Below are 71,108 nucleotides of genomic sequence, written 5' to 3'. Positions count from 1 at the left end.
AAAATCAGCAAAATCCTGTTATTTTCCATGCGGTGAAGTTGACTTCCTCATCGCTGAGGACGCCAAACGTGCAGCACCTGAAGGTCACGGCTCAGGTTGAGTCTCAGTTGAAGGAGACGGCCTCTAATTTGAGCTCTAGTCGGGCTTGTTAGGAAGCAGAGAGGCTTTGATCAGGCTGCCTATGTTCTTTCCCATCGGTACGCCTCCCTGCCCTCACATCCCACTGATCATCCAGAACAAAGCAACACAGTTTAAAGATTGACAATCAGATTTCCACGTTTGAGTCGTAGTCGCCGACATTCACAGCAACACGGTGCAGGAGCAGCTTTTACTGACAAGTTCAAGTTCAAGTTAATTTTCCACCAACTTGTGTTTTCTTTGCTTCCCGAACTGGAAAAGTTGCTTTCAGTCTCATCTGCTGTATTTAAAGGTAGAGTATGTAAGATTTTCATGATCTTCAAAATAAATTTAATAAAAAAAAAATAACTGCAATCATAATTAGATAGTTTTTAAACATGTAGGTTCCAGTCTGTCCATATTTGATGTGTTATTAAATTACAAGTTTAATTAATGACAAAGACCCTTCTTGAATGTTTTCTGACCAGTAAAAAAAAAAGTACTTGTTTTCCACCAGTAGGGGGAGTATAAGCCCATTTATTCCAGAGCGGCTCTGAGCTACAGCTCACAATTGGAGCTGGCAAGGAGGAGGGGTGAGGGGTGAGTTTTGCTCATTACTGCCAACCTGTGGTCGTTTGTGGAGGTAGCAGTTTTGTGGTTTTGCTCACGACCTGGTGTTTGCCACCTGGTGGTGGAAAGAATCGCCTTGAAATCTTACATACTCTGCCTTTAAGTCGTGATTAAAGTTCAGTTATGCTGACGTAAACCTTCATGTGAGTTGGCATGTACATGTAATTTGCACGTGAGGGACCACACTGCTTTCCTCACCATGTTAGTCTGACTTTCTGGTAACTATGGTAACAGATTAATGACCTCTTCTTTTAATTTTAGCCTCTGAATTCAAACCTCCCAACTGCTTTCACAGTTTGCTGCCAATTTTGACCTTTTTTAAAAATGTGTTTTTGTATTAAAACATCCAAACAACGTCATATTTCCAGATGTGCAGGAGAAACCGTTATTGAAACAAATGCAGGCAGCAGACAGTGGTGAGGCTGAGATGGAGGCAGAGAGCCCTGGAGGTATTTCAGAGACTCTACTTCTCACAATAAACCTCTGTTACCCTTCCTTATATGTATTTTGTCCCTCCTCTTCATCCCTCAGCCCCTGATCGCCATCACGGTCATTCTGATTGGAAACTCACTGAGTTTATTGTTCCACAGCGTCTCTGTGGTCGTTTCCCTTTGCATGGTTATTGTTTTCCAGCTCCTCCCCGATGAATGTGCCTCTGCAGAACAATCCTGCACACTGACGACTGCTTTCTGCAGCACTTTTAGTTTGATTTCCAAAGTTCCACTACTGGATGCTTAATTTTACGTGCATTGTTTATACCTGAGATGATCCCAAACAGAAGAGAAGACATCAGTTTGCCACCAGGAAAAGACAACTCCTGCTAATTGTGAAAGAGAGATAAGAAACTTGGGACATGATGCAGACACTCTTATCTAAAGCAGTTTACACATGCAGGCTTCGGTGCAGTAAAACACTCTGGTCGATACATTAAGTGCTAAATCAATTGTAATCTATTTAAATGATAGAGTTTGAACACGCAGGTGCAATTTGGAGCATCTGTAAAGGTTTCATGCTGGAAACCTGCTAGAGGAGCTTTCTAAAGGTTAGCTGAGAGATAATCATGGCGTTTACGAACAGCTGTGAACAGCGTGACCGTAAGACAGAGGAAATATGTACAAACCAGCAATGAAACCATGGTTACGAAGCCGTTATTCTGATGAATACTGTTTCCTGTCGCTGCAAAACCCGACAGATCAGTGCAATGAAACAGGTTCATCAGCTCGATAATTACTTAATAATTCAATTAGAAAAAACAATAGAAAGTTATGTCATTAAAATAAAAACAGTAGTCAAAATACAGATAGAACATGATGTCTTATGAGCGATAAAAAGGGTAAAAAGTGAATAAATAAAGTTATTATAGTGAAATGTTGAGCAGGTCAGTGAGATAGCAGCACAATACTCTGTAAATAATTTAAAATATCATAAATAAAACATATTTTTACTTTATTCTAGTTCAAATAAAAAAATAAATAAACATGTTTGCAGTCAATGAACTATCCTTTTAAAAACATTATAAGTTTCAGAGATATTTTGCTTCAGTTACACATTTCATTTTCTTTTATTTATTTACATATTTTTTTATTTTTTTATTTGATATTTTAGTTTAGATCTATATTTATATTTCTGTGAAAATATCAAAATTAAATATATGACAAATTCTTTTCTTTAAAATATTTTTTTTTAAAAATACTTTTTTTCATTTATTTTATTTGTATAAAACATTTTATATAAATCATATATCATATAATGAAATTGGTAAAATTACATTTTTAATTTTAGCCACATATGCTTTTTCCTATTATTATTATTATTATTATTATTATTATTATTATCATTATTTAACATTTTTATGTGTATTATACTGTACAGGTCACAGTGCATTTACAAAACCATAAAACATTTAATTCCAGGTATCTGTAGCTGAAAATCCAGTATTTCACATTACAGTTTCAAGATCTGGAAGGCATTTTAAATGTTCATACAAGCATAATTCCACATGTATGTAATAATCCATGTGACCTGTCTCACCTCATGATGAAAACTGAAATCATGTCAAATTATCCAGTTTTTTTTTTATTTTCCAGTGAAGAGTAGTTGTAGTGAAGAGGAGCTTATTGTGAAGCAACAGGACTGTATTTCAGATTTTCCTGAGTTGGGTCATTTTTGGCTGATTCAGAGCAGCTGCAGCTTGGGGGGGTTGGGGTGGGGAGCTGTTTTAAGTCTGTGTGGCTGGGAAGGGCTTTGAAAGGTTTGCCTGATGGCACGAGTTCAAAGAGATGGTGGCATGAGTGTGTACGGTCCTCACAGATGCTGGTTGCTCGCTTTCTTGCTCTGTGGTGTAGATTTATTCCAGCGCTGGGCGTTGAACCCTAATGAGTCAGTGTGACCTGCAGTGAAGGTGATGAGGCCACATTTGTTAGTGAGATAATATATTACTTCTATCTGTCAGGCATAGAGGACAAACAACTGTAAAGCAGTGAAAGGGAAGCTGCTGACTGGGTCTGTAGAGGATCATATTGTAAAGTGAAATGGTCCCATGACAGAGCCTTGGGGTACACCATAGAAAGGTGATGGGATATGGACATTCTGCTTTATGAAGAAGAAGTTAGTGGGATTTGACCATAGACTGTATATAGAAAGATGGACGTAGCATCCGTGACGTCACCCGTAGGTTTCTGAAGAGCTGGATTGAAGCTCGGTGGGCGGTTCCTACCATCGCCATCTTGGCAGGGTCATGCGTGTCGTCTCGCCCACAAAATGCAAATATGGGCAAACAGGTGGAGCTGAGAGGGGGGCTGTGAGCGTCATGGTGGATGATTGACATCGTGCGAACTCCGACCTTTCTGTAGCTAAGAGCTGACCGAGCTAACGGAGGTAAGTGGGCTAAAGCTAAGTCACGTTGTTAACCGGCTAAAAACCGCGGTTGTTCTACGTTCTTCTGACTTGAAGCGGGAGATGGGGTACCTGTCAATCAAAAGGGCACACCCCTAAATATGCTGAACTTTGAGATTAAATTACTTTTAAATGGGCGAGTTAGAAAAAAATTCACTCCCCCCACAGTTGTCATGAAGGTAAACCTGACCTATTAAACATAAAATGGATTTTTTAACCAGGCTGTAAACATGTTTATTCCTGCTGTAAACATGTTTATTTCTGCTGTGAAGTTGGTCTTTTTAACATGGGAGTCTATGGAGATTTGCTCTGTTTTGCAGCCCCTAGTGGATGATGGGAGAACTGCAGTTTTATGCACTTCCGCATAGGCTTCACTTTTAACCGCCAGAGGCTCTGTCCATCTTTCATATACGATCTATGGGTTTGATTCAAGGCAAGGCTGGGCCACATCTGAGATTCCTGTTTCAGAAAGCACAGAGTAGGAAGGTGGCATTCACTGTGTCAAAAACCACTCCTAATACCAGACTGATCCAGATCAAAGACGTTTTCTATCAACAGGAAGGGACTATTCCAGCTTGCATAAAAGGAATTAAACGCGCTTCTCACATATTACACGTTGTATTATTTATATTATGTAGGGATGTTTGGCTTTTTCTTACTGATATCTGTTTATTTCTGATACCCATATAAACCGATACTGATATTTAAGGAGCCGATTGTACCAAACAAATAAAATTATCTAGAAAAATAAACATTACATCTCCTATATTTTGTCATGTTGAGTTAGAGGAGACGTAGCTGAAGAATTTGATATATAATAAGTGCAAGCTGTGTAAATGTATGTCATGAAAAAGTAAAAACCGATAATAATTTCTGATATTTCATTTTAATGTTGATATCGGCATGCCCATAAAATTGGAAATTTCTAATATAATATATAATATTGATAAAAAAGTGTTCTGGTTTGGCTAAAAGCAGCCTGTGTTTAGTAGGAAACAGACTTAGCGATACGTGCAGATGACAATACTTATTGAACTTATAGTTTCATTGACAGAAAAGTTGGGACGTTTTCTGAACAAAAGCTTAAATCTTTCATTTATTTGTTTTTTTAATTGGACTTTTAATCAGTTGGAAAATGGAGATGGTTGCTGCAGTTTTTACTGATGGATCTGTGTCCATATTTGATGAAAACAAGATTTCAGCTGCTTGTCGGATTCTCCTCTTCATGAACGCACGCTCTTCATCCACTCCCATTCCTCTTGTTACAAGATGCCATCTTGATCTGCGTTTGGGTCAGTGCAGGTATTGTGATCTGTGGCGTGCGGAACCAGACATTGGTACGATCCCCCAGTAGAACTGCTGTCTTCCTGTCCATCTGAGTGGAGCTGGGGTCCAGATGAGTCTTGCAGAAGGCTGATATAAGATGCTGTCAGGTTCCTGTGTGGTGTAGCCTGAAAGGATGTTTTTTGGGTTTATATTGATCATGGAGGCCTGATGGATTCTCCTGTGGTGCTGTCTGAAGGGTCAGAGGTCATCTAACAAATTTCTGTTTTTTTTGCATGTTAGAAAATTTCCCAACTTTTCTGGCCACGAGGTCGGTAGATCCTCCCACAGCTGAAGCAGACTTCATAAGTCTGAGCAAGACGTGTGCTCTGTGATCCCTTTTACCCTGTTTTGTGGTTTGTATGTCTGTTTCACCTATTTTTAGAACAAACTGTTCTCCAAGCACATGGGTTAGACTGATATACTACTGAGTCTTTTGATCATATGCAGATTTGGGCCTTTTATCAAACAGCAAAGAAAACATATTTAAAATGCCATTTGCCTACAGAGGGAAGCTGATGTCTCATAACACTTTGCCACGTTGCTGCAAATGGTGTCGTTGGTTTAAATGAAGCAAGTCAGTCCTCAAAGCTCGTATCAGTCCAACCCAATGCACCTCATGCACTACCACCATATATGTCCTCACGTGGCCCAGTTTAAATCCCACTGATTCCCATCTGTTGGCCTCAAGATGAACCTGGAATTCCTTCACCCATAAAGCTTCTTAATCTCACCGTAGTTTCCTGTTAAAGCTGCTATGTTTTCCTCTTGCCTGTTTAAAGGCCCTAAGCTGGGATGACTCCCATGTTTGTCCCACTCCCCACCACCTCCTCCCTTTCTTACTATCCCAACGTCCATCCTCTTCCCTCATTCTACATTTCTTCTCTATGACCATCCTCCACCTCGGAGGTATAATGTTTCATCCATGTGCTTCTTCCCCCAGCGGAATCCGGACCCTCGGTGCCGGCAGCCCCCCTCCTGCAGCTGGAGAAGTGCTGCACCAGGAACAACAGCGTCACTCTGGCCTGGAGGGTAACTGCGCCCCAAGGCAGCCCCATCGAGGGCTACGTCCTGGAGCTGGATGACGGCAACGGAGGACAGTACAGGGTGGGAACATAGTACTCAGATAACTCTAATTATGACAGGAATAAGAATTAGGATTATTTTATTTAACTTTAACAACAAAGAATAACAGCAACACAAACATCCTCTAAAATAAACAGTAATGAAGGCTGTGAAGAAGTTTTATTCGAAATAAACTTCAAATATAAGAATAAACTGTAATAAAATGTATGAATTAGTTTTAAAAAATCGTAAGCTTTTCTATTCCTCAGTGTAATAAACAGAAAACAGCGAGTTGCATTTATATAAACGTCTACAGAAAATTGCATGGATCAGTTTGAGCAGAAACAAAAGGTCTGACCCTTTATGAGTCATTTTGGCCATTTGGATTAACCTTTTAAAACCCAAGGCCCTCCAGATGATGCCAAAATGCTCGTTTTAAAGGCTTCGACTTAACGGTCTCGACTAAAACCTCTGATTTTTCACCACTTCAGTTTATCAGAGCTGGACTTTGCAGAGATAATGTTAATGTTTGCACATTATATCATGGCCTGTAGGTTCAGATCTGCAGCTTCCAAAGTGAGATTCATGTTCATCCTGAAAGTAGGTTTTATAAGCCAAGCTTTTCTTTCATCTTCACTTCGTCCTTATCAGTAATACAAACAGATATTTACACATCTTAACAAATCTCACAAGTCTTCCCTTTATTATGACTCAAAAAAGTGTTCAGTTATACCGTGTGGTTTCAGATTTATAGTCTTTTCATTATGGGGATGTCATTCATGAACAGAAACCTGAAACATCGGCTCAAGACCGAAACTGTTCATTAAGTTTTGTTCATGGGACTGAAATGCATGAAAGACTTTGGACTTAGATAATATTCCCTCCTGCATGACTTTCATAACTATGCAACAGAAGTTTCTTTTGTTTCTTTGGTCATAATACGTCACCTCTACTTTATTGTTGTTTAACACAAAGAAATGACAAAACATTCGGGATTTTATGCCATTAAGGCAAAATGTGAGTGAAATGAAATAGACCTGATAGCATGGGCACACAGGTTATTATTAATAAATATAAAAAATCTGCATGAGATATACAAGTATTGTTTTAGTGACCTGACCAAGTGGCCAAGCAGTAACATTTATGGACAATAGCTGAGGGCCGACAACTGACCCCTGAGGAACACCGTCCAGGGCTGCGTCTGAATGTCCACACTAATCCCTACAAAGTGCTCTATATGGTGCTCACGCCATTTTCTAGGGGTGTCCAAACCTATAGCGAGATCAAACAAGCAGTGTACTCAAAATGACCCACAATGCATCTCGAAAAGTAGTAAGCATTGATGCTCACTAGACGGGTCAATATAGACCACAATGCATTGCAGACAGGAGCTCAAAGTGGCGTCAAAGCAGGTTTTTAAAAAAAACTATCAAACATTCATTTTATATCCTTATTTATTATTAAATATGCAACAAAAATGACTGAAATAAGGCCTGATTTGATCCTCGGCTGGGGCAAGGTTTGGTACGTGGTTTTCCTGTGTGGAGTTTGCATGTTCTCTACATGTATGCGTGGGTTCTCTCTGGGTTCTCCAGCTTCCTCCCACCGTCCAAAGACATGCATGTTAGGTTAATTGGTTACTCTGAATTGCCCATAGGAGTGAGCGTGAGTGGTTGTGTGTCTCTGTGTGGTCCTGCGATGGACTGGCGAGCTGTCCAGGGTGTACCCTGCCTTTCGCCTAAAGACTGCTGGGATAGGCTCCAGCTTCCCCGCGACCCGTCATTGGATTAAGAGGTTTGGATACTGAATGAATGAAAGACTAAAATACAACATGAGAAAATACTTTTTCTTTTTTCACACGACTTTGGATTGGATTTGGAACAATGTGTGGTGGTTGCCGTGGTGACAGCCAGACGTCACCTCATCTTCAACAAGGAGTAAATAGCCAGCTTCATGTCTGAATTGCCTGCAGAATGAGTTCACAATACAGTGTAGCCCTTTGTAGTAAATGAGGGGTAAGTTACTTTAGTTAGGGACTGGTGCGGATGTTCAGACACACAGCATTTTTGGCTAAAACTGAGACAGAAACTAAAAAAAGATCTGGTGCTCAAGTAAGACCAGTTAATTGTCCCCAGTTTTATGAAAAGCTGCAGAGAGAACCAGCAGAACGAGGCTCAAACCGCCTCATGGTGACACTAACATGCACCATAAATCAGGGGTTTAATGGGAAAGATGCAAAACCTACGAACTCACGCAGAGTCTTGAATACAATCTACGATGTCGGACAAGCTCATCTACCTCTTATTATTAATAATTCACAGACCTTTCCACTCTCAATTAAAGGCGCTAGCTCTTTCTGTGTAATTAATCATGTTGTGAGTAAACATGCATGAAAAATTCTCGAGTCCTTGACCTCTTGGCTAATGTTGCAGTCCGTCTTATGCATTATGCAGAGGACATAAAATGCATGCACTTATGTTTAAATTGCATTTCTGATCATGCTTTAATGTGTTTCCCTCAGGAGGTGTATGTGGGGAAGGAGACGATGTGCACGGTGGATGGGCTGCATTTTAACAGCTCCTACAACGCCAGGGTGAAAGCATACAACGCTGTCGGTGTGGGACCCTACAGCAAGACAGTTGTACTGAAGACCTCCGACGGTGTGTGAGACCGAGACGCCGTCTGTGTGTCCTTATATAACTGTTTTTGTTTGTGACTTATGATGTCATTATATTTATGCTACGTAACACAGAAAGCCTCTTACAGGAGGAGATTTTTTAGGGAAAGGAACACAGAGGATGTGGAAGAGAGAGGAGGAGAATAAATAAGGGGGATGGGATTGGAAGGACGTAGAAGGGAAGAAAAAGAGAGGGAGAGAAGGGAGATGATGGCAAAGAAAGGGTGATGATTTATCCCTCCAGCTCGTTTTTATTTCATTATTTCCTCCTGTATCCTCTCTCCCTGTTTTCCTCAGCAGCTGAGCATGGAGGGTGATTACAGGATGTGTCTGTTGTTCATCAAGCTGCTAAACAAGCATTTCTTCTGACAAACAAGTCTTCGCTGTGTGTGCGTGTGTGTGTGTGTGTGTGTGTGTGTGTGTGTGTGTGTGTGTGTGTGTGTGTGTGTGTGTAAACGCTGTTCATGCCACATGTTCAGTGATGCAGCATGTGGTTGCGTCTGTCCCCAGGCTTAAATGTGGCTTTTCAACATGCAAGTGTGTGTGTGTGTGTGTGTGTGTGTGTTTTCCCCACATTGATGAAGTCATCAGTTATCTCCCATCACATGCAGCTTCTTATAAAACGGCCAAACCTGCAGAAATCTTTTCCGAAGCCTCCGGCCGTGAAGTTTCTGCTGCACGCTATGCAGATGATTCAATTCAGTTCAGCTTTATTTGTACAGCGCCGCTTCACGACAAAGTCATGTCAGGGAACTTTACGGACACATCAGTTCAAGCCAGAAACCAACAGATTGCATCAAACCTCGACTTGGATCCGATCCTCCATCCTGAGCTGCACGAAGCAACAGCAGAAAGGAAAACGTTTAAAGTTTAATGCTGGCATGAGCTCGTCATGCAATGAAAATTTCATGTTACTCTCAGTAATTGAGGGTCTGAATAGACTTTTATTGTTGTTGTCTTTGAGCAATTCACAGACTAGGAACTTGTTTGGGTGATAAGGTGCTGAATAATAAAAATAATAATAAAAACACTGAATAATAACATAAATATAGAAATACATCTATTTTACAACTATTTTACAAATAAGGTAAGAATATGCAGAGAAATTAACATATATTTATTTATTTATTTTTTAATATGTGCATGAGATCATTTTAGAGATTTGTACCCTGATGCAATAACTGGTTGGATAATCTGGTGTTTGTTGAAATCTGTCAAATAACTTTTCCCTGCAGGTAAATAACTGGCAGTCAAATCTGGGAAATAATACTTTTCTTGTTTATTTTTCACTCATTTGTATTAATTTAGTGACTAATTTATGAGTAAATTCATTGTAGTGTTGATATTGAGTTCAGTTTAGTTCAACCACATGTTGAACGGTGGAGTCTCATCCGTGTTTCTCACGTTGCTTCTCCATTTTGCTTTAGTTTTAATGAAATGAATGATGGCTGCATATCATATCATATCATATCATATCAAATCATATCAAATCAAATCATATCATATCATATCATATCATATCATATCATATCAAATCAAATCATATCATATCATATCATATCATATCAAATCATATATCATATCATATCATATCATATCATATCAAATCATATCAAATCAAATCAAATCAAACTTTATTTCTTGAGCACTTTTCATGCTACAGGCAACACAAAGTACTTTACAAGATAAAATAAAGTCATAAGGATTAAAACAAACAGTAGATAACATGATATTTAAAAATATCAAAAACACACTCTTTCCACACACACACACACACACACACACACACACAAGGACATAAAGCAAACACACCACCACCACCACCCCCACTTTACCCGAAATACATCATTCCCTGAATACTGTCTCTTTAATGAAACATTAATAAAGTGATAAAATTCTGATATTATATCAGGCAGTCTTCATCTGAGGCTGCATTTATCTCATTTTAAGACTTTATTAAAATTCTTTCATGTATATTGTATATTAAAGTATATTTTGTCTTTTCACATGAGCCTTTAAGGTCAGAAAGTGACTTTTTTATATGTGAGATTGACTGAAATCGATGCAGTCAGAGCGTTTTGAACCTTCTTCACAAGGATGACTCACCTGTGTCCATTTAACGTTGTCTGACAAGTGAACCAGCAGCGGATGTAACCGGCTACAGCAGATCTAACCCAAACATTCACAGTGAATCATCATCGGATGGAGAAAAGGAAGAAATATAGATCTCATGACCAGTTAGATACTGTGTGAGTACAGCGCACAGACTAAGACTGGCCAACTGTTTTTTTATCCTGCTTCCAGTGGCTTGGTTCACCTTTGACCCCTCCTCAGCCCACCGAGACATCGTTTTGTCCAATGAGAACCAGACGGTGAGCTGTAACAGCTACGACGACCGCGTGGTGCTGGGAACCGCTGCTTTCTCAAAGGTGAGGCGTTTTTCTGCTTCAGAGTCGCTTCCAGGTCGTTTTCAGAGTTTTATCTGGTGTCAGGTGAGTAGATGATGTTCTTTATCCGCTCTCGCTGTAGGGCATCCACTACTGGGAGGTCAGCATTGATCGCTATGACAACCACCCGGACCCTGCGTTTGGCATTGCGAGGATCAACACCATGAAGGACATGATGCTGGGGAAAGATGACAAAGCCTGGGCCATGTATGTGGACAACAACCGCTCCTGGTTCATGCACAACAACTCCCACACCAACAGGTAGAGTCGAGGAGAAGCTGCGAACGAAAACCATCCAAAAGTAAAATGCGCTTAAATCACTACATATTTATTTCCTTGCTTGTTGATTCTACGACCCATTTCTGAAACGGTTGTTGTCTGGTACAAGTTTGAGGTAAAATTTTCAATTCAATTCAACTTTATTTGTACAGCGCCACTTCACAACAATGTTGTCACAGGACCCGTTACATACACATCATTTTGAGCCAATTCATACATATCCTATAATAGAAACCAACTGATTGCATCGAGTCATGACTTCCATCCAATCCTCCATCCTGAGCTGCATGCGGCGACAGTGGGAAGGAAAAAACTCCCCTTTAACAGGAAGAAAACCTCCAGCAGAACCCGGCTCAGGGAGGGCAGCCATCTGCCTCGACTGGTTGGGGTGGAGACGACAGGAAAGACAGATCAACATGTACAACTGCACTTATTCAGGAAGACCTGCGGAAAAAAGGAGAAATAAGTTACAGACGGCAATATTGGCATATATTTATACATTAATACATTTGAGAAATGGAGCGAGGTACTTCTCAGTGCATCAGGTAACATCCCCATTGCTACATAAGTAAAGATTGGCTAGACTACCCATAACTATAAGAGCAAAGAGCAGAACCTGGACAGTTGGGTCCCGTACATGCAGACTCCAACTCAGGAGATGCTCATATCCTAACTATAAGAATCATGGAAAAGGAAGGTTTTCAGCTCCATCTTAAAGGTGTGGAGGGAGTCTGCCTCCAGAACCCACGGTGGGAGCTGGTTCCATAAGAGAGGAGCCTGATAGCTAAAGGCTCTTCCTCCCATGGTACTCTTTGAGACTCTGGGAACCACCAGTAAACCTGCAGTCTGAGAGCCAAGTGCTCTATTTGGAATATATGGAACTATAAGAGCTTTTATGTACAATGGAGCTTGGTCATGGAGAGCTTTATATGTGAGGAGCAACATGCTGCCATCAAATCATGACTTTACCATCAGTGTGTCGTATCACTGTGAAGACGTCCAGACGTACGGCTGGACGGAGCTTTTGGAAAGAAATGTTGTCCCATATTTGCCTGATCCAGGATTCCAGCTGCCCAGGAGTCCAGATTGTTTGTTGTATTTATTTCTCATGTTATTGGTGAAGGTTCTGGACTGCAGGCCGGTCAGTCCTTCAACCAGACGATGAAGCAGCTGTCGAAGATGCAGTACGTGGTTGAGCATTGTCCTGCTGAAGTCTGAAAGCCACTCTGGAAGGAAACTGCGTTGGAAAAGGGAAACAATGAAAACCTGCAGGACATTGACCCTCGAGGACCGACTTTAGGCGCCCTGCTCTAAAACTTTCAGCACTGATGGTGGTTTTCCAGCAAGTTGTGTCACGATTGGTGTGGAGATGAGGACCCAAAAGCCGAAAAGACGCAACTTTAATCCATGAACAAAATGAGAGCAGAACTAACAAAATGAACCAGCAACTGACAACCCAAACCAAAGGGTAGAAACGAGACACAGTTGAAACAAATCAGAAAATCAAACCAGGTGAACTAATGAACAGGAACCTGGACATGACAGAACCAAACAAGGAAAACTACGAACCAAAGCAGGAAACCAGAACTAAGGAGAAACACTAAATAACACATCATGACAAGTTGCCAGTCCCAGAAGCGCTGATGTGTCTCCATACCATCAGACATACTGGCTTTCAAATTGTAAATCAGTGTTATCTCTGAACAAATGCTCTCTCTGCACTCTGGTGTTTGTGATATCCTCCAGCAGTGTAGGCGTGGACATCTTTATGGTAAAGACACCATCCTGTTTATGCATCCTTACAGGCCACAGCTACAACTCATCCACTTGATCATGCACAGGATCATTTACAGAAGATCATGAACCAACTCGCTGCTCGTTCACCTTTCCACCTAAATCACTGTGCCGTCCCGACACGCCAGAATAACGAGACACACATGTTAGATAAACAGAGAAAGTTGTTCATTTTATCATGAAAACTGTCTGTTTTGCCATCATTTGTCCTGAAAACACAACGAGTTGATTGACGACATCTTAAACTTAAATATTCATTAGCTTGTCTACCTGCAGATCTCTAACACATCCTCATGATTTGCTCAAATAATTACAAGAACTCTTTAACAAAAAGAAAACAGGGAGACAATGAGACAAGATGGAAGTGTTTAGGTATAATTTGCTTCATCTGGTGGAAATGAAGCCTTTTATGGTTTTTCCACTCAAGTGGAAATGAAGGATTTTACCTTCGAAATGGTTTTTCTGCCAACAAACCCAGAATTAGTCCATGTTAGGGTTTGACTCCTGCTCTGTAAAATCGGAACAAATCCAGTAGTAATGATGATAAATCAGTTCTGTGGAGCTGCGCTTATTACTGTCAACTCAAACGGCAGGAGACAAGGCACTCTGTAAGGTGTCAGTCTTCGCCCATTCATCATCGTGTCGAGTGAAGACAGACACACGGGACGGCAGCCGGACCCACAGGCTCGTACAATACCAGCTAACAAACCCACCAGGGAGCACTGGGAGATGGCTGCAGGCTGCAGGAGACATCAAATAGGTCTCCGCAGCAGAAAGGAGCCATCAAGCATCTCATTAAACATTCATTTACGGGAAAATGCTTGTTCTTTACGAGTAGTGTCGACTAACTGCATCAGCATGCAACACCGCTGATTTCATAACACTCCTCTTCGCACGCTTCATGTCCTTCATCAGTTTATGTCTGAACATGTACCGACTCCCTCATCCTCATCACGGCCCCAGGAGTCCAGCCCTGAGATGGTTGGTTTCATGTCCACATCTTTCACGAGCTTCTTAAGCCACTTTTCTTCAGCTGAATATTCATGTTTAACCATCAACTGAAGGTTTTGATATTTACAAACACGTTGTTGTAATGAGGTTGTTATTCTAATCACTAATTCTTAGTTTTCATACCAGAGAATTCCTCTTGTTTTAAGAGTATTTTTTACTTGTTTTGGGAAGTCTTGACAAACCAAATTTTCTTGTTCTGTTGGCAGAGAATTTATCTTATTTTAAGCAACATTTACCTAATTTTTGTATATTTTTTTCTTGTTTTTTAAGACTGAGTTTTTGCAGTGTGAACACTGCTGGTTTAGTTTTACAGCCACAGAAGCAAACGAGAGAAAACCACTGCTGACATCTAGTGGTAGAAGTGGAAATAGCATCGTTCTCAGACGCAGCACACGCTTTAAGTCTCGCTGATAAAATAACTGTTGTGTGTAGGTTTTAAATAAATCTTTTTAGTTTCAGGGAAATGTCAACACAACAGCACCAGGAAACTCCAGATCTGAGGCAGAAAACGAGTCTTCTGTATTTTCATCCGCAGCAGATCCAGAAATAGAAAACATAGATCAACGTGAAGTCATTTCTTTTGAAGTGTGGATGTGTGAAGAAGAAATGTGCTTCAAGGCAACATGAAGAAGTCTGAACTTCTCAGAAGAAGAAGATCAACGCTCAGCTTCTTTAACCCATTACGTCCTCCTGCGTCGCTGTTCATTATTATGGGATGTTTTATTTTACTGGTTTAAACGAAGGAACAAAACCAAACTCGTGATATTTAGGACCCTTAGTCTCCATGAAACTCCTCGGTGCTGGTTAAACTGGTATACAGTCTAGTTAACCCCTTGATGGCCATCGTCACAATGTTGCCAGATTTTGTATTTCTTTATTTAAATTAATAATTTATCCATAAATTACTTTTATTTCTGTTTTTTAAATTATCTTTTTTTTTTTTTTTTTTTTTTTAATTTATTTGTTTTTGTTTAAATGCAGTTTATTTTATTCCAGTCTTTTTACTTTACTCTTTTTTCTTTTTAATTAGTTTTTCTTCTGTATAAGAATAAATAAATTTAGGTGTTATGGGTTAAAAAATCTCAGGAAAGTTTCTTTCTCTTTGTGAGGGGGACATTGTTTCATTTGTTAAAGAGATAAAAGAAAATTCCTCTCACAGAGGAGCTGTAGGGAGTCTTGTGTGAGTCTTGAACACATTTAATTTTCATTTTTATTGTTTTACATCCTCTGCGTGATGCAAACCTCGTTGTTTTTATCTGGTTTTTTGTGCTACTCATGCATGAAAAGTGTTGTTAATAAAAAGTGATTGATTCCTGTTTAACAGTGTTTAATCCGGTTTACGCCGGTCTCATCTGCAGCTCTGTACATGTAAACGTGACCATGTCCCAACACTTCCAGCTCCTCTCTTCTGGTTTCCAGTCTGAAGGGATCTGAAGTCTTTATTCTTGGTTTTAGGTGTTTTATCTCTCAGACTTTTCAACCATTCCCGCTCCTTTCAGAGCTCTGACACCTGCTGTTCTCATGCTTCTGGTTGTCTTACGGTCCAGCTTAAAGCATGAGGGTGACGGAGGTTTTCCTCACCCAAACGGTGACTCTCCCTCCCCCTCCACATCAGGACTTCACCAGTGGACATTTATAAAACTCATTAAAACCCCATTTTTATTCCTGGACATTTAGTTCACATTTAGATGTTAAAATTGAGTTATTTCTTCTTTGTTTCTGGCATTTCGCCCGTCTGTTACGTATTTTATGATCGTTTTTAAGCACTTCGGTCAACATCTGATGTTGATGTTTGAAAAATAAATATGACTTTAACTTGACTGATATTTTGCTTTCAGCAGGTGTGTGTCTGCTAGGAAACACACTGTATGTGTGATAATCTGTCTTCTGCTTTCCTTTATTTCATGCTATGTGCATGTGTGTGTGTGTGTGTGCACGTGTGTGTGCATGTGTGTGCGTGCAGGGCGGAAGGCGGCATCACTAAAGGCTCGACTGTGGGCATCCTGCTGGACCTGACCAAACGCACACTGACGTTCTTCATCAACAAGGAGCAGCACGGACCTACAGCCTTTGAGAACCTGGACGGGGTCTTCGTACCTGCCGTTAGCCTCAACAGAAACGTGCAGGTAGTGTTAAAATGTGTTTTAAAGATGGAAGTAATGACATCCAACTGGGTGTAAAATGGACAGAAAAACCTACTTTATGATGTCCAAATGAAACCTTACTTTCAATCCAACAAGTAACTCAGGAATCTGAATAACAACATAAACAGAGAAACTAAAAGGTTCTCCAAACACGGATGCATTCTTTGTACGGTTTTATGTCCCCTAGTGTCCGAACTCTGCCTTTAAGCTGGCAGTCTGTTGGGGGTCTGCAGCTCGCCTGCTCGATGCTGGGATAGTTTCAAGCTTCAGAATAAACTTGAAATGGAATAAACAGTGTAGAAAACTTGTGAAATAATCAAAATGGCAAGTTTTGCATTTGTTTGAAGCATTATTTGTACAAATCCTCAGAAATGAACAGTCCATGTTAACACGCTACAACATGCTAGCAGGGGAAGCATAGGAACCAGTTTGATGAGAGGTCTCAGGCAGTGGTGTAGGGATCCCCAACCCTGGTCCTGCAGGTTTTCCAAGTGTTCCTGCTGGAGCACACCTGACTCAGACTCTACTGCTACATACAGACATGTGCAGGACACCACGGATCACCAGGATTGGTGATCCCTCGTGTATACGGAGTATACCCACATAAAACCTGGACTACACCCCTGGGCTCAGCTCGAAAGGGTTACATGGGCCCCACCTCCCGTGGGCTCACCATCTGCGGGAGGAGCCGTAGGGGTCGGGTGCAATGTGAGCTGGGCAGCAGCAAGAGGCGGGGACCCTGGTGGTCCGATCCCCGGCTGCAGAAGCTGGCTCTAGGGACGTGGAACGTCACCTCTCTGGTGGGGAAGGAGCCTGAGCTTGTGCGCGAGGTTGAGCGGTTCCGCTAGATATAGTTGGACTCACCTCGACGCATGGCTTGGGCTCTGGAACCAGTACCCTCGAGAGGGGCTGGACCTTCTTCCACTCTGGAGTTGCTCATGGTGGGAGGCGCCGAGCAGGTGTGGGCATTCTCATCAGCCCCCAGCTTGGTGCCTGCACGTTGGGGTTTACCCCGGTGGATGAAAGGGTAGTTTCCCTCCGCCTCCGGGTGGGGGGACGGGTCCTGACTGTTGTCTGTGCTTATGCACCGAACAGCAGTTCAGAGTACCCACCCTTTCTGGAGTCCTTGCAGGGATTGCTGGAGGGTGCTCCTTCTGGGGACTCCATTGTTCTGCTGGGGGACTTCAATGCTCACGTGGGCAACGACAGTGAGACCTGGAGGGGAGTGATTGGGAGGCATGGTCCCCCCCCTCTGAACCCAAATGGTGTTTTGTTATTGGACTTCTGTGCTCGTCATGGATTGTCCATAACGAACACCATGTTCCAGCATAAGAGTGTCCATATGTACACCTGGCATCAGGATTCCCTGGGCCGCAGTTCGATGATCGATTTTGTAGTCGTATTGTCGGACCTGCGGCCACATGCCTTGGACACTCGGGTGAAGAGGGGGGCGGAGCTGTCAACTGATCACCACCTGGTGGTGAGTTGGCTCAGATGGTGGGGGAGGAAGCCGGTCAGAGCTGGCAGGCCCAAACGTGTTGTGAGGGTCTACTGGGAACGTCTGGCTGAGTCCCCTGTCAGAGTGAGCTTCAACTCCCACCTTCAGCAGAGCTTCGAACATGTCCCAAGTGAGGCGGGGGACATTGAGTCCTTTTTGGGGTCCTGGAGGGGGCACGGGAGTTTGCCCTACCAGTCTACATGTGGACCTGGAGAAGGCGTTCGACCATGTACCCCGGGGGCTCCTGTGGGCGGTAAGCCAGGAGTATCCAGACCCCCTTATACGAGCTGTCCGGTCCCTGTACGACAGGTGTCAGAGCTTGGTCCGCATTGCCGGTAGTAAGTCGGAGGGTTGTGAGGGTTGGACTCCGCCAAGGCTGCCCTTTATCACCGATTCTGTTCATAACTTATATGGACAGAATTTCTAGGCGCAGCCGAGGTGTTGAGGGCATCCGACTTGGTGGCCTCAGGATTGGGTCTCTGCTTTTTGCAGATGACGTGGTCCTGTTGGCTCTCATGTCCATGCTCGCTTGAGCGATTTGCAGCTGAGTGTGATCAACATGCATCGCAGCTTTTTTTCAGGAAGATCTTCAGAAAAAGTAGAAATATTTTAATGATGTCAATACTGTCATTTTTCTGCATGGTAAAATAAAGCCCCCTCCCTCTACACACACACACACACACACTTTCCTCTCCTGTTCTACACAAACGTATGTTCCCATCCTCAGTTTCTCTATTAACTAAATGTAGATATAAGTTATTAATGAAAACAAAAATCTGGCTTGCAGCTGCACATGTTGATGATGGAGCAACGTTGCATTAACCTGAACTTTACGAAACTGAACGTGTGCTTCAGACAAACCCAGAAGATGTGAGTCAGCCATGATAAACCTTTAAATAAAAACAAATGCAGTCAAACTTCTGAGACTCCTGCATGAAAACACCTCCGTATAAATAAAAAAGGTAAATAAATTCCAACGTATTTCTACTGATATGGACTTCTCTGGAGGCTCGTTTGACTTGTTAAATGCTCAGATTTCAGCAACAGTTCATACAGACTGTAAGTATCGTTATTACTAAACAATAAAACCTTCTATATATTTTACTGTTTTTTCATGTGAATGTTTGCAGTCGGTAAAACACATCCAGGGAAAATGTGCAGTTTATTGCAATATAGACTACATCCAGCTGAAGTTGGGTTAAATCTTCTTCTCACAAATCGGTCGAGTGTTTCCTGAAGCATAAAGAATGTCTCCCAATCTCACCGAGTGTTTGCTCTGTCTGTCCACTTCAGGTGACCTTACTGACCGGCCTGGAGGTGCCAAAGACTATCAAACAGTAGGAGCTTCTTCCTTGCTTCGCCTCCGAGCGCGTCCTGGATACAAACCCACGATGTCATGCTCTTTGCTCCTACATGGAGCTTTTCCAGACACGTCAGACGGGATTTATCCTTGTCCCGTTCTTCTCAAGGTGCCCTTTGTATCGGATACTCCGTAACGTTTCAGATGGAGGAATAAATCTGTTTTATTGGCTGCAGACGTCCGCGGATGTCGCTGCGGAGATGGCGGGAGGCCCTGTAGATAGCCATATCTCTTTCAGTTCTGTCTCTAAGATTATGTCCGTTGTCGTCGTTTTTGGACCTTGTATCATTGCAATTATTTAAAAAAGGAAAAAGTCTGACTGACAGAAGACTTTCTCACTGTGCAGAGAAATAGTCCGCTTTGTTTTTCCAACTATCCTGCAACACGGTGCATTCAGGAGGCGCGAGAGTCGGAGGAGAAGGATCCAGGAGGTGCTTCTCTCTCAGCCTGCGAGCTGAAACTAAAAGAAGATTCTCATTTCTACGAGTTTTTAGGTTCTTGTGACACCACAGGTTGTTTCTCTCATGAAACATTGAACAGCCAGGCTTTCTCTACAAGCTCTGCTGCGCCTCTTTTCCTTCTGGGTTCATTTAAGAGTTTATTTAATGCGGCTTTGAATCCGACGTCGATGAAGCCTCCGTCGTGATCAGCTCAATCCCCCGCAGAGTGGGACAAAGATCGTTTCTTTCTTTTGTCAGTAAATGTTTGATTAAATCTTCTGAGCCTGAGAGAACCTGCAGGATCCTGCAGGAGATGTTTTACTCCTCTGGAGAAGCGCCGCTCTGTTCAGAGCCCTGTTTCAGCTAAAACTCTTATGGGTAAAACTTTTTAAAAAAGATATTAATTTGGGGAAATTCTTGAAATTCTTTGCTACTGAAATAAAACTGAACAATTTCAGAAGAGAAAAGAAGCAAATTATCATGTTTAAACAATTGTTAAAAACAGTGACTGACAACCATCTCAGTCGGGAAAATCTGCATCAGTCATGGAGGTGTAAATCACCAGTTTGCTCATGAAATGATATCATATCAATTTAATGGAAAACTTTTCCATTTTTAACCGATTTCTCAAATTCAGTCACGATCCGATTTTAATTTCACTGATTTATACGAAACAATAACACATGTAATTAAACACAGCGGTTTCCATTCGTATCAAAATCACAAGAAACAACCAGAATATTGTTTAACGTTTTAATTCCTGATATTTAAATTAATACATTTATGTTGAAAAAATTGTTGTTAAAACAAAGACAGACTAGAAATAAATAGAAAACATGCTGAAAATACAGACATTTTCAAAATAAAAGTGGTTTAGATAAATGCTGCTGTGCCAGTTTTTGACCAGTGTTTGAACTTTGGATCAATGTCATTGGCTCATTGACCACATGATCGGTGCATCAGTGTAGATCCATGTATCGTTACACACCTGCTAAACAGTCATAAAGCAGGAAACACAATGGAAACATTTGGGCAGCTTGTATTTAAAGACGGATCTTCACATATACATGAATCTCTTGGCAAAATTGAGCTATTTTAACTATTTTTTAAGGATTTAATAACTTTTAACATATTTAATTGAAAATAAAAAGCAAGAATTTGGTGCAGAATTGAACATTTGTTGTCTTTGGTACTCTTCAGACATGGTATTGATAGATAAACAAGCTGGAGGAACTACTGGATATTTGACCATTTGTTGTGGCAGAAAGGATCCATGGAGTGGATTTTAGTGCAGTGTGTATATTGTGTGTATTGTTGGGGATTTGTGAGGCCAAATCTTTGTTTTCCATCGTTTCACATCCAGTTTCCATGTTTCATTAAAATCCTCACTCTGCTAAGAGTCCTGTGGACAAGATTCATGGTGATAAATGGAAGATTTCAGAGATACTGCCCCTAAAAGGTCCAGTTGCAGAAAAACAGCCACACATCACGACGCTACCACCGCCGTGCTTTACAGTCTGAAGAATTTTTAGGGTTGAATGCCTCACATTTACTCTTCTAAACCTCAGCGTCAGTCTTATCTGATGCCAAAACTCTGCCCTTTTCACTTTTTCATGGGGTTAGTAGCAAACTAATGGATTTCACAGCAACTTTTGTGATAAAAAGTTGCTTTTTGGAGTTTAAACTTTGTTCCTGCAGCTTCCAGGTCATGTCAAATGTCGCGTCAGCGGTTCCTGAACTGTTTCAGAGCCAATTTCCTTCCAGTTGGGTGTTAACAGTTTGGTTTTTCTCCACGTCAGACACGAGGAAACCCATTTATTTAAAAACACACACTTGTCTGAAATTCCTGCAAAACTTGTAAATCCGCACGTATCTCAGATCTGCACCAGACTGATGGGACATTTAGAAAGTCTGTTGGTGACATCAGTTTGGTTTTGCTGATAATATGAGTCCACAACCTTTTGTTCCACAACTTCCAACGTTTATGGAGGATTCAGATTTTCATTAAATCAATCTAAAGAGTTGAAATGAAACCCACATTAGATTCAAACAACTGCATCAAATTTTTGCATTTTTGTCTCATTATGTTGCACAATTATACGATAGTCATATCCAGAGTGTGTGAAACTTATGTTAGTTTTAAACATATTGCTGTAAAAGCTGCTGATCCTGCAGGAGTTGACCTTATTTCCCCCTCGTGTCGGTTTCTTTCAGTCTGATTTGGTTTCATAAAGCTTCATCTCAAGTCAAAGACTTGATGTTCTCAGAAAAAAGAACATTCATTGGTTTGTTTGCAATACGTCAAACTCAAACTTGACATGTTTGGCATTTAAAGATCAAAATATTGCTGCAGTGGTTTAATATATTTTACAGTGTTGTTGAATTAAAATAGAATAATTTGCACCTTGACTTGTTTGTAACAGATCTTCCTGCAGCTTCTCTCAGGCTCCACAGGCCGAAAGTGAGTTTTTATTTCAGACTAACTGCAACTATAACGCATCAAATTAGCTTAGCGAAGTGTGGGTGTCTCTATGATTTCATTCTGTGCTCGTCTCTCAGTCTCTCAGTACAGTCTGGTGCTTTTCTGCATCTCTAATGTGATCTTCAGAAGTAAAGAAGTCAAGCTACACCTGCTGCTACATTTCTCATCAGGGACTGGAGAGGACGGTAGCTTCAACCAGACCACTGTGACTTAAAAGGCCATAACACACACACAAAACACACAACGCCCATGTAGGCTTTATCCCTTCATGCATAAGAAAATGCAGGAGATGTTTGTTTCTAAAGTTGGGTTTTTAACACATCAGATTTTTTTCTATTTGCCACAGAGCACGAGTGTGACAGAGAAGTTATCAGACTGCCGTCCAGACTTGATTTATGTGTGAATGGAAATCCACAAACTGTAAATATAGAGATGTGATATTAGGCATGAAATAAGCATCATACATGTTTACAAACCATCTTCAGTGGTGCTGTAAATAGTGTACTGTTTTATTGTGTTTGCATTGACTGATGGGATTATAGCATTTAAGAAGTCTTTGCTGATGCATTCAGTGTTGACCAACTGGGTTTTCAGACCCTCAGAGACAGATTTTTTCAAGACTTTCACAAGATTGATATCCCCAAAATTAAAGTAATTTGATATCGGTGAGACTAATTTAAAATAATGGCAACTTTCTGACACATAAATAAACTTACATCTGTATTTTAAACCTTTTATTTAACAGAAACAGGTCAAAAGAAATTATTTCCAGACTCTTCACTGACAAAAATGTTGTGTTCACAAAATCTAGAAGAAAATCTAGGACTTATGAGGTCAAATCTCAGCTTTGTTTTCCTTCATTTTACATCCAGTTTCCATGTTTCATTGGACTCATTGTCCTGCTAACAGTCCTGCGGACAAGTTTTAAGAGGATAAATGGAAGATTTTAGAGATACTCCCCCTAAAAGGTTTTAATTTAGAAAAACAACCACACATCATGATGCTACCACCACCGTGCTTTACAGTTTGGACAATTTTTAAGGGATTGAATGCCTGATATTTGCTCTTCTAAACCTCAGTGTCAGTTTTATCTGATGATAAAACTCACTTTTTCTTTGGGTCAGTAGCAAAGTACTGGAGTTCACAGCAACTTTTATGATAAAAAGTTGCTTTTTGGAGTTTAAACTTTATTCCTGCAGATTCCAGTTAATGTCAAATGTAGCATTTGTGGTTCCTGAACCGTTTCAGACTGTCAGAGCCCATTTCTTACCAATTAGGAGGGGGGAAAAAAATGTATTTTATTTTTTGGCGCTAAAAAATGTTGGAATAGAAGCAAAGACAGAGAGAAACGCAAAGATTTTGTCATCAGCAGATTAAACAGGGACAGGTAAGGGTGTCAGGATAGGGTATAAAAGTGGCATCTGCCAAAGATTTCCTCTCTCCAAGCATGGATGGATTGTAATACACCACTATGTACCAAACTCAATCAGAGAATCATCACTAAGTTTTAAACAATATTTCTTCATTCAAGAATGGAGATAACTGGTCTTTCAGCATCACAGATTATTATCGGAAGAGTCGGGAATTTTGGAAACTCAGTGTCTGTGACATGGATGACTATATGTGAGAACGTATTGCTGGTTTGAGGTAGAAATTGTAGTAAAAATGGCATCTTTTCCCAGAAGGTTTGCAGTACTTCAGCAGGACGATAGCAGACTGTTGTCTTTAGTTTCTGACCTGTCCGCTGTCTAAATCTGAAGCATCATGAAGAGAAGAATCAAACAACCACAGACTGCTTAAACATTTAATTCAGCATGAAATGGACACAGATTTATTCCTAAAAACTCCAACAGTCGGTTTCCTCAGCTTTCAAACAATTAGAGAAATTATACGGGAGCTGATGGAGCACAACACGACTTTATCACAACCTTTTAAAATGTGTTTATTGTATCATAAATACAATTAAACTGTCAATGAAGACACTGTAAATAATTTCTTCAAAATGACGGCTGGTAATAAAACAAAGGTTCAAACTACAGATTTAAGTTTTGTTGCATTTTAGAAAACTTCCTTTTCCTGATAAAGTCTGAATGTTTCTCCTCGTCAGCTGAAGGGAAACATTCAGATCGTTTCTAGCGCCCCCACGTGGTGACATATTGTACTGCAGGTTTATCAATTCCCTCAGTAAATAAATCGAGATGAAAGCCAATAAAAATGGATTAAAATTTAGATTGAAATGATGTGTATATAATCTACATGCAACCTTTTCCCCTGGTCGATGAACATCTGTCCTGTTTGATGTGAACAAAAAAACTGATCATTTCCTTCAAGCCAGGAAGAAAACACGACAGCATGGACGGGTGTTTTCCTCCTGATGTGTCCCAGACTGCCACCTTCCACCTAAGGGCTTCATTTGCATCCAGTTCTGCTCTGCTCTGACCCTCCTCCCACACCAGAGCAGAAACCTGCCCCCAGGCTGACGTTGCTGCAACCAGGAGTAGTTTTCAGCCCAGCAGAGCAACGTGAAACATCCATCATCAAAGGGGGCACGATGTGTGTGTGTGTGTGTGTGTGTGTTGATGTCAGAATCGCTGTGAGGAAATCATGACCAGAGGGAATGAAGCTTCGGAGAGGCAAAGTATCAGGTTACCTATTTTCTTTTCCTCTTCTGTGAAAGAAACTGGAAGAGTCGAAGTGATTTGATGAGTGCTTGTGTGGCATGTCCCATCACCCCACACCTACCCACCCATGAATGTGCATATTTTACTGATTTAACTTAAATATATGGTGCTGGGAGGAAGCATGCCATCGCCATTTTTAGAGATTCCTTATTAAAAAGTAGCAGAAAAGAATGATTCATTTACTCTATGAACTGTATGACTTATGTGTTTATTTGCCCTCTGCGGAGTCTATTTGCTGGTTAAAAAGGTTTTCTGTCTGCTAAATATCCTGAAAAAACAGCTTGAAATGTGTGTGAAGTGCTGCAGAGATGCTTATATCCTCATGGTTCTCATTTTGAAAAGCTGCTTTGAGGAAACGTGAGAAATGGTGACCTCATCCAGCCACACACTGCCAGATCAACCGTCTCTTTTCATCGTCTCCATAAATCTGTCGACAAATTCGGAAAGATTTTATTGATGTAAATACGTTCTTTACTCTGAGACTGCAGCCTTGAGGGTGTTGAAGTTGTTTCTTTTACAGTAAGACCCAATCTGCATTGGCTTCTGCTTTTCTCATATCACTCAAAAAAATCATCCTGGTACAAATGTAGACTTTATGTATTTTAATTACATGTAAATTTTCCATCCAATTTCATTACATATTTCCAATGAAAATATTCACATTCCTCACAATGTTTTAATTGCATTGAGTTTACGTGCATAAATTGCATAAAGTCAATTTAGATTTAATTAATGTCAGTGCAAACTTGTACATAAAAGTTATGTATATATCTCATGTACATTTTTAGGGAAATATTTACATAAAGTTTATGCTTTCATTACAATTTTTTTAAAGGTAAAGGAATCTTTTAAGTAACATTTATTTAAACTATTACATAAAAGAAGTGTATTTGAACATTTCCCTGATCATGTTATAAATTAAAACATGATCACGTGAGACCTTTATTACCATATCCACTCAATTAACAATCATGGACAAGTCAACAGAATAAGAATTTAAAAATCCTTACTAGTATATTTAAGTCTAATGAAATGAAAATACATTTAACTGAACATAAAATATATGAAATAGTCAAGTTTGTTTGGTAAACAAGGCCATAAATATATTAATGGCCTTGTTTTTTATTACATGATCAAGGAAATGTTCAAATACACCTCTTTTATGTAATAATTTAAATAAAGGTGACTTAAAAAGATTCCTTTACCTTTAAAATAAAAAAGAAATGGAATGAAAGCATAAACTTTATGTAAATATTTCCCTAAAAATGTAGATAAGATATATACATAACTTTTATATACAAGTTTGCATTGACCTTAATTAAATCTTTATGCAATTTATTCACATAAACTCAATGCAATTAAAAATTGTGAGGAATGTGAATGTTTTCATTGGAAGTATGTAATAAAATTTACATGTAATTAAAATACAAAAAGTCTACATTTTTACCAGGATATTTTTTTTTTTTTAGTGTACGTGCGCATTTCTTTTTCTTTTTCATGACCTCCACCTTGTCCTGTTATGATCTCATCCCCCTTCTGCGGATGTAAATGTTTTGTACAAGTACATGTTTTGTAAATGAGAAATGCATTGTAACTGCATACCTTGAAAAAACAACAAGCTCCAATGTTTTCTGTCATTTCTAATGAATTAAATAAATGAACTGTGATAGAAAATGTCTGAATGTCCTGTTTTGTGCTTCCATCTGCCACGGTGCACCTTTGATGTCTATTTCTCAGGTCAGTAAACTGGATTTTTGGCGCAGCAGACTCCATTAACACCATCCCTTCTTTCAGCTGCAGATTGCATGTCAGCAAATCAGTGTGTTTTCTTTGTACAGCAGATTCTGCTGGTATTTTCTATCCTGTTTCTTAAGTTTTAATCACTCACTCTGAATATAAACACAAGCCTGTATTATCAACTTTCAGATAGCATCCTTAAACACACCAGTTTTTCCATATTTGGAAGCCTGGAAGCCTCTCACCTAAAATTAGCTGCAGCCAGAAATGGAGATGGTCATCATGCATTTTGGAGGTTCAACAAAACAGTGTTTGTGTGCGTTGTTCAGAACCTATCTGTCTTTTATACGGAGTGTTAACCAAATACCCCCATTTGTGAAACACTGGTAAAAACTTTACTGTTTCCACGTTGTGTATAAGTTAATGCAGCAATTATGCAGATGTACTAGAGAAACAAAACAGAAACTGACAAAATGCATTGTTTTATTGGGTATAATTTAAACAGAGGCTTCTTCCACCGGCAGCTTGAGTAAGTATCTGCCAAATTATTTTGACCAACATCCATGACTGATTTAAACCATATTGAAGGATTAATTTGGGTTCTCAAACATAGATAGTAATGGTTGGCCCTTTTGCCTTTTTTGCCCCTAACCATATGTTGTTGTAAGCCCAATTTTACCTCCATAAATGAAAACCAAGATGAAACCCTTGAGTGCCTCTTTGGTAACTAAATTAAAGCTTTACATTTCAACTTTGTCTTCCTCCAACAATAAAAAGCCATTAAACAGTATCTTTGTGCCAAATTCTTTTTTTTTTTTCATATTCTGCACATCATGCTTTTCCACGTCTGTAATTACTTTGTTTTGTTTAAATCCCTGTTGTATTAAAGTTGTTTGTTCTATTTCCGTATGTTGCTTTTTCCTTCTCTAATGAAAGGGTATGAATAAATGAGCACAACTATCTCTCTCTCTCTCTCTCTCTCTGTCTATATATATAGACATATATATATATATATATATATATATATATATATATATATATATATATATATATATATATATATATATATATATATATATATATATATATATATATATATGTCTATATATATAGACAGAGAGAGAGAGAGAGAGAGAGAGATAGTTGTGCTCATTTATTCATATATATATATATATATATATATATATATATATATATATATATATATATATATATATATATATATATATATACACATGTATATCCCTCCAATTCAGCAGGTGGCGCTAAAGCTGCACTAGAACCGGAAGCAACACCGGAAGCTCTCGTCTGACGGCCCACTTTAGTTTCCACTGCTGTGATGTTGCAGCATTTAGGTTTTGGAAATTGGTGCATCATTTTCTTTCCCTAAATTTAATATTCTACAACTGCTGTATTTAATACTTTAAACTGATCTAAACACGGAACTGAACGGTAGCTATTCGGTAAGTTTTTAAAGGACTATGAAGTTAAATAAGGGGACAAATGTCCGCGGAGACAGCTGCTGTTTAAACGGGACAACCTGGTTACTTCTGCGTCGCTTCTTCTCTGTTTTAAACATATAAAGACTGCTTGTTTACCTTTTTCTAATTCGGTTTAGTAGAATTATTAGTTGTTTGTCTGAAAATGATCCAGAATGTTCTGACTTACTTACCTCTTACTGTTAAAGACAATCTGCTTATCAACGTAGCATTTAGCATAAGCTCACCCCCAGGCTTCTGCTTCTGCTTTACTCCCAGTTTGATGCCTTCTCTTCAGCTTTGCTCCCAGTTTAATGCCTTCTGCTTATGCTTTGCTCCCAGTTTAATGCCTTCTGCTTATGCTTTGCTCCCAGTTTGATGCCTTCTGCTTATGCTTTGCTCCCAGTTTAATGCCTTCTCTTCAGCTTTGCTCCCAGTTTAATGCCTTCTGCTTCAGCTTTGCTCCCAGTTCGATGCCTTCTGCTTCAGCTTTGCTCCCAGTTCGATGCCTTCTGCTTCAGCTTTGCTCCCAGTTTAATGCCTTCTCTTCAGCTTTGCTCCCAGTTTAATGCCTTCTGCTTCAGCTTTGCTCCCAGTTCGATGCCTTCTGCTTCAGCTTTGCTCCCAGTTCGATGCCTTCTCTTCAGCTTTGCTCCCAGTTTAATGCCTTCTGCTTCAGCTTTGCTCCCAGTTTAATGCCTTCTCTTCAGCTTTGCTCCCAGTTTAATGCCTTCTCTTCAGCTTTGCTCCCAGCTTGATGCCTTCTCTTCAGCTTTGCTCCCAGTTTAATGCCTTCTGCTTCAGCTTTGCTCCCAGTTCGATGCCTTCTGCTTCAGCTTTGCTCCCAGCTTGATGCCTTCTGCTTCAGCTTTGCTCCCAGTTTAATGCCTTCTCTTCAGCTTTGCTCCCAGTTTAATGCCTTCTGCTTCAGCTTTGCTCCCAGTTCGATGCCTTCTGCTTCAGCTTTGCTCCCAGTTTAATGCCTTCTCTTCAGCTTTGCTCCCAGCTTGATGCCTTCTCTTCAGCTTTGCTCCCAGTTTAATGCCTTCTCTTCAGCTTTGCTCCCAGTTTAATGCCTTCTGCTTCAGCTTTGCTCCCAGTTTGATGCCTTCTGCTTCAGCTTTGCTCCCAGTTTGATGCCTTCTGCTTCAGCTTTGCTCCCAGTTTGATGCCTTCTGCTTCAGCTTTGCTCCCAGTTTGATGCCTTCTGCTTCAGCTTTGCTCCCAGTTTAATGCCTTCTGCTTCAGCTTTGCTCCCAGTTTGATGCCTTCTGCTTCAGCTTTGCTCCCAGTTTAATGCCTTCTGCTTCAGCTTTGCTCCCAGTTTAATGCCTTCTGCTTCAGCTTTGCTCCCAGTTTAATGCCTTCTGCTTCAGCTTTGCTCCCAGTTTAATGCCTTCTCTTCAGCTTTGCTCCCAGTTTAATGCCTTCTGCTTCAGCTTTGCTCCCAGTTTAATGCCTTCTGCTTCAGCTTTGCTCCCAGTTTAATGCCTTCTGCTTCAGCTTTGCTCCCAGTTTAATGCCTTCTGCTTCAGCTTTGCTCCCAGTTTAATGCCTTCTCTTCAGCTTTGCTCCCAGTTTAATGCCTTCTGCTTCAGCTTTGCTCCCAGTTTAATGCCTTCTGCTTCAGCTTTGCTCCCAGTTTAATGCCTTCTGCTTCAGCTTTGCTCCCAGTTTAATGCCTTCTCTTCAGCTTTGCTCCCAGTTTAATGCCTTCTCTTCAGCTTTGCTCCCAGTTTAATGCCTTCTGCTTCAGCTTTGCTCCCAGTTTAATGCCTTCTGCTTCAGCTTTGCTCCCAGTTTAATGCCTTCTGCTTCAGCTTTGCTCCCAGTTTAATGCCTTCTCTTCAGCTTTGCTCCCAGTTTAATGCCTTCTCTTCAGCTTTGCTCCCAGTTTGATGCCTTCTGTGTTGTGACAGATGTGACTGGTAGCCGACCACCATGAGCAACAGTCACCCTCTGCGTCCATTGGCCTCCGTGTCAGAGATTGACCACATCCACCTGCTGTCGGAGCAACTGGGAGCGCTGGTGCTGGGAGAGGAGTACAGCGATGTCACCTTCATCGTGGAGGGGAAGCGCTTCCCGGCGCACAGGGTCATCCTGGCAGCTCGCTGCCACTATTTCAGGTACATTTATATGTTTAAACTCACACAATCCTCTGCAGAAACTCGAAGTCACTGAATTTCTGTATTCAGTGTTTTAGGTAGAACAAAATAAGTGGTGGTACTCCCTTAAGGACTTGGTGTCATGCAAATATGGGACAAAAACATGGGTTGTACTTACATGTAGATCTATAAACTGATCCGTAAATTAATAGTTTTATAGCACAGAAATGACAAAAAACAGAAGTTTCTAAATTAAATCCACATTTGCCAAATTAAAAGTGCCATGGAGACACTTTTATGAACTTCAAGCCTCATTGCTGGACATTAAAAATAACACTGACCACCAAAAGTAAATACATAAACTTAAAGTTAATTAACCCTTTCCTGCTTATAGATAGGTGCCCACTACAGGGCCACAATGCATGAAAGGGTTAAAAACATTAAAAGTCCTACACTTAGACTTATTTAGCTTATTCCCAGACTAATTTAACAGTGTATAACTATCACACTTTTCCTCTGTGAAATATGTTTTTCCCAGCATCAGGCCTGGTCCATGCTACTGAGGAACATGATTTTATCTTTAATCTAGAAATAATCTTCAAAAACTCAAAATACTGACCAGCCATGGACTTAGTTTGCAGCATCTGACCCTCGTTGTATGGTGTAGTAAATGACTGTTAAGTAGTACTACTGTCATCACTCAGCTCTGCTCCAGTTTGTAACATTACAGCCGCCATAGTTATTTTTCTCCACCTTTCACAACGTGACGTTGTTGGCTACAGCAAGCGTTGTGCGTCTAAACCGGTCTTAACAATACATTTCTTTTGAGGCGACTTTTTTTTTTTCTATTAAAATAAACAAATCTAAGATGTAGTATGTGGTGAAATCGTAGGAGGGTATACTGATTGTTGAAGAAAGCCGGTAAAAGTCCCGGTATGCACCATATGCTGTTAAAAATAGTCCCGGTATGCACCATATGCTGTTAAAAATAGTCCCGGTACGCAAAGGGATAGAATTTAAAAGTGCTGGTACTGCGTACCGGCCCACTTAAAGCACTGAGTGTATTTAAGTGTGTTCAATGAACAAAAAAAAAAAGCTAAAAATGACAGTTTTTACAGTTCTAAAAAGCATAAAAGAAAATATTTGATATGACCATTTTAAACTTTGACACAAACCTGAACCCTCTTTATCTCGCTTTATGTCAATGACTTTGAAACTTTTCACCTCCAAGGGCCAAACTGAAAATGCTCCAGTAAGCCACGGGCCGAACACTGCAGCTTTAAGGATGAAACACGAGGAAATGTAAAAAGTTATTTTAGTTACTGTTCAACAGCTATTACAGTGTATTTTTACCTATCAGTGCAAATAAAAGTTATATAAAGATGTATAAGTCAATAGAACAGAAAAGCCATAGTTGGAGGGAAAAGAAACAATAATTACAGCCACTAAACTGCAACCAAGTGCAACATATTAACAACAAGAAACATGTTGAACAAGGCGAGGTACTGATACTTAGTGGGACACATGAAGCTGATCTTATTACCAGTCTCTCCATGTGAGGCTGCAGCTGCCTCACTGACAAGATGATGTCATCATTAAGGTGTGAGTCAGTCAGGGTCCCTCTGTGTCTGGACTTATTGAGGTTCATTAGACTGAAAGTATTGTCTTTTCGTCAAGCTCTGTATGGTATTATGACTGTTTATGTCCCCTAAAGGATGCATGCACCTAAAGCTGGCGTGACTTGGTGATTGGCGTGATCCACTTCCACTAGTGATAAAGTATAAGACCTGCACATACCATCTGTAATCATGTTAATAGCTTCTCCCAACACTGGATGTATATTTAAAGCCTATACCCATCTGTATTTAATGCTTTTAGTACTCAAATCAGTATACTGTGACAATCACTTCATGCCAAAGCTGTGAAATACTTGTACATACTGCAGATGACATATACTTTGCACTTGTTGCTGATTGCACTCTGGTTAGATGCCAACTGCGTTTCGTACATGTGTAAAGTTGAATTTAATCTAATTAGTTTGACCCAGGGATCACATGTAATCTGTATTAATATCTGTGATGTTAATCTGTTAACATGTCGGTAACTTGTGAAGTGAAAACTACCTGCTGCATTACGCTGAGCTCCGAGGTTCTGCATTAAAACTAATACAATGTGAAAAGACATCGGTGTGATTTGTTTAGATTTGACTCATGAGCTGGTGTTATTTGTTTCCTCGATGCATACTATTTCCCATTCAGCGACGAGTGGAGGCTTGCTTTATGGGTCCTGGACCAGTAAGACCCCATCAGCCCTTAAAGGCAGAGTATGTAAGATTTCAAGGCGATTCTTTCCACCAACAGGTGGCAAACACCAGGTCGTGAGTAAAACCACAAAACTGCTACCTCCACAAACGACCACAGGTTGGCAGTAATAAGCAAAACTTACCCCTCACCCCTCCTCCTTGCCAGCTCCAATGAGGGCAGGAATCGCTTGTGAGCTGTAGCTCAGAGCTGCTCTGCAATAAATGGGCTTATACTCCCCCTACTGGTGGAAAAAAAGTACTTTTTTTTTTTTACTGGTCAGAAAACATTCAAGAAGGGTCTTTGTCATTAATTAAACTTGTAATTTAATAACGCATCAAATATGGACAGACTGGAACCTACATGTTTAAATAACTAATTATGATTGTAGTTATTTTTTTAGTTAATTTATTTTGAAAATATTGAAAATCTTACATTCTCTACCTTTAATGTGCGGAAGCAAAAGGAGCAACATTGGTACAAATGGTGGATCAATTCATGCAGATTATGTTACTGTTTATAGCGGGGGGTGTCTAAAGTTGGTCTTCAAGGTCTCCGCTGTCCTACAAGTTTTCCGCCTATCCTGCTCCAACATACCTGGCTTACATGAAATGGATCCAAAAGCCAATGAAGTTCTGCACATTTAAGGGTTAATTTGGGTCTGATGTGTTGGATACATGGAAAACATGGAGGATTGCGCCCTCTTAAGGACCGGAGCTGGACACCCCTGGTTTAAAGCCTACTGGGCAGGACTTCCTTTTGTCCCAGCCGCTTAAATCAATGGATGAAAATCTAAATACAGTTCATTACACAAACAGTTTAGGTGGTGTCGAGGTGCCAGCGTTTTTGTATCATATCCCGGAGATGTCTGTAAATGTCGGCTAATTCTCTTCAGTTATCCCGTGTGAACAGAAAAACAGAAAATCTTGTCAGTTTTGCGATTGATCGAGCTTTTCAAACTGTGTCTGGCTGCTTGCGACCGCCTGAAATCTAACATTTAAAGGTGAAGAACAGTCTGGAGAACTTGAGCTTCATCAGAAAAGGAAGCAAATAGCTTTCCATTAAATGTGTTTTGTTGTTTCTTTAGGGCCCTGCTGTATGGTGGGATGAAGGAGTCCCAGCCCCAGGCGGAGGTGTGTTTGGAGGAGACCAGAGCCGAAGCCTTCTCCATGCTGCTGAACTACCTGTACACAGGCCGAGCCAGCCTCAGCTCCGCCCGGGAAGAGGTCCTGCTGGACTTCCTGGGCTTGGCTCACCGCTACGGCCTCCAGCCTCTGGAGGATTCAACCTCCGAATTCCTCCGCACCATCCTGCATACCAACAACGTCTGCCTCGTGTTTGATGTGGCCAGTCTCTACTCACTGAGCGCGCTCAGTGCGGCCTGCTGCGCCTACATGGACAGACATGCCCCCGAAGTGTTGAATTCAGACGGTTTTCTCAGTCTTTCCAAGGTAAGAAGTGTTTTCTGGGATCAGCTGGCTTAATGCACCGACTGAGTGTTCAAAGTGTCGCAGCAATCCCGCGGTAATCCTGATGTGAGTGTCGTCGTCGTGGCGATTTCCCATGAAATCACTGACATGGTTAGTAGGAGTAAAAACTGCTGGGAAACGTTTTCATTTTAAGCTCTGAGATTTTCCAAAGCTTCACCTTCCAGCAGTTAAATATGTTTTTTTTTTTTTACTTTTAGATCCAGTTTTCTGGAAGTAAAATGCCTGTTTTTAAGTCGGGGAGTCATGGTTTGTTTAGCAGCCAGCTAGCTAGAAGAGCCAGATGAGCAGTAATCCTTCATCCTGAACCGAAACGAGGCTTTTAACCCTCTAAAAATCTTGTAACTGTGCTTTTTGGATTCTCTTGCAGTCAAATGCTGCTTGTAATGGCTCTGCAGCGCTTCCATATGATCGTAAAAAGTTATTTTCTTGGTTTCAAACTGTTGCATCGCATTAAGACGGCTCCTGGTTCGAGCCTCAGCTGTACTGGTGGTGCAAGCTTCACGCCAGGCCTGATTTGTGCATGTTTTCCTTCTGGGTCCTCTGCCCACAGGCTGACGACATGCATACTGGGTTTACTGGTGTCTCTAAATTCTCTCTAAGAGCAAACATGAGTTGCTGCTTCCATGCTTCAGCCCTGTGATGGAGCCGTGACCCGTCCAGGGTCGCCCCACCTCTCGCCGGGTAACTGCTGGGATGTAGCGGGTGGAGAAAATGGATGGATGCTTTCAAACACTTCAAACCACATTACCGATAGTTTCGTCTTTGTTGTAAAGAAGATGATGTTGAAGTTTAAAATTAAATATTCTTCTTTTAATTCCTGCCATTTAAAGCCAGTTTAGGTTTGTATACAGGTCTGCTTTTTCAACCGGCCGGTACATTTGTCTGCGAGGGTCTGCAGGTTGACAGTCTGCAGGTTGAGTGTTTGAAACCACGCTGATGACACAAAAAATCTATTAGCTAAAGCAGATTATTATGATGTGTTTCTCATCATGGAGGTTTGTTTTGAAGGGAAAGGGCGACTTTGCCCACCTCAGCAATGCTTCACTGAAAGAGGACTCTACTGTAGACTGGAGGGATGGGAGGGGGGGACACCTGGTCCTCAAGGGCCTGAATCCAGCAGGTTTTCCATGTGTCCCTGGTCCAGCACACCGGATTCAAATCATATGGATCCAACAACTTATCAGGATCTGCACAGTGATTCATGTAGTTGAATGTGGTGTGTTGGAACAGGGAGACATCAAAAGGGCAAGGGCCAAGATACCCCACCCCCCGCGGTGGACTGATTGCATGCATGGTGTGCATGGTTTGGAGGACGCCCTGGGAAAGCTGACCTCACATGTGTGAATTGATCCACTTCAGTAGAGTCCCAGTCTGTTCGGTCCAGTAGGAGTGGCGTCCATAAATAGTGTTTTTAGATGTGTCCAGATCACTTTAATGACGCTGACCCTGCAGGAAGTTTGCATGTTATTTGGTTTGGATTATAAATCCTCCAAGTGGTTCGTATTTCAGCTAAATAAAAACATCATTATTTAGCTTATTTAGCTTGAGACGAACCAGTTCAGGTGTCTCGGGGCATCTGGTTAGGATGCCTCATGGACATCTCCTTGGTGAGGTGTTTAAGGAGGAGACCCCGGGAAAGATCCAGGACACGCTGGAGGGATTATATCTCTCGGCTGGCCGAGGAACGCCTTGTTGGCGTTGGCAAATGTGACTGGGGAGAGGGAAGTCTGGGCTTCCCTGCTCAGGCTGCTGCTCCCACGATGGATGGATTATTTAGCTTCCAGTGTGACTGTTGCATCATGTTTTACGTCCGTCATGACTTGGTATTGAAACTGCGTGTTTGCAGACCGCTCTGCTGACGGTGGTGAGGCGGGACTCGTTTGCTGCGAGTGAGAAGGAGATCTTCCAGGCCTTGTGTCGCTGGTGCCGGCAGCACGAGGATGGCGCTGAAACCCAGGAAGTGATGTCAGCGGTGCGACTGCCACTCATGACTCTGACGGAGATGCTGAACGTGGTGCGGCCGTCTGGCCTTCTGAGTCCAGACGACCTGCTGGACGCCATCAAGACCCGCTCGGAGAGCCGAAACATGGACCTGAACTACCGGGGAATGCTCAGTCAGTCCTCCTCGTCTCGCTGCTGGTTTAACTTTTAGTTTGGATTTCTGCATGTCCTCATCTCTGTTTCGTGCACTTCAGTCCCGGAGGAGAACATCGCCACCATGAAGTACGGCACTCAGGTGGTGAAAGGGGAGCTGAAGTCGGCGCTGCTGGACGGAGACACCCAGAACTACGACCTGGACCATGGCTTCTCCAGACATCCCATTGAAGAGGACGGTCGGGCGGGTATCGAGGTCAAACTGGGCCAGCCGTCCATCATCAACCATGTCCGCCTGCTGCTGTGGGACAGAGACAGCCGGTAAGATCCGCTCTCGTGCTGCTAAGTTGAGCGACCATTCGCTGATAACCACGGCGGTAATTCAGTGTGAGACTTATGTTTAGTTCTAATGGGAATTTTAAACCAGTTTGCTCCTGATAATGGTTTGTGCTTCTTATTTGAATGTTCTGATGTAAAAGCAGCTGTGTTCCAGCTAAAACACGTCGTCCCTTTCATCATCCAGGTCTTACTCCTACTACATCGAGGTGTCCATGGATGAGCTGGACTGGGTGCGTGTTGTTGACCACTCCAAGTATCTGTGCCGCTCGTGGCAGAATCTTTACTTCACACCTCGTGTTTGCAGGTAACGTAACCAACCATACGAACCCAAATGTGTGGAGTTTGCATGTTCTCCCCCTTGTATGCTTGCATGCTCCAGCTTCTTCCCTCCGTACAAAGACGTGCACGTCATGTTGACTCTCTAAATCGCTGTTTGTCTCTCTGTGATGGACTGGCGACCTGATAGGGTGTACCTCACCCAGTGATTGCTGGTAAAGAAAATTAATGAATGATTGTTTCTTTACCAGCTTATCTTTCCAGATTGTTCTCTCCCTTTAAGGAAAGCAGCTTTGTGCAGTTTGTCCTAGACCTGGGCGATTCATCGGATTTTAATCTTTATTACGATCTGGGTTTTCAACAATCATAAAAATAAAAGGGCGTGATTATTTTTCTCTCTGCAGTTTCCTCTCCTGCTGGCTAATCGAGCGTCTCTGGCGTTGCAGCGCTGTGCTGTAAACTCCTCCCACAGCCGCTTTGCTTTCATTCAGACACTGTTGCCAACTTGGCGACTTTCTCGCTAAATCTGGAGACTTTTTTTTTGTTAAAAGCGACAAATCTAGCAACTTTTACTGGAGTTATTAGAGACTTTTCTGGTGTTTTGGCGACTGACTTGAAGGTACATATTGTTCTGCAGTTACTGTAAGGAAGGAGCAGCGGGAGCCTCTCCCGTCCTAAAGCACTCCCAGGCGGCCAGTCTCAGTCGGCTCCGGCTGCAGGTCAATGTAGAATAACTGCAGTAGGTTGTGGAAGTTCACCTAAACATAGTTTATACCATTGTCAGTGACAACTGGCTGCATTATTTTCCTATACATAGTTCGGCCAGTTAAACACTGTAATATCCCTCCGTTACAGGGCATTACCATAGCAACGCGTTAACCAGCTGGTTCAGATCAGCCGTCTTTTAACAGGTGGATGAGAGAAACGCGCTGCAGCCTGACAGTGGTTGTTTGGTATGAAACGTACATCCAGGCCAACGTAAAGTAGTTCCTATATAAGCGTAAAAGCAGATTAAACAACTTGGAACCGTACATTAGACGGTTATAATGTACGACACGGAGTCTAGAACACCACGACGCGCAGCGTTGTTTAAAAATACTGGATAATTATGTTAAATAATCCAGATCTCAATTTCAGTCAAAATAATCGTGATTATAATTTTTGTCAAATCGAGCAGCCCTTTTGTGTGTGTGTCCGTCCGTCCGTTCTGCGTCATTTGGGAGATGAGCTAGCAGGTTCGCCTGCAGCGGATTCAGACGAGCAGATCATCAGCAGACAGATCAGAAATCTGTTTTATGTTAATCAGGTGTTGAAGAAGGTAAACGCCTAAAACCAGCAGGACAGCGGCTCCCGATCCCTGACATGAATCACCAACTCCGGACCTCTGATGCCAGGTCTTGCAGGTTTTAGATGCTTCCTGTTGCTTGACAATAAACAACTGGAGAGCCATTATATTTGAAAAGGTGCGTTGCAGAAGGGAAAACATGTAAAACCTGCAGGACACTGGTCCAAGCTGTCCGGAGTTGGTGATTCCTGCTGTAGAGTAACAGCTGCTTGGTACAAAGGCAACAAATCACCTTGTGTTGTTTGTTGCTTCGCCACGTTTTTATCGTAAAACCCGCCCGCAGACAGAAACCATTAGGGAGAATTTTGCTGTCATGATCGTCCCCTTAGCTTCGCTTTGTTTGCTGCCTTTTTTAGCACCATAACAAACAGAACAGGTCACTGCAACTTTCCCAGGCGATGCATGAAGCCATTGGATCTTACGCTGAACCATAAGGATCTTTCGGATCTGAGCATTTAATGTTTGACTTCTGACTAGTTACTACGTGTTTAAAGGAAACATGGAAGTCGTGTAAAGGTTGTTTAACCTCCTGTAAGAAATTAATTCGGTGATAAATGTTGTTTCACAAGTTAAAGTACAGAATTTTACACTTTGTGGAAAAAATGTCATAATTTCTCCGATTTTGAGCATAAAGTCATGAATAAGTATGTCTAAAATTTCTTCTATTAAATCTATTGACTCTAATACATCAACAAAATGTAAAAGTAATAATATTTGGATATCAAATCAAATCAAACTTTATTGCTTGAGCACTTTTCATGCCACGGGCAACACAAAGTGCTTTACAAGATAAAATCAAGTCATAAGGATTAAAACAAGCAGTAGATAACAAGACATTTAAAAACAATAAAGACATAAGCTCTTTCCACACACACACACACACACACACACACACACACACACACACGCACACACATTCCCTGAAATACATCATTCCCTGAATACTGTCTCTTTAACAGGTTAATTAAACAAATAAAACATTAAGTGATAAAAGTCATGTCATTAAGTCATGTTCAGGTTTCTTTATTCAACTTTCATATTTCTGGGGTTTTTTTTTTTTTGGTTTTTTTTTTTTTTTTTTTTAATTTTACAAAGCTTTGAGAAAATAATCAAATATGCAAATTAATGTTTACCGTTGAATCATTTGACCTTATTTCTGTCTTTAAATATTGTTTGTGCACGCAGGACAGTTGTTTGTTGTGAAATAATGGCTGTTTGGGGGAAACCATGACTTGGATGTGTAAGTCCTCTTTGGAAGGCTTAACAACCTTTTTTGGGAAAAAATAATGAGTTAATTGACTTAAAAGGTTTAAGTAAACCTGGGTTGGAGGTGGAGGTGACACCAACGCTCTGTTTCCTCTCCCTGCTCTCTGAGGTTTGATCGTTTGTTTCCTTGTGCATCAGGTACGTCCGCATTGTGGGAACGCACAACACCGTCAACAAAGTCTTTCACCTCGTGGCTTTTGAGTGCATGTTCACCAACCGCTCGTTTACCCTGGAAAATGGACTTGTTGGTAAGTTCTCACAGGACCAGATGCAGCTCTGACTGCACGTCTATGGTTTTATAAGAATAATAATAATGGATCAAATTTGTTTGGTGCTTTTTTGGCCACTCAGACGCTTAACATAGAAGAAACTGTAATTGTAATTATGGGAAAACCAGTTTGTACTGGTGGGTTTTGTGGAGTTTCTGAGGGAGGGGTCAGGTTGGTGTTGGCAGAACGGAGGTGGCGGTGGGGGGGGGGTGGTGTTGTTGAAGGTCAGAGAGGTATGAAGGGACCAGGTTATGGAGGGACTTGTAGGTGAAGAGTATTAGTTATAGGACTGGGCGATTATATCGAATATACTCCAGATATCGTGGCTAGTCCCCTGTGCGATATAGAAAATGCCTATATTTGTCATATTCGAGTATCCTGTTGTCACGCAGTTGTTTTTAGCTGCGGGCGGGGTTTTCTCCCTCCTCCTCGACTCTGCACCGCTTTGCACAGACAGTTAGAGCAAGCGCACCTAGTTATGTACATAACGTGAGCTACGTGCTACGTCATGAGAGGCAGCGTGTCGCAGCTTTTCTAGCAGAGAACTCCAGTAGCAGCGCGAGTTACAAAAAATGGAGGAAGAAGAATTTGTTCTGAAGAAAAATCGTCCATCTGGCGGTGGTTTGGATACCGGAGAGACGATGTTGACCAAACAACTGTCGTATGCAAAGTATGTCGCAAAAGTGTCGCCACAAAAGGTAGAAGTACCACAAATTTAAAATGACATGTTTCTGCCTTTAACTGTTTAATAATAAATACGGTTTTGATCAGTTTGCTTCGTTACAATTTCATCCTTTTGGCATGAATGATTAAAATCAGCATATCTTAATGCAGTATGAGCAATTATGTTTTAATGGAGACACAAAATCATCTTACTGATGTGATTGTATGCACCAAAGCATTCATTCAAGGCTAAGGTAAATATCGAGATATATATCGTATATCGTGACATGTCATAAAAATATCGGGATATTACTAAAAGGTCATATCGCCCAGCCCAAGTTGGTTACGGTATTGAACTCCAGTGGGGGTGATGCGTTCTCTGGAGGGGGTACGTGTGAGCAGACGGCAGCAGACTGGAGGGAAGTTCATACAGAAGGTCGTTGCTCTGATCGAGTCTGGAAGTGATGGAGGCTTGGATGAGTATTTTAGCCGAGAGACGGAGGTGGGCGGTGTTACAGAGGTGGAAGAAGCAGGTGGGACAACGTGACCATCAGTGAGAAGCGCTTTACAGAGCGGAGAAGAGATTTAAGGCGTTCAGCTTTGTTGCTGTTGAGCTTCAACAAATGGTTGTCCGTCCAGATAAACGTATTCTACAAAGGAAACACGTTGACCTGATCGTCTTTGCCTCGTTGTCCCTTTTCCATCTGCCACTGTGGTTTCGGACCAGGTCTCCGTATGTTTGCACATAAACAAGTGTATGTCACATCCAAACAGACCTTTAACCTGCCCCTAACGCCCACAGTTCCCAGTGAGAACGTGGCGACCATTGCATCCTGCGCCAGCGTCATTGAGGGGGTGAGTCGGAGCAGAAACGCGTTGCTCAACGGCGACACGCGCAACTACGACTGGGACTCTGGATACACCTGCCATCAACTGGGTTCCGGCGCCATCGTCATCCAGCTCGCCCAGCCCTACTCCATTGGATCCTTAAGGTGGGCTTCCTGTTGCACCAGTTAGTTCAGCTAAGCAGTCCCAGTTCAGGTTAGACGTGTTTCTGATGCAGAATTTTCCCCGTGTGCTCAGGCTGCTACTCTGGGACTGTGACGAGCGCTCCTACAGCTATTACATCGAAGTCTCCACCAACCAGCAGCAGTGGACCAAGGTGGTCGACCGCACCAGGGTGGCATGTCGGTGAGGATCCCAGTTCCTCCTCAGTCGCTTCCCAGTACTGCCGAGTTTTTATCTGGAGATGCTTTATGGAAAAGTAAAACCTTTTATCTGCGATATTAACATACGCCGCTGCAGCAACGAGGAGGATTGTTCTGTGAGGGTCCCAAGCCTGGATGAATGCAGAGGGTTCTGTCAGGAAGGGCATCAGGCGTAAAACGTACCAATTCACCAGAGCGATGGTTCGCTGTGGCGACAACAACATCTGCAATAATAAACATCCATTAAATGCACAGTCAGGTTTGTGCTGCACCTTTCATGTACAAGACAATTCAAAGTGCTTTACTGACTCGGCGTGTGTGCAGGAGAGACAGATGAGGGATGATTACAAGACTTCACGTGCTGCAACATTGACACCTGCTTTACAGCACACACACTGCACTACGTTTTCTGCCCTTTTCAGTGAAATGAAATGGTCCCACATTTGCAACTTTTTCGGTCTTTTCCTCCCCTCTTCTCCATTCTCTGCCATTAGAGACCAAAGCAACGAGAAACTTCAGACAGAAAGCAAACCGCTCTACAACGATCTGATCCAACCATGAGTCAGCAGAAAGACCTGCTGAATAGAAGACATGATGGTGTGATTGGGCTCCATAAACCTGCTCCCACACCTCATTTCTTTGTTGGATCACATGACGGCAGGCGGAGCCTCTGTTCCTGCAGCAAACTTTTATTCTGTGTTAAACAGACACACTTTTAACAGGCGTGTCGTCCACCAAGACATCGGCTAGTTCTTAGATACTTTGGACATGTTTCCAAGTCAGTCCTCTTTCTACGTGAATTCTTTTTTTAAGTCCATTAAAGGGGTCCAATTCTGGTATTTGGAGTTTTCTGAGCTTTCTACAGTGTTACAGTGTTGAATCCTCATCAGACATGTGAACGGCACTGTTTTTTATCACCTAAACGCATGTTTGAGTTTGAGTTTGAGTTGCAGCACGCTCTCTGTTCGGTTTCCATGGCGATGAAAAATGCATCGTTTTAGAGAGTTTTTTTCTACTTGGAAATCCTTGTGACGTCCCGGGGGATAAGGTTCGGTGATTGGTTACCTTCTACTGGTTAACAAGGGCATGTACAAATACATCAGGCGGGTGGAAAACGTGGGATAAAGTTATTTCCAACGATGGCTGGTGAGTTTACCAAAGAGAGACATCCTGCTGCATTCGTTGCTGTGGGTTGCTGTTTTCCACTTCGTTTTCAGGCTCTGATTCAGGTTCCAACATGTAGGGCTGTATGCTGTGTGGTGACAATGTATTTTGTTTTTTTTATTGAGTTCATATCAGCCTAATCCTTCACAGGCTGATCTGACAGCCTACGGAGAGGGTCGGTCTGAAGTAAATAAAGCCATTTGTGACAATAACTCGATCAATCCCAGCCCTTCTGGTCTCAGAAATAAAAATAAATTAGCCTGAAATGCACAGAATAGTTCCACTTTAAAAAGGCAGAAATTTGCGATCGGTTGAGAATTGTTTCTCCACACATTGAGCGCGTGCACAAACACGTCGGCACATTTTAAAATATGATACTTTTAAAACATTTTCCGCATGCATTAGGTAGTAACAACACGTGCAACAGCTTCACAAATATACATTTATAGATTTACTTTGGTTGAGTTTCTAGTATTTGTTTCACAAATTATAATTAAAATATATATATAAAGTACTCGATTACTCGTAGAAAGAATCGACAGAGTACCCGATTCCAAAAGTACTCGATAGTTGCAGCTCTAGTCTGCAGCATCTCAGACTCGCTCTGGTGGGGGTGCTGGAGAATCCAGAGCATCCAGAAGCATCCTAGAAATGTGCAGAATGAAGGATGGACTACAAGACGTAGGAACAGTCGTTCTGTGAGATTTGCTGATGTAATGTTGTTGAAACAGCAGCTGTTCCACGTTCTTGATGTTGACAAGCACCTGTTCTTTGCTCTGAGCTGCCCAAGCAGTAGTGCATTACTGGTTGAAAGATAAAGAAGTGGTTAAAATAAAGTTGTGATTTGTGTGGAAACCTCCGAAAGGACCTTGTAGAAGAGGCTCATGTAGCTGGTTCGGACGCCTGCCTGGTGATGTGTTACTGAGAAAAGCTGAAGAGATTCTGCGTCCTGCAGACGCTGCTGACGGTCTCTTCTGTGAAGGCGGTTTGAAAAGGACTCGAAGCCATTTTAATGTGTTTTTTTTACATTTTCTTTTGTGTTTCTCTTGCAGATCGTGGCAGACGTTAAAGTTTGATAAGCAGCCCGCCTCCTTCATCCGTATTGTTGGGACTCACAACACTGCCAACGAGGTAAAGGCTGGGTGTTGTTTTGCTTTTACTGTTTATAGCAGCGATCCTCAATCCTGGTCCTCGCTGGCCGCTGTCCTGCAGGCTTTCCAAGCCTCCACTTTGCAACATAACTGATTCAAACCAGTGTGTATTTGGCAGACATGTTGGAACCAAGCAACAACCTCCGTTGGTAAAGCTGGTGTAGGTCATGTTGGGCAGCTGGCAAGATGTGAAAGTAGCGCCCTGGCTTGGCTCCTCCCCCTCTGGTTCTGCTCCTTGCGTGATCAAAGGCTTTTTTTATTCGCAGCTTTTTCCACCAACGATTTTCTCTTTCTCGGCTGTTTATCAGGAGGAGGCAAATAAACCGAGCCGGGTCGGGAAATCCTTCCTGCATTTTCTCAGCCATGTTTGCCTTCCGAGTTTCTTCTTCACTACTTTGTATTTTCATCCTAACACGCTGTTTATATGCAGGATGTGGCTATCAGGTATGCTGGAGGGGGAGGAGGGGAGCCGGGAGAAGAAGCTTACAAAATATAAGAAATGAACAACTTCATTTTTGTCGGAACGTTTGGATTGGACAGAGTTTTTACAGATTTACAGTAAACTGAGGGGTCTAACTATATTTCTTATTGTTCATGATTACAGAATGTATAGACTATCAGGACGAGGAACCACTTCACCCAGAGTAAAATAAAATGTCTCTGAGCAACATTACCTACTAGAGCTTTTAAACTTTATGGGGCAAGTGACTATTTTTGATCTTTTCCTTTTTTCTTTAGTATTTAGCATGAAACTTTTTTTTGTTAATGTAACAACAGGATGGAGGTCTTGGTACATACCAAAAGGACAACTTTAGGTTAAAATTTCAAATTTCAAGGTATTTTATTGAGTGAAGCCAATGTGTAGGTGACAAAAATTGCAGTTCCCCCTTCATCCACTAGGGGCTCCAAACAGAGCAAAGCGCATAGACTGTATATAGAAAGATGGGTGGAACTCTGTGACGTCACCCGTAGGTTTCTGAAGAGCTGAATTGAAGCTCGTGGGCGGTTCCTACCATCACCATCTTGGCAGGGCCATGCGTGTTGTCTCTCCCAGAAAATACAAAAAATGGGCAAAGAGGTGGAGCTGAGAGGGGGGCTGTGAGCGTCATGGTGGATGATTGACATCGAGTGAACTCTGAGCTTTCTGTAGCTAAGAGCTAACCGAGCTAACCTGGAGATAACGGGAGCTACCCAGCTAATGGAGGTAACTGGGCTAAAGCTAAGTCACGTTGTTAACTGGCTAAAAACCGTGGTTGTTCTACGTTCTTCTGACTTGAAACAGGTGATTGGTTACCTGTCAATCAAAATGACACGCCCCTAAATATGCCGAATTTCGAGATTAAATTGTGAATTATTTTCTCACTCGCCTGTTTAGAAATAATTTAATCTTTAAATTTGCCATAATTAGGGGTGTGTCCGTTTGATTGACAGGTACCAGATATCCCACTGTAAGGAGGAATTGAGAACAACCGCAGTTTTTAGCTAGTCAACAGCGTGACTTAGCTTTCCTCTGTTAGCTATTTGCTCCTGCTAGCTCCAGGTTAGCTCGGTTAGCTCTTAGCTACAGGCAGGTCAAAGTTTGGTAGATGTCAATCATCCATGACGCTCACAGCCCCCTCTCAGCTCCACCTCTTTGCCCATTTTTTGTATTTTCTGGGAGAGACAACACGCATGGCCCTGCCAAGATGGCAACAGTGTTAACCGCCCAATGGGTGATGTCACAGAAGCTCCGCCCATCTTTTATAGACAGATGACAGACTTTTATAGAGTCAGATGTGTTCCAGCAGGGACACGTCGAAAACCTGCAGGACACCGGCGCTCAGAGGACATTTTAATAATAAACAGAATCAAATGAGACCCCTTTTTTGCATTTTCAGTTCTGCTTCTGGATCTTTCTACAAATTGTTTTGACTTTCAGCTGGAAACAACTGTTTAAAAAAATAACCTGGCTGCTTGTTGTCATGGTGCTGACTTTAACCACACCCTCATCGCCCTGCAGGTGTTCCACTGCGTTCACTTCGAGTGTCCGGCCCAGCTGGACACAGAGGTCGCTGAAGGCAGTCCGGGGTTGGATTCCTCTGATTCTGGGTCGACGACCCTGCAGCAGCACCCCCAGCGACCCACACGCACACACACCCTCCTGCCAAGCCAGCCCTCCTCTTCCTCCTTGTCCTCCTCCCAGTCCCACCATTAAAAGCTCTCTTCACTCCTTCTGTTGGAAGGTGGTGAGACCTCACAATGCCATTTTGCACAGCTTTTACCATCCAGATTTCACTGCTACGAGCTGCTAAAGCCTTCATGTTCTCATCGTCCACGCTCCATCCATCATACATGCAACAGTAGAAACTGGTTTACCTGTAGCAGCATCTGGGGCTCCAGTCTTCCCAGTAATGAGAAATTGAAAATTAGGCATAACCTCCACTGGCTTTTGCATTTTTAAATGAAGGTACTTTTTAGCTACTAAAACTCAAGTTTTATCCTTTTAAAAACGATGAAGGTTGAATCTTTGTGTCGCCGACGTGGTTTACCGCCTCGCAGAGGAGCGGCGAGACCGGGTGGGAAGGGAAGCTACTTGAACTCGAAACATTCGTAGTAATAATTTTAAAGAAAAAAAATACAGAACATATCAAGATATTTTTTTAAGAAACTATCTCTCAAAGACTTCACTCACTTTTCATACAATCAAGCTAACAGAGTGGCGGGCGAGTATTTTTTCAGAGGTCGGGATTTCACACGTAAAGTTTGCCAAAGCTGTCGAGTCGACTCCTCCAGAAGCGGCGAATTTTCCTTTTTTTTTTTTTTTTTTTTAATGCAAATAGCACTTAATCCCAATGATGCATTTGCATATTTACCCAAACAGGCTTTCACACCCAAAACCGAAATGTCTACTGGTGAGTTTGTGATGATTAATAGCTGAAGAATTGATAAAACTGACATTTAAGTGAGCGTCTTTATATTTAAAGTAGATATTTGGAGATTCAGTCGGCTTGTCGAAGGTAGGAGCTCAAAGGCTCGGACCAAGTTAGGTATGCACTAACCGCTGCCGGGGTTTGTACACGGTGGAGAGACGAGCGGCTGCCACTGGCACTTTATTTTAGTATCTAGAAATAAAGGTTGCAGCTTGGTGTCTCCTGACTGAAGAGCAGTTCTGGAGTGCTGGATTTGGTTTCCCTTTAATTTAAACTTCACGGCTCCTGGATGTTTGTGGGGTTTTTTTTTTTTCTTTTGTTGTATTTTTAGTTTTTTAAATTAAGCTAACAGTGCTGTGGTTATGTTTTGTCTGCAGATGTTGCACTTTTTAGATGAGTTTGGTTTGAAAAAAGTCCTTTTTGTTTGTTTGATGACGTTAAGATGCATAAATAACCTGGCTGGTCCCACCTGTGTTTGTTCCTATAGGCATCCATCCACCTTCTAGATTAACCATTAGCTGGATAAAGTCTTCCTTACTGAAGAAACAAAATAGGGCTTGGTTTTGATTATGTTGTGTTGGTGAGAAGACATAACCACGTATAACTTTATGTATATACATAGTTTCACCTAATATATTTGTTGTTTTCAGCCGTTGACGTGTGATTGTGTTTCATTGTCTTGTTCAACATGTTGCCTCTCAAAAAAACAGAGAAGAAGTTTGACGTGTGAAAACTGACATTGTTTAATCTTCTCCTGTCTGCTGGCCTGAATGGCTGCTGTTCAGCTGAGTGGGGGTCTGGAGTACAAGCAATACATGTTTTAGTGAAAAGCTTCTGTTACAGAGGAATCAGTGCTAATTGATCAGTTACTGTACTACACACACACACACACACACACACCCTCATCACGCTCAGCCTGTCAGCTCGATGAGCAGTGTTCATGCAACCCAGTGAGAGGTTATCATTAAACTTTAAACTGTTGAATTTTCAAACTTTCGCATATTTGTCTTATTTCTGGTGTCCAAGGAACCGATGTCTGACCAACCTAAAGACGTGTTTATTTAGAGAAGTAGAGCCAAAAGGTACCGGTTGTGTTTCCACCTGATCCGAAGAATCACACACAAGTTTAAGTGTTTCATGTTTTCTTCTTGTATCTCTGTAAATAAGTAACGTTACGATTCTGGGACCTGTTGCATCACATTGAGGTTGAATGTTCGGTCCAAGTCGCGTCAATCTGATGCTGCATTCTGCTTTTTTCACAGTAGTTATGCACACACACACACACACACACAGATAGATTTAAAAAGAACTTCTTTCTCCTGATTTTCAGTCTTGTGTTGTGGCATACATCAGGCTTTTCTTTCTGCTTCCCTTCCTTTAAAAATATCTCTTTACAGCCCCCCCCAACAGTGGATTCATCCGGTGAGGCTCCAGGAGTTTTTCGATCAGATCTTTTTACTTGATTAGTTCCTTTTTATTCCAGACATACAGTTGTGCTCATATTTATTCATACCCTTTCATTAAAGAAGGAAAAAAACAACTGCCTGTAAAATAAGCTGAAATTGAAATTATTTTCTAATTCTGGTTCAATAGATTTTTTTTTAAAGCAAACAGATAAGATAATTTCTTACATATTACATCAGCCATAAAGTAATATTTAGTAGAACAATCCTTTAATGTTTCCGCTCCAGTCAGGTGTTTTCTGTTCCTCTCAGTCAGACTTCTGCACCTGTTGACAGGTATTTTGTCCCACTGTTCAACAGAAAAGTCTCTCGTTTGTCCAGTACCAAGTTGTTTTTTTCCTTCTTCAACCCAATTAAATGAAAAAACAGTGTCTTATATTACTAAGTTATATTTTTGCAAATATTTAGTTATTGTTCCTTTTTTAAGTCTCCAGTTATTTGAGTGACTGTTTTAAATTCATCATTTTCTTTGATGAAAGGGGATGAATACATATGAGCACAACTGTAAACCTCAAGTTGCGTTAATCAGAAGTAAATAGTTCTTCTAAAGTTTGGCTCTTATTTTGTCTTCCACTTGTCCAGTTTCTGCAAATTATGTGAAGGACACACTCCGTGGCATGCAAGGTTTTAACACAATAACTTTCAGGGAATCATCTTGCAGCAAAAATGCTACTTTCTGTCCAAATCTTTTGTCTTTGCCAATTTTTGTAGTTTCTGGGGTCAAATCATTTTACTTTATAACGGGTAAGTAAAAATAATGCTGGTTCATCTACTGAGTTAGTTTGAGTCTTTGGTCGCCTATGAATCTATCAAACACATTCCTCTGAAAATAGTGTTTAATAGCCAAAGAAAAACTTTTAAAACCTTCTAAAAAGAGGATAACTTTTAATCAAGTAGAAAATAATGCTGGTTCATCTACTGAGTTAGTTTGAGTCTTTGGTCGCCTATGAATCTATCAAACACATTCCTCTGAAAATAGTGTTTAATAGCCAAAGAAAAGCTTTTAAAACCTTCTAAAAAGAGGATAAATTTTAATCAAGTAGAAAATAATGCTGGTTCATCTATTGAGTTAGTTTGAGTTTTTGGTCGCCTATAAATCTATCAAACACACTCCTCTGAAAATAGTGTTTAATAGCCAAAGAAAAACTTTAAAAACCTTCTAAAAGGTGGAAAACTTTTATATCAAAAAGCGTCTTTTCAGCAAAGCTTCCTATTTGACCACACAGATCATGGTAATCCTAATCAGGTTGTTTTCTCTTGTTGATTAAAAGTTTCTTCTGTCTCCACTGTAATCAGGTAAAGGGATTACACTAAAACCCAATGATCAAAGCAAGGTTAAAACGCTCAGTCTGGCCTTATACTTGAATTAAATAAATATAACTGGTAAAAAAAAAAAAGTTTATATTTGTGTTTTAACGTAATGTTGCGTTATAAAACAAGTAAAATGATGTGTTAACTTGTTTCGTTGAGCAATGTTGACATTTCTGGTTTGATGGACGCATTTCCGGCCCAACGTACGTCCCACCCGCGACGTGTGAATAGGGGTGGCGCTGAACTGTTGAAAGGGGAAGGCCTTAATTTATTTATTTTTCTCCCTTTATCGCACCCTCCCACATATTAAACTTCGCCATAATAGTGTTTTATCTATGTTAACAGGCAAGTGGGAGTGATTTTTTTAGTGTTTAAACGCTGTAAAGTCTCCGGACACCCCTCTTTTCGTTCGGAGTTCGTAACGTCCAAACGTCCAGCTGATTGCTGAGCTTCACTTATTCCTCCTCAAACTGAGACCTTTTCTTTCAGCAAACCGAGGCTTTTTCTCCTCCAAACGCCTCCACTTCGCCCCCAGTCTTCACCAGCGTCTGGACTTTAATGAAACGGGGATATTTTGGCTTTGTTTAACTTAAGATCTGGTGGTTTTTCCTTATTCAAGCAGCAGGCCCCGGCCTCGCGTTTCCATATCGCTTTTTTTTTTTTTCCTCATTTTTTCTTTTCTTTTTTCGGGAAGTCATGGGAGACACAAGCAAACCTTCAGCTCTACCTCCCAGGTGTCCCTGTGGATTTTGGGGGTAAGTGTATAACCCGATATAAACTAGATTAAAACCGCTTTCTTTAGCTGAAATCCGGATGAAATGTACTCAACCTATTGTTGTTGTTGTGTGGTGCAGGCCAAGGGTGGGGGGTTGGGAAGTGGGCTCATAAATAAACCTCCAAGCTTAAAAACTAGACATTTTCCCCTAAATGTGACATATATAAACATCTAGAAGTCCCTTTTAAATGCTTTATTTTCATTTGAATCGCCTTACTTTAGGTTTTGAGGCAGATTATGAGCCCAGGAGATGACGTACCCGAGATAGAAAATGATTTATTGCCAGCAGGTTCCTGTTTAAAACGTGTCCTCATTTCTCCTCCAACAATGACGGGAAAAAACGAGAAACTAGCCCGTAATTTTCTTTAATCCTCACAGTTATATTGAGGCATATGGGAATTTATGATACATTTTCAGGGGCTTGTAAATTGGGGCTTGTCAGAATGGATGTGTGTTGCATTCCGGATGTGATTCAGTGTCACCCTGCAGGAAAAAATGACTAAAATCAACCTTTACTCTGTTTGGCAACGACTTCACACCTAACTAATCACTTGTCCTCACTGTCATACAAAAAGAATAAACCAGCTGTGGTCTCATCTCTTCATATAGAAGCCCAGCAGCTCCCAGCTCGGACTGGGACTGTAATGGTTTTAGGGTGGTAACCTGTAAATGGACAGATAAACCCCCCCTCCCGTCATGTTTTCAGGTATTAGAGGAATACAACATTGTCATATGACTTGTCATTTGATAACCAACCCCATTTCCTTCCCCCAGCTCTACCCCCCAATTGCCCTCATTTAGTGGTGTCCAGTTAGCAAACCATCACCCACCTGTCAATGTCAGGTGACACAAATGGCAGGGCTGTGTGTTAATGGCTCTGCCCTCAGAATAACACCTGCCTGGGGCTGCTGGCTGTCCTGCACCACAACTGGCTCCTGACACATGAAAGTCAGGGTTGCATTTGTTAAAGGGAGTGTACACAGAGCAGGATACTGCGATATGGCAGTAAACGTAAATATAACATATGCAGAAGGTGACGATAGCCCAGGTGTGTGATATTCTGCTGCTCCTGACTGCCATGTTTGGGTTGAGACCTTGTTAATACACCTGACATTTGTGTCAAAGTTAAGCATTTTAAACAAGGCGAGTCGTCCTGTCCACACCCTGTTTAACCCAACCTGGTGAGCAGTACGTACATTTAACCCACTGCTGATTTAACAACGGTTCGGGTTTGACCTTGCCGTTTAATTGGACCGCTGTCCTTGGCCCAGTATGCGTTCATGGATGAGGAAGCAAGTTATTGACCCAAGTATGTCAGATACTATGATGCTAGGTGGGGAAGAACCCTTTAATTGTTATTGGTTTGTTTATTTTGATGGCGTGTTACATCATGCATCCAAACATTGAACGGATAAATAATCTGGTGATGAATAGTTTCCATACCAAGCAGCTGATTGGACAGCGTTACGGTTCTTTATGTTGAGTACATTCTGTGTGTTTCGCCGTTTGTCCAGCGCTCCTGCTGGCACCTTCCCATTCCTTTGTGCACCAGTGTCTTTCTGTTGTTTTGGGCAGGTCCAGGCCAGTTTGAGTCTGAGCGTATGCATGGAAATGCACTTTGACCTCATCGTCCTGCATCATCCAGATGTGTTGGTCCAGGTTTTCCAGCTGTAGTTTATGTTGGACTAAAGTATCCTCAACCTTAAAGTCTGGAATGTGTCTGATAGAACTAAAAATACATGCTGAGTCTGTGATCTTTACAAACCAGGCTGTAAAATCAAGTTGATAAAAGCATGTTTTTATTTTTAGTATTCTACATATTTATGCTCTGAAACGCCACATTTGTTTACTTGGAATTTTTTAATCGTTCCAGAGCTCAAAATTGTTTATAAATCTGTAAATAAAACTGATTTACTGATGATATCAACACGATTACTTTCACTAGGCTTCTTCTAATCAGTGTGTTTTAAGTCTATTTAAATGTTGCTGAAAAAAAGGTTAATTTAAGATGGCAAAATAAATTTAAAAAAAAAAAAAAGGAGATAAAGGCAGTTAAAGCTGCCTGACAGGGCTTTTGCTTCTCTACACAGCAATCTGTGGCAAATGAAAAGGTCTCCTTCAACTTAGTTCTGACATAATCAACATTTTAGGGACAAAATTTAAAGCCTAGAGCACAAAAATGTCTGAAATGCACTAAAATGCAGGAATAATCGCCGTGGTTGAAATAAATTCCTGAAAAACTCTGTTTTCTCTGACATGGCCAAGGCGACAGGTTTGTTCACAGTAAGCGACCGCTACTCTCCATCACAGCCATCTGTAACATTTCTCTCGTTTCTTTACAAGTATTTCAGCACGTTATTTATTATGTTTCTTGTTTTGTTTTCCTGCTTATCTATTTATCTACATGTTTAGAGATTTTCTGAGACATTTGAAAGAAATTGAGGCTTTTTCCTGAACTTCTTTCTCCAAAGACATATTATTTTCTAATCCATTTTTTAGCCTTTTTGTTAGTTTTGCTCTGTTAGAAAAGCTGCAGCACCGTTAAATTGTATATTTGTCGTATCTAAACATATTAAAGGTGCTAGTTATTAAACTAGAAGAGGTCCCATCATGCATGTGGAATATTCTCCAAAATCTCAGTGTAAATGTGCGACTCGCTGATGTGATGACTTAACCAGGTGACTCCTTTCTGAAGGTAAAAACAGCCTGCAGGCTCCTCCCAACGCTGCTCCTGGTAGAACAATGATCAGAAAACCCTGCAGAGTTCCAGCTTGTGTGCTGTGGAGAGGACTGGTAAAAATGTCAGACATTATGTTGTGGACTTTAGAGAAGTCCAGAAAATCAGGGAGAATGATTCGACAGGAAGCCTTCAAACCAGGAGACACATGGATGGATTTCCAGCTTTCTCCTTGATGAGGAAATGAACAGATTTGAACTCCTGTAATCCCCACCAGCTCCTCGCTGAACATCAGCCGTTTGTGGTCTTGTTAAACTTTCAGGTCACTCTTATGTTTTCTGTAAAGATGCTTCCTCTATAACATGTTTATGAGGCCAGAAAAAAAGCTTGCAGGTGAATCTGTTTTTGTTGAATGTATTTCACACGAAGGAAGGGTTGCTAAGCAACCATAAAACAGGTGACAGGCTCAATATTTTTGGGATTTGATACGACACACATGAAATCCCTCCTTCGCCTGTTGTATCTCCGCATGCGTGTCGAGCAGCCGACAACGGTTCAGGCTCATTCAGGAGGTTTTCACAGCAGCGCTGCGGATCCAGGACAACCTCTGGTTATGTAGCTCGGCTGTCCCGAGTAACAGGATCACCCTGAAGAGCATTAACTCAATCCTGCTATTTTGATTCAACATATCTGCATTCAGATAAACACGGTTGCCACGAGGCGACCTTTTCCAAACGGACACTGATGTGATGATGGAAATCATTCCAGCTGTCGGATCAAAATATCGGTTTAAATGCAGAAATGAATCATCCATAAAAGCAGGAGCAGATCTGATGATTACCGCTGCAAATTTGATGAAATATATTTGATGTTAAAAGAGAATCCTGATATGTGGAAGAAAATGCTCCAAAAGTAGTTTTCTCAACATTGAAGCAAATAAATGAGGATAAAAAAAACATTAAATCAGTTTCAGATGTGGAAACATCAACAGGTGGACGGTTTACTGGGTCTGCGTTACCTGGTTGGCGTGTTCTCTCACAGGCGTGTGGACGTTCACGTGCACATGACCTCCTTTTGGAAGGCGGTGCTTCTACATGTGTCCATCTGTGTTGCACCACAAGTTGCCAGATTAAATCACCGAACACAAGCCTTAATGTCAGATTATGATAGAATATTTACACTGTAGAAATTTGAGCATTAATCCGTCACAATTACATAACGGGACATAAATCTGTTTGTTGCCAGATGAGATTCTTGTCTGCAACAGAAGCCGGCAGGAGACGGGTAGAAAAGAATAAATTGCAGCAATATTTACTTTTTATTACCTTTATTGCAGCAGTTTTCTGGTTAATTTTTATGTTTTTCTCATTTTAGCTTCAGTTTTTTGTGAGAAACCTCCAGAAAGATGAGCCAGAAAAAGCTCTCCTGGGGTCAAACTGTAGATTATGAAAGATGTTTTGTTAGAATCAGGATATAATGTGTAATTTAAAATGTTTGGAAAAGGGGTCAAATGCTGATGGATTACACACACACCTCTCACACACACATTTCATAATAGTATTTGTCTTGTGCCGTGCAGCCATCATGCACTGTAATGATATATTTTCACAGGATTTTTTATTTTTGTTGCTGAAAAAATGGATTCTTCTGACATAATCTTGTCTCCAAATGTAAAACATTGTCTGAGGCGCCCGGTAACACATCCCTGTTCTCCTGTTTCCTCAGGTCCAGTAAAACCATGAACCTATGCTCCAAATGTTTTGCTGGTAAGTGTTTTTTCTCTTTGTACTTCTGACATGGAAAAAAGCCGTTTTCTGTCCCGACTGGCTGCTGTTTGTTGTGACACAAAGAGAAGTTGGTTGGTTAGATGGAAAAATGCCGCTGCGTTGCGTTTCTGCGTCCATCCTGAACCTTTGACCATGATTTCTGATGACAGCAGCTTCTCTCTGAGGCGAGTCCGTCTGGCTGTGGAATACCTTCAGCCAGATGTGTTGCTGTGATGGGAAGAGCCGACATCTTCGGCAGGTTGCTTCTGTTTGTCTCGGCTCAGTCAGAAAACGGGTTTATTCAGGATGCTTCAGCAGATGTGTGACTCCACGTCTCCTGGGCTTTGGTGCACAGTTGTTGCTTGACGACAGAGTTGAGAGGTTTTGCTGCAGAGAGTCGAATCCCCTGAGTCTTTGGTGGATTTGCTTGCAGCTGGTTAAACCTCACAACGAGGTGTGAAGCTGTTGAACGTTGGTCGTATTATAACTGGCATGCAGTCGCTCTCGCTGTCGACCAGCAGCAGGTTGAGGTAAAGACGCTGTCCGCCAGCGGCAGGTTGAGGTAAAGACGCTGTCCGCCAGCGGCAGGTTGAGGTAAAGACGCTGTCCGCCAGCGGCAGGTTAAAGGTAAAGACGCTGTCCGCCAGCGGCAGGTTGAGGTAAAGACGCTGTCTTCCAGCGGCAGGTTGAGGTAAAGACGCTGTCTTCCAGCGGCAGGTTGAGGTAAAGACGCTGTCTTCCAGCGGCAGGTTGAGGTAAAGACGCTGTCTTCCAGCGGCAGGTTGAGGTAAAGACGCTGTCTTCCAGCGGCAGGTTGAGGTAAAGACGCTGTCTTCCAGCGGCAGGTTGAGGTAAAGACGCTGTCCTCCAGCGGCAGGTTGAGGTAGACGCTGTCCGCCAGCGGCAGGTTGAGGTAGACGCTGTCCGCCAGCGGCAGGTTGAGGTAGACGCTGTCCGCCAGCGGCAGGTTGAGGTAGACGCTGTCCGCCAGCGGCAGGTTGAGGTAGACGCTGTCCGCCAACGGCAGGTTGAGGTAGACGCTGTCCGCCAGCGGCAGGTTGAGGTAGACGCTGTCTTCCAGCGGCAGGTGGAGGTAAAGACGCTGTCTTCCAGCGGCAGGTGGAGGTAAAGACGCTGTCTTCCAGCGGCAGGTGGAGGTAAAGACGCTGTCTTCCAGCGGCAGGTGGAGGTAAAGACGCTGTCTTCCAGCGGCAGGTTGAGGTAAAGACGCTGTCTGCCAGCGGCAGGTTGAGGTAAAGACGCTGTCTGCCAGCGGCAGGTTGAGGTAAAGACGCTGTCTGCCAGCGGCAGGTTGAGGTAAAGACGCTGTCTGCCAGCGGCAGGTTGAGGTAAAGACGCTGTCCGCCAGCGGCAGGTTGAGGTAAAGACGCTGTCCGCCAGCGGCAGGTTGAGGTAAAGACGCTGTCCGCCAGCGGCAGGTGGAGGTAAAGACGCTGTCCGCCAGCGGCAGGTGGAGGTAAAGACGCTGTCCGCCAGCGGCAGGTTGAGGTAAAGACGCTGTCCGCCAGCGGCAGGTTGAGGTAAAGACGCTGTCCGCCAGCGGCAGGTTGAGGTAAAGACGCTGTCCGCCAGCGGCAGGTTGAGGTAAAGACGCTGTCCGCCAGCGGCAGGTTGAGGTAAAGACGCTGTCCGCCAGCGGCAGGTTGAGGTAAAGACGCTGTCCGCCAGCGGCAGGTTGAGGTAAAGACGCTGTCCGCCAGCGGCAGGTTGAGGTAAAGACGCTGTCCGCCAGCGGCAGGTTGAGGTAAAGACGCTGTCCGCCAGCGGCAGGTTGAGGTAAAGACGCTGTCCGCCAGCGGCAGGTTGAGGTAAAGACGCTGTCCGCCAGCGGCAGGTTGAGGTAAAGACGCTGTCCGCCAGCGGCAGGTTGAGGTAAAGACGTGTCCGCCAGCGGCAGGTTGAGGTAAAGACGCTGTCCGCCAGCGGCAGGTTGAGGTAAAGACGCTGTCTTCCAGCGGCAGGTGGAGGTAAAGACGCTGTCTTCCAGCGGCAGGTGGAGGTAAAGACGCTGTCTTCCAGCCGCAGGTGGAGGTAAAGACGCTGTCTTCCAGCCGCAGGTGGAGGTAAAGACGATGTCTTCCAGCGGCGGGTGGAGGTAAAGACGATGTCTTCCAGCGGCGGGTGGAGGGAAAGACGCTGTCTTCCAGCGGCGGGTGGAGGGAAAGACGCTGTCTTCCAGCGGCGGGTGGAGGGAAAGACGCTGTCTTCCAGCGGCAGGTGGAGGGAAAGACGCTGTCTTCCAGCGGCAGGTGGAGGGAAAGACGCTGTCTTCCAGCGGCAGGTGGAGGGAAAGACGCTGTCTTCCAGCGGCAGGTTGAGGGAAAGACGCTGTCTTCCAGCGGCAGGTTGAGGGAAAGACGCTGTCTTCCAGCGGCAGGTTGAGGGAAAGACGCTGTCTTCCAGCGGCAGGTTGAGGGAAAGACGCTGTCTTCCAGCGGCAGGTTGAGGTAAAGACGCTGTCTTCCAGCGGCAGGTTGAGGTAAAGACGCTGTCTTCCAGCGGCAGGTTGAGGTAAAGACGCTGTCTTCCAGCGGCAGGTTGAGGTAAAGACGCTGTCTTCCAGCGGCAGGTTGAGGTAAAGACGCTGTCTTCCAGCGGCAGGTTGAGGTAAAGACGCTGTCTTCCAGCGGCAGGTGGAGGTAAAGACGCTGTCCGCCAGCGGCAGGTGGAGGTAAAGACGCTGTCCGCCAGCGGCAGGTGGAGGTAAAGACGCTGTCCGCCAGCGGCAGGTGGAGGTAAAGACGCTGTCCGCCAGCGGCAGGTGGAGGTAAAGACGCTGTCCGCCAGCGGCAGGTGGAGGTAAAGACGCTGTCCGCCAGCGGCAGGTGGAGGTAAAGACGCTGTCCGCCAGCGGCAGGTGGAGGTAAAGACGCTGTCCTCCAGCGGCAGGTGGAGGTAAAGACGCTGTCTTCCAGCGGCAGGTTGAGGTAAAGACGCTGTCTTCCAGCGGCAGGTTGAGGTAAAGACGCTGTCTTCCAGCGGCAGGTTGAGGTAAAGACGCTGTCCTCCAGCGGCAGGTTGAGGTAAAGACGCTGTCCGCCAGCGGCAGGTGGAGGTAAAGACGCTGTCCGCCAGCGGCAGGTGGAGGTAAAGACGCTGTCCGCCAGCGGCAGGTGGAGGTAAAGACGCTGTCCGCCAGCGGCAGGTGGAGGTAAAGACGCTGTCCGCCAGCGGCAGGTGGAGGTAAAGACGCTGTCTTCCAGCGGCAGGTTGAGGTAAAGACGCTGTCCGTCAGCGGCAGGTGGAGGTAAAGACGCTGTCTTCCAGCGGCAGGTGGAGGTAAAGACGCTGTCTTCCAGCGGCAGGTGGAGGTAAAGACGCTGTCTTCCAGCGGCAGGTGGAGGTAAAGACGCTGTCTTCCAGCGGCAGGTGGAGGTAAAGACGCTGTCTTCCAGCGGCAGGTGGAGGTAAAGACGCTGTCTTCCAGCGGCAGGTGGAGGTAAAGACGCTGTCTTCCAGCGGCAGGTGGAGGTAAAGACGCTGTCTTCCAGCGGCAGGTTGAGGTAAAGACGCTGTCTTCCAGCGGCAGGTGGAGGTAAAGACGCTGTCCGCCAGCGGCAGGTGGAGGTAAAGACGCTGTCCGCCAGCGGCAGGTGGAGGTAAAGACGCTGTCCGCCAGCGGCAGGTGGAGGTAAAGACGCTGTCCGCCAGCGGCAGGTGGAGGTAAAGACGCTGTCCGCCAGCGGCAGGTGGAGGTAAAGACGCTGTCCGCCAGCGGCAGGTTGAGGTAAAGACGCTTTCCGTCAGCGGCAGGTGGAGGTAGACGCTGTCCGCCAGCGGCAGGTTGAGGTAGACGCTGTCCGCCAGCGGCAGGTTGAGGTAGACGCTGTCCGCCAGCGGCAGGTTGAGGTAAAGACGCTGTCCGCCAGCGGCAGGTTGAGGTAAAGACGCTGTCTTCCAGCGGCAGGTTGAGGTAAAGACGCTGTCTTCCAGCGGCAGGTTGAGGTAAAGACGCTGTCTTCCAGCGGCAGGTTGAGGTAAAGACGCTGTCCGCCAGCGGCAGGTTGAGGTAAAGACGCTGTCCGCCAGCGGCAGGTTGAGGTAAAGACGCTGTCCGCCAGCGGCAGGTTGAGGTAAAGACGCTGTCCGCCAGCGGCAGGTTGAGGTAAAGACGCTGTCCGCCAGCGGCAGGTTGAGGTAAAGACGCTGTCCGCCAGCGGCAGGTTGAGGTAAAGACGCTGTCCGCCAGCGGCAGGTTGAGGTAAAGACGCTGTCCGCCAGCGGCAGGTTGAGGTAAAGACGCTGTCCGCCAGCGGCAGGTTGAGGTAAAGACGCTGTCCGCCAGCGGCAGGTTGAGGTAAAGACGCTGTCCGCCAGCGGCAGGTTGAGGTAAAGACGCTGTCCGCCAGCGGCAGGTGGAGGTAAAGACGCTGTCCGCCAGCGGCAGGTGGAGGTAAAGACGCTGTCCTCCAGCGGCAGGTGGAGGTAAAGACGCTGTCTTCCAGCGGCAGGTGGAGGTAAAGACGCTGTCTTCCAGCGGCAGGTGGAGGTAAAGACGCTGTCTTCCAGCGGCAGGTGGAGGTAAAGACGCTGTCTTCCAGCGGCAGGTGGAGGTAAAGACGCTGTCTTCCAGCGGCAGGTGGAGGTAAAGACGCTGTCTTCCAGCGGCAGGTGGAGGTAAAGACGCTGTCTTCCAGCGGCAGGTGGAGGTAAAGACGCTGTCTTCCAGCGGCAGGTGGAGGTAAAGACGCTGTCTTCCAGCGGCAGGTGGAGGTAAAGACGCTGTCTTCCAGCGGCAGGTGGAGGTAAAGACGCTGTCTTCCAGCGGCAGGTGGAGGTAAAGACGCTGTCTTCCAGCGGCAGGTGGAGGTAAAGACGCTGTCTTCCAGCGGCAGGTGGAGGTAAAGACGCTGTCTTCCAGCGGCAGGTGGAGGTAAAGACGCTGTCTTCCAGCGGCAGGTGGAGGTAAAGACGCTGTCCTCCAGCGGCAGGTTGAGGTAGACGCTGTCCGCCAGCGGCAGGTTGAGGTAGACGCTGTCCTCCAGCGGCAGGTTGAGGTAGACGCTGTCCTCCAGCGGCAGGTTGAGGTAGACGCTGTCCGCCAGCGGCAGGTTGAGGTAAAGACGCTGTCCTCCAGCGGCAGGTTGAGGTAAAGACGCTGTCCTCCAGCGGCAGGTTGAGGTAAAGACGCTGTCCTCCAGCGGCAGGTTGAGGTAAAGACGCTGTCCTCCAGCGGCAGGTTGAGGTAAAGACGCTGTCCGCCAGCGGCAGGTTGAGGTAAAGACGCTGTCCGCCAGCGGCAGGTTGAGGTAAAGACGCTGTCCGCCAGCGGCAGGTTGAGGTAAAGACGCTGTCCGCCAGCGGCAGGTTGAGGTAAAGACGCTGTCCGCCAGCGGCAGGTTGAGGTAAAGACGCTGTCCGCCAGCGGCAGGTTGAGGTAAAGACGCTGTCCGCCAGCGGCAGGTTGAGGTAAAGACGCTGTCCGCCAGCGGCAGGTTGAGGTAAAGACGCTGTCCGCCAGCGGCAGGTTGAGGTAAAGACGCTGTCCGCCAGCGGCAGGTTGAGGTAAAGACGCTGTCCGCCAGCGGCAGGTTGAGGTAAAGACGCTGTCCGCCAGCGGCAGGTTGAGGTAAAGACGCTGTCCGCCAGCGGCAGGTTGAGGTAAAGACGCTGTCCGCCAGCGGCAGGTTGAGGTAAAGACGCTGTCTTCCAGCGGCAGGTGGAGGTAAAGACTAACTGATTTTGGACTGCTAATGAGGCAGAATTGACGAGTAAAAATCATTTTCCTACTGTTTAAAGCAAAGGTTTAAGTCTCAAAGACGACTGTTTTGCAGATCGACAACCAGCTGCGGACGCAGAAAACCGTATCCCTTTCTTTTTTTTTTTTTTTTTTTTTTAAATGTAGAAATTTTTATGTTTTCTCTAAATCACCTGAAATATTTGTTTTTGCTGCAACGCGTTTATGACAAAGAAAAGTCTAAACAAAGGATTGAACAAGTCAGAAAAGTTTCCTCCAGTTTGATTTAGGCTGGATGTGTCAGAGGTGCGCTGCAGCCTTGTCGGTGGCCATGGCAACTGTTGCATACAGCAGACAGCGAGGACCTGAGGGCCCGGCTTGGAATCAGACAACAAGGCTTAGAATAGACGCGATGCACTCGGGTGTAGAAGCGTGTGAGCCCACATGTGAAGGAGAAACTGAAATCCAGTCTGACCTCTCGCCCTGTCTTGAGGGGAAAGCGTGAAGATGGCGTCCACCAGTTCAATAAAGTCCGAAGTGCAGCTCAGTTGTCTAAAATTATCTTATTTTCCTTTCACTAAGTTATACTTTAGTTGGAAAAGTCAGCTTGTAGTTATAAAGCTTAAAAAAAAACTATTTCAGTACATTTAGACAAGTTTAGAGTTTTACATGAACCATGAAAAGTATTACAGATGCTGTAAAAAGCAGAAAAAACATTTTAAATCTACAACATCTCATTTTGTTTTTAAAACATGGTGATTTACTGTGATTTATCATTTAGGCGTTTATTTGTGGATTAAAATTAGCTTTTTATGACGCGTCCCGTTACGCATCTCGGTACACTTTCTGGCACACAACAGTCTGTCGTTTTGTTAGCTCTATGATGCTATGTCTAGATTTCTGAGCTTTCTACAGCGTTAAAGTGTTGAATACTCATCAGACGGGAATGGCGCCGTTTTTTTTTTATCTCTTAAACGCATGTTTGAGTTTTCCAGCAGTGTCTATGTTTGGTTTCCATGGCGACAGAAACGAATGGTGTAAGAGAGTTTTCTACTTAAAAATTTTAGTGACCTCTCGGAGGAGGGACTCAGTGATTGGTCATCTTCTTTAGGTTGTGCATGTTCACAAAAAGAAAGCCACACCCACCTTTTCTGCTCAGTATAAATACTCCGAGCTGTCAACCAATCAGTCGCAGCCTGCAGGACAGAGGGCGGAGCTTTCTCTGTTTGTTTCTGACAGAGGCTGATCTGAGAGGATCAATACAACATGAATGAAGGGTTTGTGAAAAATGCTTCATTGTTGATTGTGCTTCTGAGCTCGAATAATAAAATAAATTAGACTAAAATGTGAATCATAGAGACACTTAGAGATAAAAGCTGACATGATGGCAGGAGCCTGCATCATGAAGAGTGTCCTTCCTTGTTTCACTTTGCTTCTTTTCATCCCTTCTTGTTTAAATCCACCCCTCTCCATGTCCTTTCCCCCCAAATTCCTCTTCACTCCCCCCCCGTACTGTCCTTGACCACAGATGTCCAGAAGAAGCAGCCTGTGGACGACTGTACCTCCAAGCCAATCCAAAGCACTGGGAGTAGCCAATCGCCCGTTTTCAGTAGCGAGACGAGCAGTAGCAGTAGCCAATCCCTATCGTTGTCGCTGCCCTCCAGCACCGAGCAGCCGCCAGCCGAAGAGCCGTCGCCCATGTTTCCCAGCATGAGGGAAGGTAAGACGGCTGGAAGGTAAAATGGGATTGGTTTAAATGGCAGAAGGTGAGGGAAAAAAAGTAAGAATCTGCCAAACGATGGCGTTATGAAATCTGGCACCGCTTTGAAAAATCTGGGTCATTTTTATGGTCAAGTATTAACGGCTTGTTTGTCTGAAGAAAGACTGGACTGTCTGTTGTTTTTGTCTCATATCCAGTGAGAAAGAACAGAGGTATAGAGCATGGCTGACAAGATGTAAAGCTCTGACCGGATTCAGTCACAAGCTGGAGGGACACTGAAACACACCTCCCACACCAAGGAAGCAGATGTTTAATGTGAAGTATAGAAAATGTCTCGTGATAATCCTGACGTCAGCAGCGTTTCCTTGTAGATAGCAGCAGTGGGATGTCTTCGTGGCTTGTACAGTTTGTAACAAGCAGGAAAGACGGAGTCGCTCTGCCAGCAGGGTCACTGATTGAATCAACGTAGAGATACAAGAACCAGTCTGTTCGTGTTCAAACACTTGGTAACAACAGGAGGTCACAAAGTAACTCCATCAGGATACGTGTCCATAAGAGACACAAAAACACACCAAGTTACACACATGAATGATGCAGTAAATGGACAAATGCTCCCTTTGTAGCGTAGAACATAAATGGGCACACGAACAACCAAGTTCTGGATACACAGAACACTTGGCTCTCAGAAGCGTCTGAAGTTTTCTCCACCAAAACCTGCAAATTCCCGGATTCTTCTGCAGCATTGGGGGGAAAATGAAAATCACCGCCTCCAAGCTGATGTGTTGGTGTTTAAGGACGTTAAACAGCTTTGGCTGACTCCGTCGGGGTGAGACAAACCAAAGATCTGTGGAGAACAACCCTGTTTGTTTCTGCTTGGTTGCAGTAGGAGCAGACCTAAAGGGTTGAAGGTAGTCCGACTCATTCTTCTGGGATTTTTCCACTAAACTTACGTTTACTGAACATCAAGATAAAAGGCTTGTTCACACCTCTGGTTGCTTCTGACTGGAGATGCTGTAGCACATATGCCTGACTGATGTTCTGAAGGCCCATTTAAGCTGGTAACTCCATATGTACGCTTCAAACATCACCGCCCATACTTCCTTTACGCCAGAGTTTCTCAAACCCAGTCCTCAGACCCCCCTGCCCTGCATGTTTTAGACATGATCCTCCTCCAAAGCGCCTGAGTCAGATTATTGAACTTCCTCATCAAGTTCTTTGCGGCCTGTTAATGAGCCCTTTATTTCATTCAGGTGTGTTAAGGTAGGGTTGCCTATAAAACATGCAGGGCGAGGGGGCCTGAGGACTGGAACTGAGAAACACTGCTTTACCTTGTCATGGCGGGACGTCCACCAGAGGGCAGCGGAGAGTTTATAGTTCACCCCCGAGTTCTGACTTACCTTTCAGACAAACCCGGTGACGATGGCAGAGGCACCCCCATCCGTGCGCCCATTAAATACGTCCTGATTTCTTTTCCTTTGCACTTTTTACTGGTCTCATTTCAGCCGTAACCCCCACCGTTTAAAACAGAGGCGCTCCATTGGCTCCATCTGGCTACGTGTCCATAAGGGGCACAAAAACTAAGTTACACACGTGAAAGATGCAGAAAATGGACAAATGCTCCGTTTTGTAGCGTAGAACATAAATGGGCCTTTGGACGTTCCACCCACAGAAGTAACCAGTAAAACCATCAGCCCTCTGTGTCCCCAGTAAGACGGCAACAATTATCTCATCAGAGAGAAGTTCAGATTCAAACCAGCTGACTTTCACCACAATACACCAACCACGCTGCATCCGGACTCAGGCGGGTGTTTTCAGCCAATCAGAGCAGCAGGATGAGCCACGAGGTGCTCTGATTGGATGGGAGGTCTGCGGTCCAGGCTGCATATCACGTAGTTCTCAGGTTTCCCAGACAGAACGTGTAAACGGCCAACATCAGATTCATTTTAACACGTTATTTATAACTGCTTTCATGTGTGTGTTATAGATTTACAGCCTACTGGTTTGACACCAGTATAACGTTTATGAATATTTAACAGAAATAGGATTGTTCTGGACATCTGCCATGTTTCCCATTTTTGTGGCCGCCGTAGCTTTTCCTCCGTTGCTATGATGAGGACGGTCTGTATCTGTAGCTAAATGACCCAACACGCCATGCCGGCGGGGTTTAACCGGATATCAAAGGTTCATATGAACTGTAAATTTACTGAATATTTCAGTTGTTTCTTTAAAAAAGCCTGATTGATCTGTAAGCACTGACGTTTCCTGCTTTACTCTCAAGTTAAATATGGAAAAGTCATGTCCAGCAGGACTGCTGGGAACTCTCCAGGTAATATTTTTGCTTTTGATCACACCCCATTGACACCAGTGATGATTTTACTTCCAGTATGGCCAGTAAACGTTTTCTCTCCCTCAGCCTGGATGCGGGGCGTGGAAGGTTGTCCATCACTCATCCTGTGTTTGTCCATCTGCAGGCGCGTCGTCCACAGAAACAGCCCAAGGCACACTCTGCACACCCACAAAACGTCCACGAGAATCAGGTAGAGGCCGCTCTGCGCCACCCGGCCCGCTTTAGGCGCCAGATCTCTGACCGCTGCTGTGTGTTTGCAGCCTCGGGCCCGGACAGCGAGGCCACACCGGAGAAACGGCCGCGGACGGAAGAAAAGGAAGGGAGCAGCGACGAGGCCCGCGGGACGCCCAAACAGAAGAACCGCCGGCGCTGCTATCGCTGCCAAACCAAACTAGAGCTGGTGCAGCAGGAACTGGGCTCCTGTCGCTGCGGTCAGTATCGACTCTGTCCCAGTTAAACAGCTTCCATGAAGGGAACCGCGACCAGTTTGTGATAGGGCTGAGCGATTGATCGATTTAATTGATTAATTCGAATTTGAAGATTTATTTTTATGAAAATCAGGATTTTTTTTTTTTTTGCCCCGCCAGCACCTTTTGGGCTTCCGTACTTTATATTGATGTCAAGGCACTCCCGCTGGTTTCCCACAGAAACGCATAAACACAACAACATGGCAGCTAGCAACAAACAACAAGCGTCCCCTCTGCGTTTTCATTATATGTTTTGCAAAATAAAAATATTTGTACGTTTTGACAAACAACAGTTGTAATTTGCGGGTGTTTCCATTGAACAGTGTTTAGCACATTAGCATCATGTTTCGTAATTGCGGTTAATGCAAAGTAGCTACGTAGCGTTATTTTAGGGTTTTTTACTTGCTGCGGAGAATTTGCTTCGGATTTTCGAGCTTATCTCCCTCATTTTCTTTTCTAAAACTCTGAAATTCGCTGTTGTTTATTCCAGACCGCACCATCTTTACCGGGAATTACCTGGTCACGACCATATATGGACATGACCCCCGGCGTCACGTCTGGGGACACGTAAACACAAAAAAGTGTTTCCATTACACTTTTGCTCTATATATATATATATATATATATATATATATATATATATATATATATATATATACACACACACACACACACAAGTGAAATGAGGCCGATTCTTAAATGTATGATCAAAAGGTAAAAACTATCACAGTGGAAACACACTAAGTACAAACATGTTTTTTAATAATAAGATTGTTTAACAGCTTGTTTGGTTGCTCTTTAAATTCAGGTAAACTCCGAGGCTGACTGCAATAAAAGCATTTTTGAAAAAGAATAATTTTTGACATTAAGGTCAGTCCTCTCTCGCACGGCTGCAGCTGGTGCAGAACGCTGCAGCGCGTCTTTTAACTGGATCTCGAAAGTCTGACCATGTTTTACCAATTTTGTCTTCCCTTCACTGGCTCCCTGTCCGTTACAGAATTGATTTTAAGATTCTTTTATTTGTTTTTAAATGCCTGAACGGTCTGGCCCCTCGCTACCTGTCAGACCTCCTGGTGAGGTATTCCCCTACACGCTCTCTGAGGTCCACAGATCAACTTCTGCTTGTGGTTCCTAAGACGAAGCGTAAACTGAGAGGTGACCGAGCTTTTTCTGTTATTGGTCCCAAGTTGTGGAATAAGCTGCCCCTGTACATTAGACAGGCTGAATCGCTTCTTGTTTTTAAGTCTTGTCTGAAGACTCATTTTTTCTCTTTGGCATTTTACTAATTTAAAGGGTTGTTTTACTATTAACAATGTGCTGATGCCCCAATTATGATGTAAATATGTATGTTTTATTGTTTCTTCTGTACAGCACTTTGGTCAACTTTGTTGTTTTTAACGGTGCTTTATAAATAAACTGGATTGGATTGGATTAAGGGGAAAAAATCGATTAAAATCGGATTTGTTTTAAAAAAAAATCAGAGTTTATTTTTCGGCCGTATCGCCCGGCTCTAGTTAACTGGGCTGAGACTCACCGCTTGTCTCCGCTTGCCTTGCAGGCTACGTCTTCTGCATGCTCCACCGTCTCCCCGAGCAGCACGACTGTCTGTTCGACCATCTGGGCCGCGGCCGCGAGGAGGCCGTCCTCAAGATGGTGAAGCTGGACCGCAAGGTGGGCCGCTCGTGCCAACGCATCGGCGAGGAGTGCTCCTGATTGGCCACAGCATGACCAGCTGTCTAATTAGAGATGAGGCGCTTACAAGGAGGAGGAGGAAGGAGAGCTGGGAGGAATGACAAATGGGGTGATGGGAGGGGGGGGAGGGAGGTAGGGAGGGAGGGGGGGTAAAAACAAATAAAGAGGAGGGTAGGGTTGTTACATCCTGCATCTGACCCAACGTTTCTGGATCTTACCCTGTTGAAGTCCCGATGTTTGCCTGGAGCATCTGTTTGGACTCTGGAGGCCTCCAGGGCCCGGTCGGGGCCCCGTGGCCGCTCCGTATAGCATGTTCACACACACAGCCTTAACCCCACCGCCATGTCCAGAGGACGGACTCGGAGACGGATCCAGTCAGGCATACATCACGCACAGTTCTGCTGAATCTCGCCATGGTCTCCTCCTCTTCGTCACGCTTCGTCTTTTCAGCTGTTTTCTCACTTTTGACCTTTTTCTCTCCCCCTATTCCCTGGCGACGGGTCCCTCAGGTCGCCATCCAGCCTGCAACCCGCTCTGCCTCCTTGTCTTCTAATCAGCATCAGTTTTCTCTTCTTCTTTTTTTACCGTCTGGCCGTCATGGAGGACAACACAGCCAATCTCTGCCTCTGCTCACACGGACTGTTGGCGAACCAGAAACCCGACGAGAAACCAAACCAACACTACTGGACGGGTCGTTCAGATGGATCATTTTCCCAGTTTCCCAGTTTGAGTGTTTCCGTCGTTCTGCAACTGAATTTTCATCACTAAAACGTCACGCGACGCCTCAACGTCATCATCTGGGTCAGAACTGAGATGCACACAACGCCAACTACCCTTCTGTCATCGTTTTGGTTTTTTTTAAATTCAGAATTTCATAAAAAATTGACTGAAAATATTTTGTTTTGCCAAACAAGACACCGGTTCTGCGTGTGAGCTTTCCATGCTCAGTTTTTCCTTTCAGAGTGACCCTGAGGCTGGTTACCATGGCAACCAGGTGAATGACAGCAGGCGGGACGGTAACCGGCTGGTCTTGGTGCAGTTTTCTGTCGGAAGCTTAGACCCCACCAACCGTTCCGATGTCTCAGGTGTCTGAAGACGCCGCGGCCGCTCTCGGCTGCAGGAATAATGTGAATTCTAAAATTACCTGGTTTCCCCCGTTTTATCTTTATTTCTGTTTGATCTCGGTCACGCCCCCCCCCTGGCCTGAATCGACCCCAAATGGCGGCTTGGACTTTGTGCTGTGCATATTGTTCAGCTACTCACATCTCCTTCTCAACGGGTGATCTACCAACATTTTTGTTTGTCACATTGCAGAAGTTGACATCTTTAATCCTCCCACGTTGTCATTTCTGTTGGATTTGGGCATTGTGCACGTGCACGTGCACGTGCAGTAAAACTAGAAGTGATCTGTTTAGAAGAGCTGCAGAATCTCCATAAAAATGTGCTTTGCAGCATTTTAAGGAAGTGCAATTTGAAGGCTGTTGAACTGTACATGTTTTCAGTTTGGAGAAATGAGAAACGTGAAGCACTAGATTTTCCTGGCCGGTCTGGAGACTCGGAGCGCGTCGTCTTTTGCAAAGTAACTTCATAAACGTTGTCGGGTTGGAAGCCCGTAGAACACCACTTTACTATGCTAATCCTCATGCACAAGTTATTGTTTCTTCTCTCCTTCACCCTCCCGTCTTCTCCAGTTCGACTCAGCAAAGCGGAAGCGTCGTGGAGAAGTGTCGCGGCTGGTTCTTGTTTTCTTATGTTTTTGTTTTGTTTTTTTCTTTGAGTGCTAATGAGAAACAGAAGAAATAAATATCTTTCTGTATCTTTGAAAGAAAAGATTATTTAACCTTATATCAGTTTGAGTTACTTACACCCTAGCATAGAGTGTCCTATTTAGTTTAAATGTATAAAGCAAGAACATAATTCTGTCCTTTTTTTTTTTTTTTTCTTTTAATTTTATCGTGTTTCCTTTTTCTGCCGAGGAAAATAAAACTGGATTGGAGGATGTGGAGTGTTTGTTTGTTTTGCAGCATTTTCTAAGAGACGAGACATGAGCAGGACACCGGGAGCTAGTTTTACCTCCGGTGACTCAGCTCCAACATGAAGCTTAAAAGTAAGAATTTTTACATTTAATTAGTCAACAATGCTTTGTTAAATATAAATAAAAGAAAATGTGATGACTTATAAATGGCATAAATCGCAGCAGAACATTTCACCGTTTCGTGAGAAATATTCTGCTGGAAGCAACAAAATGTTGGAAATGTGGCACAAATAAAAAAAACTGGTGGAAAGTTTGTCTTAGAAGTTGATTACTGACACGTCAGTAACACAAATGGGTGTAAAAGGAGCACCTCAGAGAGGCAGAGTCTCTCAGCTGTCGAGATGAACTGGTTCACCAATCTGAGACAAACTGGGTCAAAAAATTGTGTAACAATTCCGTAAAAATGTTCGTCAGTGTTAAAGTAGACAGACTTTAAAGATCCCACCGTCTGTAGGGTTTGATATGAAGATTCAGGGAATAAGGAGTCTCTGTGTGCTGGGGACACAGTTGAAGCGAAAACTGGATGTTTGGCCTTCATGTAGCACTGCGTTAAAAGCAGACATGATTCTCTACTGGAAACCAATGCATGGACTCAGAAAGACTCAGAAATCACAGTGAACCCAGTTCAGCCTGAAATCCACACATGCAGGTTAAAACTGATAATCTGAAGATTTTATTATGATAATTATTTTATTTTATTTATTCATTTATTTTCCTTTTATCATTTTGCAATCATCGTCAGTCTTGATATGGCCGAGCTGGACCTGGCAGGGAAAGAGGGAAAAAAAAGTGGAAATGAAAGGAGGAAAAAGAGAGACAGAAAATAAAGGCGTGTCTAAGCTGCTAAAGTTACAGTGTTTGCAAAACAATATAAAGTACTGAAAAAATACAACAAGACATAAGTAGGATAGTGACAATATTCGAAAACAGAAAAAAAAAGAAAAATAAAAGTTAAAAAAAGTAAATGAATGAATAAAATAATTACAATACCAACCGTTATTAAACACACCTACAGAGAGTCATCAGCAACATTTAGCAGGAAGCAGATGGGAAGATGAGCGCTTTGTGGGCGTGCACGTGTGACTGTTCAACCTGTGATCATGCAATCAAAGATCAGCTGAGTGCTTGTAGGGGAACACGACCACGACCCGAGGTGTAGGGGAGGAACCCAAGGCCCTCAGGGCCCGGCAAGCCCAACGTGCACAGAGCCCGGGCAGGCAAAGCAGAGAGAGCCTCCGTCCCCCGAGCCCAGAGCAGTGGAAGCCTCCAGGCAGGCGCCACCAGCCACGAGGCAGGGGCACCGGGTAGCACAGGGCGACGGCACGCCGGCCCGGCGGGCGCCGGGTGCCGAAGCGCGGGCCGCACAGAGAGCCGGCAGCCCACAGGCCCCAGGACCACCCGTACCCCCCGGCCAAGACCCAGCGGGCCCCGCCCACCCAGAGCAAAACCATCGCGGGCCGGCGCCACCACGATACCAGGGGCGGGATCCCCAAGGACAAGGACACGTCCGTAGACCATCCCCCCAACAACCCCTCCCCACAACCCTCCCGCTGCTTCCTATCCCCCCTCCCTCCTTCACCAGCACCCTCCTCATCCCTCTCCCTCCCAAGCCCTACTGTCCCCAACACTCCTACCCCCCCCCCCCCCTCCCCGCCCCACCCCTCCCTCCCATTCCACACACCCCCCTCCCTCCCACACACCTCCTCCCATTCAATCCTCCCTCCCAATCCCCCCCCCCCCCCCCCAGCGACAGCCGGAGGACTGCAGGCCCCAGACCTGAACTCCCCACATTCACACACACTTATGCAGCCAACCAGAGACCCTGCCGGCCCCCTCATGCGCCCCAGGCATCGCCCAGGACAGAGGGCCCCCCGCAGCGCCCCGTCCCCAACCCCCAGGCCAGCACCAGGCCCGTACCCCGCGTGCTCCCCATGAAGAGGGGACGTAGGAAGACCCCTGCCCCCCCACTCGCCCGCCTCTGTGGTGTGTGCATGGGTGGGTCGTGGTTGTAGTGCAAGTAAAAAAAAAAAGGGGTGGCCATGGGGGGGTGGGACCAGCTGCTGCCAGACAGCCAGACCCCCCCCTCCCCAGCATTCCCTTGTTTATGTGAGTGTCTGTGTGTGTGTTAAGTGTGTGTGCTGCTTGTGTAAATGTAATAGTGTCTAAGTTGTGAGTAAACTCGAGGGGAGAAAGACCCCAATGGGAGGGGATGGGCAAGGGCCACCGCTGTAGCTCCTGTCCACCCCCCATGGCCAAGGCGCCTGTCCCCTCGAAACCCTAAATGTATATTGGTGTCTATGTTGCATTAAAATTTAGTGGGGCAGGTGGTCGCCGGGGACCAGGGTTCCCGGAACCAACGACTTCACCCCCCCCCCCCCCCCCCCCCACCGTGCCCTATATGCTGTATGTATGATGTCGGGTGGTGGAAGAGGAGGGGGGCATGGGGAGGGGCACAACCAGGGGAGAAGGACTCCTCCCCTGGGCGACCAACTCCTCAGCTGGCCGCAGTAGGTGCCCCCA

General features: G+C 43.7%; 3 protein-coding genes across 4 annotated transcripts in view; all 3 read left to right on the top strand.

The window, feature by feature from the left end:
• Positions 1-19,221, top strand: part of trim67 (tripartite motif containing 67) — a gene marked incomplete at both ends in the record, with an annotated part of 164,725 nt that extends 145,504 nt beyond the window's left edge. The window contains 7 exons of one of the 2 annotated variants that reach the window (XM_079256010.1): positions 1,116-1,196; positions 5,909-6,072; positions 8,552-8,690; positions 11,012-11,136; positions 11,237-11,415; positions 16,202-16,364; positions 19,174-19,221. In XM_079256010.1, coding sequence (XP_079112136.1) covers positions 1,116-1,196; positions 5,909-6,072; positions 8,552-8,690; positions 11,012-11,136; positions 11,237-11,415; positions 16,202-16,364; positions 19,174-19,221 — 899 coding nt within the window. The remainder of the gene's footprint in view (positions 1-1,115; positions 1,197-5,908; positions 6,073-8,551; positions 8,691-11,011; positions 11,137-11,236; positions 11,416-16,201; positions 16,365-19,173) is intronic. The other variant, XM_079256011.1, reaches the window with a different exon arrangement.
• An 8,696-nt stretch (positions 19,222-27,917) lies between these two features.
• btbd9 (BTB (POZ) domain containing 9) lies at positions 27,918-47,580 on the top strand. Its single transcript, XM_079255573.1, has 11 exons — positions 27,918-28,043; positions 29,978-30,184; positions 33,551-33,914; positions 35,800-36,067; positions 36,149-36,368; positions 36,571-36,690; positions 39,412-39,521; positions 41,008-41,197; positions 41,289-41,396; positions 43,630-43,708; positions 45,728-47,580. Exons 2-11 carry the CDS (start codon positions 30,000-30,002, stop codon positions 45,920-45,922), a joined length of 1,839 nt encoding a protein of 612 aa, XP_079111699.1. The 5' UTR covers positions 27,918-28,043; positions 29,978-29,999; the 3' UTR covers positions 45,923-47,580.
• Positions 47,581-49,751: 2,171 nt separating this feature from the next.
• Positions 49,752-66,659, top strand: LOC306767821 (AN1-type zinc finger protein 3-like). Its single transcript, XM_079255952.1, has 6 exons — positions 49,752-50,166; positions 54,589-54,629; positions 61,856-62,047; positions 64,519-64,584; positions 64,655-64,825; positions 66,420-66,659. Exons 1-6 carry the CDS (start codon positions 50,108-50,110, stop codon positions 66,572-66,574), a joined length of 684 nt encoding a protein of 227 aa, XP_079112078.1. The 5' UTR covers positions 49,752-50,107; the 3' UTR covers positions 66,575-66,659.
• Positions 66,660-71,108: the final 4,449 nt, after the last annotated feature.

The sequence above is a fragment of the Telmatherina bonti genome, assembly GCF_933228915.1.
Source record: "Telmatherina bonti genome assembly, chromosome: 16".
Classification (NCBI taxonomy): domain Eukaryota; kingdom Metazoa; phylum Chordata; class Actinopteri; order Atheriniformes; family Telmatherinidae; genus Telmatherina; species Telmatherina bonti.
This window is presented reverse-complemented; position numbering and strand designations above follow the sequence as displayed.

Bases quoted from the DNA above. Each gene is read 5' to 3' on its own strand.
- btbd9 (XM_079255573.1), top strand. From the start codon at position 30,000: ATGAGCAACAGTCACCCTCTGCGTCCATTGGCCTCCGTGTCAGAGATT. The intron at 36,691-39,411 runs GTAACGTAACCA...CTTGTGCATCAG, and splicing joins TTCACACCTCGTGTTTGCAG to GTACGTCCGCATTGTGGGAA. The intron at 41,198-41,288 runs GTGGGCTTCCTG...CCGTGTGCTCAG, and splicing joins TACTCCATTGGATCCTTAAG to GCTGCTACTCTGGGACTGTG.
- LOC306767821 (XM_079255952.1), top strand. From the start codon at position 50,108: ATGGGAGACACAAGCAAACCTTCAGCTCTACCTCCCAGGTGTCCCTGT. The intron at 54,630-61,855 runs GTAAGTGTTTTT...CCTTGACCACAG, and splicing joins ATGCTCCAAATGTTTTGCTG to ATGTCCAGAAGAAGCAGCCT. The intron at 64,585-64,654 runs GTAGAGGCCGCT...GTGTGTTTGCAG, and splicing joins AAAACGTCCACGAGAATCAG to CCTCGGGCCCGGACAGCGAG.